Consider the following 61,852-nt stretch of genomic DNA (forward strand, 5'->3'; position numbering starts at 1 on the left):
CAGAACTAGCTGCACATAACCTTACTCTAGTGGTAAAGTGAACATCTGAACAAAGAACCCAATTTCTGAGACTTTACTTTCTCCCCTAGAGAATAATGAAGTGGGGACACATAAAATAACCGAAAAATGACTATGTGGAGTAAATGTCACTTCTGGGGTCAAAAGCACTTTCACATCTGTATAGCTTATGCCTTGGGGCAAAGAGGCTGGAGTTGTATGCTTAGGTGACAGTGGTCAGGCGGGAATGGTGGAGGGCTGAGGGGATGATAGGACATTCTCCTATAATAATCAACACAACTTTTGTGAACCTGCTGTGTACCAGGCCCCATAGCCTAGAGAACCTTCTTTTCAATAGCTTAGACTAAGCTCTATTTCTCTTTGTACTTTTCTTGCATGTTCACCCAACAAATCTCCAACACTAGATGGACCAAACGTTCACCTGTTGCATCCTGTCCTTGGGCAGCTGAGTAGCTAAGGTAAATCTCTCTGTACGGCGTGCTGGCTATAGGCTTCAGGTCACTAGTCTGTCTGTCTGTCTGTCTGTTTCCCTATCTCTCTTTAGAGATGGGGTCTTGCTATGTTGCCCAGGCTGGTCTCAAACACCTGGCCTCAAGCTATCCACCCCCCTTGGCCTCCCACAGTCCTGGGATCATAGGCATGAGCAGCCACACCCGGCCAGGGTCACCAGTCTCAAATGGGCCCTAACTCTGCCTGCAGACACCTCTGCTGCTCTAGGTGGTCATTCTTCCTGTGCCCTTTACCACCCAGCACTCCCACTTCCATCCATCTCTCTTAGCCATGACCTTCACTCCTGCTTTCCCAAGAACAGAATCCATCAGAAGAGAGATGGTTCTGAATCTCACCACCACGTCTGTAAACCTATTGACATTGGTCCAAATCCTCTCTTGTTGTTATAAAGGGGATGTGCCCTTTCTCACATCTGAGTCCACTTCCTCCACCGCCCCCTTCTCAGTGACCTCATGCTATCTCTGGTTCCCTATCACTTCTGTATCTTAAGTTTCTCATTTTGACTCAGTCTTTCCAATCAGCATTTAAACATGCTCATGCCTCTTCCATTTTAAAAGAAACAAAAACAGGCCAGGTGTGGTGGCTCAGCCTGTAATCCCAACACTTTGGGAGGCTGAGGTGGGTGGATCACAAGGTCAGGAGTTCAAGACCAGCCCGGCCAAGATGGCGAAATCCCATCTCTACTAAAAATACAAAAATTAGCTGGGCCTGGTGGCGGGCGCCTGTAATCCCAGCTACTCGGGAGGCTGAGGAAGAGAATTGCTTGAACCCGGGAGGTGGAGGTTGCAGTGAGCTGAGATCGCGCCACTGCACTCCAGCCTGGGCGACAGAGCGAGACTCCATCTCAAAAAAGAGAAAAAAGAAAAACAACCTTCCCTCCACCTCACATACCTCTCCAGCTACCATTGCAGTACCTCTTTCCCTCCACGGACAAACTTCTTGGAAGTGTGTTCCATTCCTTTACCTTATCCTCCCTTCTCAGACCCCTCCAACCTGGTGCACAGCCCCACCAGTCCTCAGAAACCATGTAGCCATATTCAATTCACCATAACCTAGGCAGATATAGTTCATGGGCAATTTGCAGCCCTCTGTCTTTTCACCACGGCACCGGACATAGTTGGCTATGCTGGCTTCTGGAAGCAATCTCTTCCATTGACATTTGTATTATAATGTTCTTCTGGTTGCCTCTGACCTTTGAGGTTTCTCCTTCTTAGTATCCCCAGTGGGCTTAATAAGTATTACCCATCCTTTACTGTATTTTATTTTATTTTTTAATTTTTTTTATTTTTGAGACGGAGTCTGGCTCTGTCGCCCAGGCTGGAGTGCAGTGGCGCAATCTCGGCTCACTGCAAGCTCCACCTCCTGGGTTCACGCCATTCTCCTGCCTCAGCCTCCCAAGTAGCTGGGACTACAGGCACCCGCCACCATGCCCGGCTAATTTTTGTATTTTTAGTACAGACGGGGTTTCAATGTGTTATCCAGGATGGTCTCGATGTCCTGACCTTGTGATCTGCCCGCCTCGGCCTTGCAAAGTGCTGGGATTACAGGCGTAAGCCACCACACCCGGCTATTTTATTTTATTTTATGTTATTTTAGTTTATTTTTTGAGACAGAGTCTCACCTGTCACCCAGGCTAGAGTGCAGTAGCACTAGCTCGGCTCACAGCAACCTCTGCCTCCCGGGTTCAAGCAATTCTCCTGCCTCAGCCTCCCAAGTAGCTGGGTCTACAGGCGTGCACCACCACGCCCAGCTAATTTTTCATATTTTAAGTAGAGACGGGGGTTTCACCATGTTGGCCAGGCTGGTCTCAAACTCTTGACCTCAAGTTATCTTCCTGCTTCAGCTTCCCAAAGTGCTGGGATTACAGGCGTGAGCCATCACGTCCAGCCTTACCCATCCTTTAAATACTAGAAGCCCTAAAGGGCCAGTTCCAGGCTCTCTCATCCTCTCGCTCCTCTTTACTCCCTTGGGTCTACTATACCATTTGCTTTACCTAATGATTTCCAGTGCACATCTCTAGGCTTCTCTCCTGAGCTCAAGACTTAGAAATCCATCTCCCTGCCCACTTCATTCGGATGTTTCCTAAGCTCAGGAGCTCCCCCTAGAAACTCCCTTCTCTTGTTCCCAACATCGACTAATCAGACCACACAATCCCTCCTGCTCAAAAACATGGGACCCATCCTTGGTGATCCTTGGGTCCCCTCCTCCTGGTCAGTCAGGGAGTCCTATTATCCTAAATATAGGATCCTAAATTTCAGAGCTTTCTAAATAGTTCTCAAATCCATCCATTTCCTCCATCTGTGCTGTTATCATCCTACCCGAAACCCTTGCTTCTCGGTGTGGTTCAGCATTAGGAACATCATTATTTACCTGGGGGCTTGTTAGAAATGCGGTGGCTCAGGCCGGGCATGGTGGCTCACGCCTGTAATCCCAGCACTTTGGGAGGCCAAGGTGGGAGGATCGCTTGAGGTCAGGAGTTTAAGACTAGCGTGGCCAACATGGTGAAACCCTGTCTCTACTAAAAATACAAAAATTAGCCGGGCATGATGGCACATGCCTGTAATCCCAGCTACTTGGAAGGCTGAGGCAGGAGAGTCGACTGAACCTGAGAAGTGGAGGTTGTAATGAGCCGAGATCATGCCACTGCACTCCAGCCTGGGCAACAGTGAGACTCCATCTCAAAACAATCAAACAAACAAGCAAACAAACAAAATGCAGTGTCTCAGCTGCATCCCAGACACTGATTCTATTAATCAGAATTTACATTTCATGCAACTGCAAGTCATTTGCATGTTTGAGAGCATCTCTCTAAACCACTCTTATCTCTCCACTGGTCTCCCTGCTTCACTCTTGCCCCTTCCAGTAGATTCTCCACCAGCAAACCAAATCATGTTTCTCACATACTAAAAGCCCTTCAATGGCCTCCTATTTTTCTTAGAATAAAGTCTATTCTACCTAGTCTTCCTTTAATAAGCTAGTGATTGAAGATACTGTTGTCTTTTGTCTTTCATCTTTACTAAATCTCTTTTGAGACAAAAAAATTGACAGCTTTAATTTTTTAAAAAGGACCTTAAATCAAGAAATCTTTTAATTTTGTTCTTTTTTGTACAAATGTTACATTTGCTTTGCAAAAGGACTATTTCTCAGTTCGTGCCATTATTTCATATAAGAAATGCATACAAAAAGCCCTTAATTATTAAAGAAGTTGTCTTCTTTGGAAAACCCAATACATTATGCTCTGAAAGCTCTAGAGAAACCCCTTGGATAGATGGGATTAAAATCTGAATGTTTTAATGCATGGAAAATAAAAGTCTTTCTAATTTTATTTTTGTTTCAGGAAGACAGTGCCCTGGACATGATGGCCACTTCTTTAAAAGAACATCATCTGATGTGCCCATATATGTTAAAAACAGGCTCAGCCTTCTGTTTCAATTCCCAGGCCAAAAGCCAGTGTGCGAAAAGGTTTTGTTGTCATAGGTAACCTACGTTCCAAGAAAACAAAGGCACTCTGTTCAAAGTCCAAAACTCAATTTAAAAAAACGTCTATTTCATTAGTTCAAATGCAAAGGAAAAGAAATATTTGGGAATAGAAATATTTTATAAAGCTACAGGATTCCATCCCAAATATAAAATTCAATGTGGATTCTCTTCAAAAGCTTTCTATACCTTGTAATTTGCAGTGGGCTTGTGGGGACTGCTGGTAGATTTTCACAAAGTATGTCTGGAATGTTGACTGAAATCCTCAGGCACTGCTGCTTTCAGGCAGCAGAGCCCAAGTTACTGCCAGCAGGCTGCAAAAGAGCATCTCCAGGATGGCATTAACCCCTCCACATCACTGGGTGGCCATCATTAGTGCCCTCATAGGGCAGTGTCTTCTTGCCAGAGAGGGCCACAAGCAAAGGCAAGATTTTCAATTGTTTTTCTTCTCAGAAACAGCATCTCAGCCTGTCACTCAGGCTGGATGCAGTGGTGTAATCATAGCTCACTGCAGCCTCAAACTCCTGGCCTCAAGTGATCCTCCCACCTCAGCCTCCCAGGTAGCTGGGACTATAGGCATGTACCACCACACCCTGCTGATTTTTATTTTTTGTAGAGATGGGGTCTCACTATGTTACCCAGGCTGGTCTTGAACTCCTGGCCTCAAGTGATCTTCCCACTTCGGCCTCTCATAGTGCTGGAGTTATAAGTGTGAGCCACCACACCCACCCAAAGGCAAGATTTTCTAGGGACAAATTCAGGAGAGATGACAGTGGCTTCTGCAAAATAGGAACCAAATAATCTGAAATCTGTGATGGGTTTGAAGGGACAGAACTTGAGGGGAGAGGAGGAGAAGAATAAAAACACTCAAACAACACAGGGAAGGAAGCCAGTCAGAAGGACCACATATTATGTAATTGCCATCCATAGGAAAAATCCAGAATAGACAAAGCCGTAAAGACAGAAAAGAGATTTGTGGTTGCCTAGGGCTAGGGGGAAAGAATGGGGGAGTTGAGGGTTGATAGCTAAAGGGTACAGGGTTTCTTTTTGGCATAATGAAAATATCTTAAGTTTTGTAATAGCGATGGTTGCACAACTCTGTGAATATACTGAAAGGTAATGAATTGTACATTTGAAGTTGATGAATTGTATGGGATGCAAATTATGTCTCAATAAACCTGTTAAAAAGTAAAAATAAATAAGAAAAATTTAAAAATACCCCCCTCAAAAAAGGCAAGAAAGAAGGTTTTAAAGATTTTGAACAGTTATTTCTTGTGATGCATATACAGCTGTTTCTCAATTTTTTTTCCCCAAATCAGTTATCAACCACTGGCTTCCTGCTATATGACATGAAGAGTTAACTTCTTACACACAATCCCCCCCAGAGCCCCCATGCACACATATACTTTCTCCTCCTACCATCCTCCCATTATAGCTGTATTGTAATTTTTGGTGAGATCAATATTCGCGTTGATGACTCTCACATTCATATCTCCAGCAGGATTCTTTCTGGACTCTGGACCATATCCAGGTGCTTACTAAACATCTATACTTTAACACTAATAAGCATCTCAACCTTCATTTTCCAAAACAGGGCTCTCAATCCTCCCTCCAACTCCTGTTCCTCCCATTGCCTTTTCCGTCTCAGTAAATGGCAAGGCCATTTTCCCAGTGGCTCAAGTCAAAATCCCTAGGGCTATCTTTGACTTCGCTCTTATTCTCCCATCTATATCTGATCTGAGAGCAAATCCATTTGGCTCTACCTTTAACATATATCCAGAATCTGACACCTTCTCACCACCTCTATGATAACCCCTTGGTCAAAGACGCCATTGTCTCTCTCCTGAATAGAGACTGCCATGGCCTTCCAGTTAGTTTTCTTGCTTCTATCCTTGGTCCCGTTGAGTCTAGTTTCAACAGAGTGATCCAGTTAGAGTAAAGGTCAGACCATGCCACTCCTCTGCTCCAAAGCCTCCAGTGTCTCCCCATTGCTCTAGAAGAGCACAGGCCAGAGCCTCACAAAAGCTTGCAAGGAAGGTCCTGCGTGATCCAGCCTCAGTCAACTCTCTGACCTCTTCTCTGGCTGATTTGTTCTCTGGCTCACCCTGCTCTAGCCATATCTGCCTCATTGCTGTTTCTCAAACGCTCAATGCACCAGGCGTGCTGCTGCCTCCAAGCCTAGGAGTGAACCTTACCTAACATCCTCCTTTGATATCCACAGGTTTTGTTCTCACACTTTTTTTTTTTTTTGAGATGGAGTCTTGCTCTGTCGCCCAGGCTAGAGTACAGTGGTGGGATCTCATCTCACTGCAATCTCCACCTCCTGGGTTCAAGTGATTCTTCTGCCTCAGCCTCCCGTGTAGCTGGGATTACAGGCGCCCACCACCACGCCTGGCTAATTTTTGTATTTTTGGTAGAGACGGGGTTTCACCATGTTGGCTAGACTGGTCTCAAACTCCTGACTTCAGGTGATACGCCCGCCTCGGCCTCCGAAAGTGCTGGGATTACAGGTGTGATCCACCATGCCCAGTCTGTTCTGGCACCTTCTGACTCAATTGTTACCTTCTTAGTGAGGCTTTCACTGGCCACCATATCTAAAACTTGCAACCTCCCCCATTCCTGACACTCTCAATGCCCCTTCCCTGCTTTATCTTACTTTGAAAAAACTCATCATCATCTCATATAGTATAAACATATTTTATATGTTTTTATTTGTATTTATTATGTATGCAAAGAGTCTTCAAAAAGTTCATGGAAAATATATATGGTGAAAAAACCATGCATGGATTTCAACATTTTTTTTTGCACCAAAATAAAACTCATACTAACTTGGTATAACCTGGTTAAACAAGATCTAGTTTAAAGCACTAAAGATAAGACATCAGTTTGAAAAGAGCCCCTATCAGACTGGATTAAGAAAATGTGGCACATATACATCATGGAATACTATGCAGCCATAAAAAAGGATGAGTTCATGTCCTTTGTAGGGACATGGGAGAAGCTGGAAACCATAATTCTGAGCAAACTATTGCAAGGACAGAAAACCAAACACTGCATGTTCTCACTCATAGGTGGGAATTGAACAATGAGAAACTTGGACACAGGATGGGGAACAGCACACACCAGGGCCTGTCATGGGGTGGGGGGAGGGGGGAGGGATAGCATTAGGAGATATACCTAATGTAAATGACGAGTTAATGGATGCAGCACACCAACGTGGCACATGTATACATATGTAACAAACCTGCATGTTCTGCACATGGACCCTAGAACTTAAAGTATAATAAAAATAAAAATAATAATAATAATAATAAAAATTTAAACAAAGAAAGAAAAGAAAAGAGCCCCTATCAGACCAACATGAATTCTGCTACAATTGAAGCAAGAACAAACATAAAATTTTATGGTGACAGGTGGAAGAAGGGTGATGTTTTATGAAAAGTTTATGGGGACAGTGCCCCCAAAGAAATCTCCAGTTTACAAATGAATAACTCATTTTAAGAAGGGATGAGAAGATCTTGAAGATGAAGCCTGCAGTGACAGACTATCCACATTCATTTTTGAGGGGGAAAAAAGTCATCTTGGACAGGCGCAGTGGTTCACGCCTGTAATCCCAGCACTTTGGGAGGCCGAGGCGGGTGGATCACGAGGTCAGGAGATCGAGACCATCCTGGCTAACACGGTGAAACCCCATTTCTACTAAAATACAAAAAATTAGCTGGGCATGGTGGTGGGCACCTGTAGTGCCAGCTGTTTGGGAGGCTGAGGCAGGATAATGGAGTGAACCCAGGAGGCAGAGCTTGCAGTGAGTCCAGAACGTGACACTGCACTTTAGCGCAAGACTCCGTCTCAAAACAAAAACAAAAACAAAAACAAACAAAAAAAACTTGTGTCCTAATTGAAGAGGACTGATGATTAACAGTAGAAACAATAGCCAACATCATAGACATCTCAACTTTCCATTTATTCATTTCTTTACATCAGTATGGACTTATGGATCCCTGTTTTAGTCAATAGTGATAATCCTTTACTACCATTATTTGTTTCAATTTTAGAATTAACCCAGATTTGTCAGTGGAAGCCCATTCAAGCTAGTTTGTATGTGCTTTTGACCTGTTTCCATTATTCTTTGCTATTTCCATATTTTCTGGTACAAGATGGTTCGGCTCATGCAGTATTTTCTCTGCTCCAGCTCTGGAATCAGCCATTTCTCTAAAGAGCTCTGATTCTTTACATGGAGGGTTGTATTCGGGAGTAAGAATGCCGGAACTAGGTGTGTTCATTATTACTGGATGTCACTGAACCCAGGAGCTTTCAGCGACAGAACCTGGGAGTGTGTGTGTGTGCGTGCATGTGTGCGTGTGTGCTTGTGTGTGTGTGTGTGTGTGTAAATGTTCACATTCACTCATTCACATTTATACTTTTGTTTGTTTTGAGACAGAGTCTCACTCTGGTGCCTAGGCTGGAGTGCAATGGTGCGACTGTGGCTCACCACAACCTCCGCCTCTTGGGTTGAAGGAATTCTCCTTCCTCAGCCTCCGGAGTAGCTGGGATTACAGGCGTGTGACACTACTGTCTGGCTAATTTTTGTATTTTTAGTGGAGACAGGGTTTCACCATGTGGGCCAGGCTGGTCTCGAACTCCTGACCTCAAATGATCCACCCACCTTGGCCTCCCAGAGTGCTGGGATTACAGGCGTGAGCCACTGCACCTGGCTTATTTATACTTTTTTATGTATCTAACTACATATATTAAAAACCATGAGTCCACACCAATCAGTATCTCCAATTCCAAACCAACAATACAGGGTCCATTCTAGTTTTCCCCTTCATATATATATATATATTTATTTATGAAATAAAAATGATTTAAAAAAACAAACACAATTTAGAGGAAAACGATAGGTTTTCAAGAAATAGTGTTGAAAAAAATGGGTATTAATATGCAAGTAAAATGAACCTTGATACAATGATTCATTGAACCATTTACAAAAATTAACTCAAAATGGATCATAGATCTATATGAAACCTATTAATTAAACTTAAAGCTTATAGAAAAAAATCTTAATGAATGTAGGTAAAGATTTTTAAGGTATGACACCAATTACATGATCTATAAGAGAAAAAAATATACATTGGATTTTGCCAATGAGGGGCTCATTCTCATTACCTCATCTAATCTTAATTACCTCCCAAAGGCCTGTTTCCAAATAAATCACATTGGATGTAATTAATTTACATATTAATTGGGGAGATGGGGAACATAAACATTCAGTCCATAATGGTTATAAACAGGGAAATTGATCAAATAAGTGAAAATACAGAAGAAAATGGGAGCCAGGGGTGGGCATGGTGGCTCACACCTGTAATCCTAGCACTTTGGGAGACCGAGGCAGGTGGATCAGCTGAGGTCAGGAGTTCCAGACCAGCCTGGCCAACGTGGTGAAACCCTGTCTTTACTAAGAATACAAAAATTAGCTGGCCATGGTAGCAGGTGCCTGTAATCCCAGCTACTCAGGAGGCTGAGGCAGGGGAATTGCTTGAACCCGGGAGGCAGAGGTTGCAGTGAGCCGAGATCGTGCTATTGCACTCCATCCTGGGCAACAGAGCAAGACTCCATCTCAAATATATATGTACATATAAATATATATAAATATAGAAATATATGTAGAAATATATATAAATATATATAAATATAAATAAATATATAAATATATATAAACATAAATAAATATATAAATATATAAAAATATAAATAAATATATATAAATATATACACATATGTAAATATATATACATATATAAATTTATATATAATATATATCTATATACTTATGTATAAATTTATATATAAATATATCTACGTATACATACTTATATAAACATATATGTATATATACTTATATATAAATATATACAAGTATATATACATATATATAAATTTGTATATAAGTATATATAATTATATATATAAATTTATATATAAAATATAAGTATATATACTTATATATAAATTTATATATAAATATATACATATCTATAAAAATATATATTTATATATTTTTAAATATATAAATATTAAATATATAAATATATATTATTAAATATATATAAATATATATTTAATAAATGTATAAATATATATAAATATATATTTATTAAATATATGAATTTATATATTTAATAAATATATAAATTTATATATAATAATTTATTATAATATTTAATAAATATATATTTATTAAATATATAAATATATATTTAATATATATTAAATATATATTTATTAAATATATAAATATATATTTAATATATATTAAATATATATTTATTAAATATATAAATATATATTTAATATATATTAAATATATATTTATTAAATATATAAATATATATTTAATATATATTAAATATATATTTATTAAATATATATCAATATATATTTAATAAATATATTAAAATATATATTTATTAAATATATAAATATATATTTAATAAATATATTAAAATATATATTTATTAAATATATATATATTTAATAAATATATTAAAAATATATTTATTAAATATATAAATATATATTTATTAAATATATATAAATATATATTTATTAAATATATATAAATATATATTTAATAAATATATATAAATATATATAAATATAATTTTATTAAATATATAAATATATACTTATTAAATATATATAAATATATATTTAATAAATATATATACATATATATTTATATATATTTATATATAGTATATATAAATATATATAAATATATATTTATATATTTATGTACATCTATATATTTATATACATTAATATATATATTTATATACATCTATATATAGATATACATCTATATATAGATGTACATATATAGATGTACATCAATATAAATATATTGATGTACATCTATATATTTATATACATCTATATATATTTATATACATCTATATATATTTATATACATAAATACATATATTTATATACAAAACATATTTATATTTATATATTTATATATAAATATTATATATTAATATATTTTATATTTTTATATATAATATATATTTATATTCATATATAAATATTTATATATATAATATGTATTCATATATTTATATTTATATATAAATATTTATATATAATATATATTTATATTGATATATAAATATTTATATATAATATATATTTATATTGAATATAAATATTTATATATTATATATGTATATTGATATATAAATATTTATATATAATATATATTTATATTGATATATAAATATTTATATATAATATATATTTATATTGATATATAAATATTTATATATAATATATATTTATATTGATATATAAATATTTATATATAATATATATTTATATTGATATATAAATATTTATATATAATATATATTTATATATAAATATTTATATAAAAATATATTTATATATTTATATTATATATAAGTATTTATATAAAAATATATTTATATATTTATATAATATATAAGTATTTATATAATATATATTTATATTTATATATTTATATATTATATATTTATATTTATATATATATATATAAATATATATAAACATTTATATATAAATATATATTTATATTTATATATTTATATATATAAATATATATAAACATTTATATATAAATATATATTTATATTTATATATTTATATATAGATTTATATATCAATATAGAAATATATATTGATATATAAATATATATTTATATATAAATATATAAATATATAAATATTTATATAAATATATATTTATATGTATATATTGATATATTTATATTATATATTTATATACAATATTATATATATTATATTATATATTTATATATAATATAATATATAATATTATATATAAATATATTATATTATATATAAATATAGATTTATATTTATATATTTATATATACATCCGGATGTATATATTTATATATACATCCGGATGTATATATAAATCTAGATGTATATATAAATATATACATCTAGATTTATATATACATCTAGATGTATATATTTATATATACATCTAGATTTATAGATTTATAGATTTATATATAAATATAGATTTATATATAAATCTATATTTATATATAAATATAGATTTATATATAATATGATATTATATATAAATATAGATTTATATATAATATGATATTATATATAAATATAGATTTATATATAATATGATATTATATATAAATATAGATTTATATATAATATGATATTATATATAAGTATAGATTTATATATAATATCATATTATATATAAGTATAGATTTATATATAATATGATATTATATATAAGTATAGATTTATATATAATATGATATTATATATAAGTATAGATTTATATATAATATGATATTATATATAAGTATCGATTTATATATAATATGATATTATATATAAGTATAGATTTATATATAATATGATATTATATATAAGTATAGATTTATATATAATATGATATTATATATAAGTATAGATTTATATATAATATGATATTATATATAAGTATAGATTTATATATAATATGATATTATGTATAAGTATAGATTTATATATAATATGATATTATGTATAAATATAGATTTATATATAATATTATATATTTATATATAAATATAGATTTATATATAATATTATATATTTATATATAAATATAGATTTGTATATAATATTATATATTTATATATAAATATAGATTTGTATATAATATTATATATTTATATATAAATATAGATTTATATATAATATTATATATTTATATATAAATATAGATTTATATAAATATAGATTATATATAACATATGTTTATATATAATATAATATATAATATAATATATAAATATAGATTTAAAGATAATATTATATATTTATATATAATATAATATATAACATAATATATATAGATTCATATATAATATTATATTTTATATATAATATAATATATAAATATACAAATATAAATATATAAATATATATAAATTTATATATAAATATATATGTAGAATATTAGTGTGTATTTTCTAACAGAAACCAATTTATGTTTTAGATTCCTAAGTGTTTAACTGCATCTAGATTTCTAACTAATGCAGAGGAGGAGGTACCTGGGAGAGGGTGCTGCAAACCAAGCCAGGAGTGCATGGCGTTGGCTGCACGGGCTGGCAGCAATTGAGGGAGACATGCAGTACAGATGGGAAGATTATTGCCCTTGGAATGCTGTGGCAACAGATGTAGTCAAACTGGCTCAGCAGTATCTTGGATTCCTTATCGTTTGGTTTCCTAATTCCGCTCAGGTGTCAGATAGTATGTACTCTCTCTTCCTGGTTTCCTTTGCTCAGCATCACTATTTTGGGATTCACCCATGTTGTTGTATGTAGCAATAGTTCATCCTTTTTTAATGCAAGTAGTATTTCATTTTATGAATATATGATTTTTTTTTTTTTTTTTTTGAGACAGAGTTTTGCTCTTGTTGCCTAGGCTGGAGTACAATGGCACGATCTCGGCTCACCGCAACCTCCGCCTCCTGGGTTCAAGCAATTCCCCTGCCTTAGCTTCCCGAGTAGCTGGGATTACAGGCATGTGCCACCATGCCCGGCTAAATTTTTATTTTTAGTAGAGACGAGGTTTCTTCATGTTGATCAGGCTGGTCTCGAACTCCCGATCTCAGGTGATCCGCCAGCCTCAGCCTCCCAAAGTGCTGGGATGATAGGTGTGAGCCACTGCACCCGGCCTGAAAATTTGATAATTAATTTACTGTTGATGGATTTCAGGGTTGTTTCCAGTTTTGGCTATTACAAATAAAGCTGGTGTAAATATTCATTACAAGTCTGTGTATGGACACAGGCTCTCATTTGTTTTGGGTAAACATCTAGGAGTAAAATAGCTGGATCATATGCTGTATGTGTGTTTAACATTTCAAAACATAGAAAATTTGCTTTCCAAATGGCTGTAATTTTTTACAATCCCACCAGCAGTGTATGAGATTTCCAATTGCTCCATATTCTCACCAACATTTGCTATGGTCATTTATTTTTATTTTTTTGAGACGGAGTCTCGCTCTGTCACCCAGGCTGGAGTGCAGTGGCGTGATCTTGGCTCACTGCAACCTCCGCCTCCCAGGCTCAAGCGATTCTCTTGCCTCCCAGGCTCAAGCAATTCTCTTGCCTCAGCCTCCCAAGTAGCTGGGATTAGAGGTGCGTGTCACGTCCAGCTAATTTTTGTATTTTTAGTAGAGATGGGGTTTTGCCATGTTGGCCAGGCTGGTCTGGAACTCCTGATTTCAAGTGATCCACCCACCTCAGCCTCCCAAAGTACTGGGATTACAGGCATGAGCCACCCAGCACGGCCAAGTATTTTTAATTTTAGCAATTCTAATATATGTGTAATGGTATTGCATTGTGGTTTTGTTTTATATTTCTCTGATGACTAAAAATAGCATCTTTTCGTGTGTTTACTTGCCATTCATATATCTTCTTTGAATATAAGATAAGATGTCTTTTCAAATCTTTTGTCTATTTTAAAATTGACTTTGTAACTTTCTTACTATAGTATTTTGAAAGTGCTTTTATCTCCTGGATACAAGTCCTATGTCAAACATATTGTTTGCAAATATTTCTTCTTGGTCTATGGGTGGTGTTCTCATTTACTTAATACAGTCTTTCAAAGAGCAGAAGTTTCTAATTTTGGCAAAATCCAATGTATATTTTTTTCTCTTATAGATCATGTATTTAGTATCATACCTTAAAAATCTTTACCTACATTCATGAAGATTTTTTTCTATAAGTTTTAAGTTTAATTAATAGGTTTCATATAGATCTATGATCCATTTTGAGTTAATTTTTGTAAATGGTTCAATGAATCATTGTATCAAGCTTCATTTTACTTGCATATTAATACCCATTTTTTCCCAACACTATTTCTCAAAAACCCTATCGTTTTTCCTCTAAATTGTCTTTGTTTTTTAAATCATTTTTATTTCATAAAATCATAAATGGGGTTTTGTAACCCAAAGGTGAAACATTTATTCTTCATAGCTTCAGAATTTGATAAGCAATTCTAGACCATGCTTTCCAAACCAGTCTTCTTTGCTATTTTTCAAACTTCTGAGATCTAGTATTAAACTGCTTTATTCTAAATGTATGATTTCAGATAACTCTTCTACACTTGTTGATAAGAGTTTTCTGAAAAGAGTCTATCAAATATAAAGAATGGTTTCTAAGAATCAGTAGTGACTTAAGAAATATTGAACACCTACTAATAAATCAATTATTCATTTCAAAAATAACAGAACCAGTCCTGTTCTCTGTCATAGAAGAGAACATGTAAAATTAAATTATTTTTATAGACTTTGGTAATATTTTATTCCCCACACAGGCCTTCAGTCTTACTTAAAGATCTTTGATGCACAGTAACCATCAGGATTTACTGAGTAAAATCCCAGGTATTAACCACGGCCCTAAAATGTGCTATTCCAAAGAGGAAGAGGTTAGCTGATGGAATTTTTTTTTTTTTTTGAGATGGAGTCTTGCTCTGTTGCCCAGGCTGGAGTGCAGTGGCACCATCTCAGCTCACTGCAACCTCCACCTCCCTGGTTCAAGTGATTCTCCCCTCTCAGCCTCCCAAATAGCTGGGACTACAGGCGCTTGCCACCAAGCCTGGCTAATTTTTGTATTTTTAGTAGTGACAGGGTTTCACCACATTGGCCAGGCTGGTCTCGAACTCCTGACCTCTAGTGATCCACCTGCCTTGGCCTCCAAAGTGCTGGGATTACAGGTATGAGCCACCACACCAGCCAGATGAAAATATTTTTTAAATCAACTTTGGGTATAACATGGCATATTGCCCACCAAACAAAAAAGAAAATCTAAATCTTGTTCCTTTTTAGCAGTGCCCACCTTTACTCTGAAGATTACAACATATTCATTCACCTTTTATGCTTGTTTGTTTTTCTGACTGCCTAATCTAACATTTAACTTTTTAAAATTCTGCATTTCAATGTAGTGAGAGTTATTTTTCAAATGATCTTCACAGTCTGGAACCCAGACACCAGAGCGACACTCTCAAGTCACACTGTTTGACCATAACGAAGAGAAGAAAATGGACTGATATCTGAAGATCTGTATTCCTTCTGCTCTGAAGGTGAGCAAGTTTTTAACATGGGAGAAACACAGAACTTCATTCCTCTGGAGCTCCTTTCAACACAGAATGCGGCCGGGCGTGGTGGCTCACGCCTGTAATCCCAGCACTTTGGGAGGCCGAGGCGGGCAGATCACAAAGTCAGGAGTTCGAGACCAGCCTGACCAACATGGTGAAACCCCGTCTCTACTAAAAATACAAAAATTAGCCGGGCCTGGTGGCGGGCGCCTGTAATCCCAGCTACTCGGGAGGCTGAGGCAGGAGAATCACTTGAACCTGAGAGACGGAGGTTACAGTGAGCCGAGATCGTGCCACTGCACTCCAGCCTGGGCGACAGAGCCAGACTCCGTCTCAAAAACAACAACAACAACCAACCACCCAGCCAACCAACCAAACAAACAAAAACCTCACAGAATCCTTCAATTCAACAAGTCAATATCCTATTCTTAAAAATTAAAGTTTGGTCACTAAGAAGGACTGAACAAAAATTATTCCCCTCCCGCCAGACACAACCAGAGCAGCTCTAATCAGGCCCCCTTCTCCCCACAAAAACAGGGAAGTTGGCGGGGCTGAAGACTTTAAGTGTGACATTTCAGTTCCTAAAACATCGCTGCTATTTGCTCCAAGTTCTATGTCTATGTATTTCCCTCTCCAGTACGTCCCCATGTATAAGTTTATTTCCATACATACAAAGGTGCACATATGTGCACTCACACATGCACACACAGACACACATACACATTCTCTCAAGTCAGACATCAGACACTTGTGTTTGTTGATAAATTATGAGGATTATGGACTAGGTGTGTACAGGGTTTCATAGGTGCTTTGTGAACATCAGAGTCACTTGAGTCCTTTTCTCTAAAAGCCTAAAATCCAATTATGCAACCAATAACTACTGCTTTTCCTCACGCTGGCCACAGGCTGCATACTGATGTAGGGCAGAGAAAAAGTCGTCATAACTGATGTTTAAGTGGGCAGGCAAAGAGACAATCTCAGTAAATCTGATGTGCCGGGGAAGAAAGCCTAATGTGCTGTCCACAGGACCAAACTTCAATACTAAATCAGGATCAGGAGAACCATTTGAACTAAGTAAACTGCCTAAAATAGCTACTTCCAAATCTGTGGGTCACTTTTGCTTCTGGGCTACTAACTGGCAAAAGTCCTGAGCAGCTCTCAGAATATCTGCTTTTCCATCTACCGGGGACAGCACCTTCACTGCCAAATGGCAATTTAGAACTTGATCACCTTTGTCGTTACTATTTGCAAACTCTGGTGAGTATTTTGAACAATCTAGGCCCAGAAGTTCTTGCTGCTGTTTTAAAATTTCATCCATCAATATGGAAATATTTCTTTTGAAAAGATTGGTGGTCGTAAACGTGAATGTAGGAGACGGCCACGGCCATACACCACAGCACGAGGCGTGTGATGTCTGAGAAACTCGGCTCTCGTTTCACCGTGGCATCACCAGGCCCATGTGTACATCTAAATTGTTTTCTGAATTGTTGTTGAAAATCAGTTGTTCATATAGGTGTGGTCTATTTCTGTGCACTCCATTCTGTTCCATTGGTCTATTTGTCATCTTTATACCAATCCCACATTGTCTTGATGACTGCAGGATTTAATAAGTCTTGAAATCAAGTCGTAGTAGCCTTCCAACTTTGTCCTTCTTCAGAGTTGCTTTGGCTATTCAAGATCCTTTACATTTCTTTCTTTTTTTTTTTTTGAGACGGAGTCTCGCTCTGTCGCCCAGGCTGGAGTGCAGTGGCGAGATCTCGGCTCACTGCAAGCTCCGCCTCCCGGGTTCAAGCCATTCTCCTGCCTCAGCCTCCCAAGTAGCTGGGATTACAGGCGCCCACTGCCATGCCCGGCTAATTTTTTGTATTTTTAGTAGAGATGGGATTACACCATGTTAGCCAGGATGATCTCCATCTCCTGACCTCGTGATCCACCCACCTCAGCCTCCCAAAGTGCTAGGATTACAGGCGTGAGCCACCGCGCCCGGCTGGTCCTTTACATTTCTATATGAATTTTAAAAGTGGCTTGTCGGCTGGGGGTGGTGGCTCATGCCGGTAATCCCAGCGCTTTGTAAACATCACTTTGTAAACTGCCAAGGCAGGAGGATCACATGAGGCCAGGAGTTCAAGAGCAGCCTGGGAAACATGGTGAAACCCCATCTCTACTAAAAATACAAAAATTATCCTGGTGTGGTGGTGCATGCCTGTAATCCCAGCTACTCAGGAGGCTGAGGCAGGAGAATCGCTCGAATCTGGGAGGTGGAGGTTGCAGCGGCAGAGATTGCACCACTGCACTCCAGATTGGGTGACTGAGACTCCATCTCAAAAAAAAAAAAAAGTGGCTTGTCAAGTTCTGTGGAAAATGTCTGCTGGAATTTTGATTGGGATTACACAGAAAGATGAGCATTTCTGAGAGATGCATCTTCAAAGGTAGGACAGGGGCTAGCTCCAGTATTTAACACTGGCCAATCCTGGGGAATTAATCCAGTGCTCCCTTGACTGGCATTTTGGGGCCATCTTTTGTATAACCAGCTCACACCCAAGTCAGGACACAGCCAGCCTCCCCTCTCTGCTCTTTGGCCAGGTTCACATTTCTGTTTCACTGAATCTCTGCACAGGAGAAGAGAGGCATCTGCAACTCACGAGCTGCTCATTTGCTGGTTAAGCGGGAGCCCCACTGTCACCACCTCACAAAGCACGGACATCAGGGATGGTGAGATTTCTGAACCAGTAAATCCAACTGGCCCCTGGCTGGTCTGTTACTGAGGTATACAAGCCTAATGCCTAGTAGTTTTCTGGATGGAATAGAAAGGTTAAAACTCTACTTAAAACATCAAGCATAGGCCGGGTGCAGTGGCTCACACCTGTAACCCCAGCACTTTGGGAGACTGACGCGGGCGGATCACCTGAGGTCAGGAGTTTGAGACCAGCCTGGCCAACATAGTGAAACCCCATTTCTATTAAAAATACAAAAATTAGCCGGGCATGGTGGCGCACGCCTATAGTCCCAGCTACTTGGGAGGCTGAGACAGGAGAATCGCTTGAACCTGGGAGACAGAAGTTGCAGTGAGCTGAGACTGTGACACTATACTCCAGCTTGGGTGACAGAGTGAGACTCTGTCTCAGAAAAAAAAAAAAAAAATCAAGCATGAAACAACTCCGCCTTTATCTATTAAGCTTACAGCATTTTCCAAAGAACACATTTTTTCATCCGGGTAAACAGAAGTCCTTGCTATTGCTCTGAGATGGGACAAGGACACCAGACTACTTTTTAAAATCCAGTCTAAACTCTCTAATGCAAATCCAGCTATGATTTCTTTCTTTTTCCTTCCTTTTCCTTCCTTTTCCTTCCTCCCTTCCTCCCTTTCTTTCATTCCTTCCTTCCTTCCTTCTCTCTTTTTCTTTCTTTCTCTCTCTCTCTTTCTTTCTTTCTCTTGCCAGAGTTTCTGCTCTTGTCCAAGCTGGAGTGCAATGTTGCAATCTCAGCTCACTGCAACCTCCGCCTCCCTGGTTGAAGTGATTCTGCTGCCTCAGCCACCCAAGTAGCTGGGATTACAGGCACCCACCACCACGCCTGGCTAATTTTTTTGTATTTTTAGTAGAAACGGAGTTTCACCATGTTAGCCATGCTGGTCTCGAACTCCCGACCTTTGGTCATCCACCTGCTTTGGCCTCCCAAAGTGCTGGGATTACAGGTGTGAGCCACCGGGCATGGCCTGGCTATGATTTCTTAAGGAGGACAAGAGGGGGAAAACCTGTCCATTTTCCTAAACTACTCTGTCTACACAATCCCTCCTTGGTCCCTCACACGAAGCACTTACAGTCTATCTGAGGTCCTGACTTGGGGAGCTGACAGGATGCTCCAGAAAGAGACAGAGGCATATCGTCGGGGCCACTCTTCGGATGCTTCAAAATCTGTTTCTTTCTGTTTGCAAATGACCCTGTGTCTAACTATCATGGCATTCGTGATCCTGCTATTGTTCTATTAATCCACAGTAATCATCTTAATGTGTGAAATCCAAACTTGTTATGTAGGAAGTGGTATCACTGGGAACTGAGAAATAGATTTTTTTGGATCACAAAAGCAGCATGAAGAGGATTTATAGAAAAGTTGCTGTAAGCTGCTGTGGTTACAGTTTAGGAAATGTGGTTATTTGAATAATCATTTTGAGCCTATTTTTTCTCTTAAATACTGGGAAGGGGATTGGGGCCAGTATCGCCTTCTGCTGAAGTTGTTAGCTGTCCTCCCTCACTGGCCAGCGAAGGAGGGCCTCCAAGGGAAGCCTCTGCCCTGGGTATCTTGCTGGTTAAGCTATTTCTTGGTACCAGCCTTACTCTTCATGAATCTTCTCTTTATTCATTCAGTTCCCTGGGGATTCCATCTGATTTCCTTTCCCCTTCACATCTTTTATTAATTACCCCTTAAAGTTCTTCTTCCAAAACCAATTCCAAAGTGGGAAAGAATTTGACAGTTTCTCTTCTCCTTGCTGTCCTTCATTCTCTTATTCACAAATATTTACTGAACACCTATGATGTGTTTCTCAATGTTTGAGTCAGACTCCATCTCTGTCCTGGTGAAAATGACAAGAGTGAGGCAGACAGATATTAAACGAGCAGACAACAATATGTACTTGAACGGTATTTTACATTTTAACATTTCTGAAATTGAAATGCATCTTATAGGTGATGATAATGAGAGAGAGAGACAGAGACAGAGAGAGGAGAACCTCCAAGTTAGAGGAGAGCAGTGTAATATAGTTATTCTTTAACACTTTTAGGTTTTACCTCTGCCATGTGACTGAATGCGTCTAAATAATTTGCTGAAGCTGCTGTCTTATGTTTCTTTCCTCCCAGAGGCAGAGCTTGGGACAAGGGCTTGCATATGGGTGGTTTATTTGGACTAGTGATCCTAGAGAACAGGAGTAAGGGATAGTGCAATGTGGAGGAGGGAAAGCCAATGTCAGGTGCTTGATGAGTCAGTTGGCACATGGGCAAGTGGGGTTCAATCCTTCTGGAGCCTTCTGATGGGCGATGTAGAACAGGCTCGAGAATTGTCCACCCTAGAGGTAGAAGGGGAAGCATTTATCCACCAGCTTTATGTTTCCACATGCATGGGTACCACACTGCAGAGCTGGAGAAGTCTAGCTATGCGAGGCAGCTGAGGTGAGGTGCGTTCAGATTACACCTGCTGCTGGGGCAATGCTTGGAGACAGTGGTGGGCTGAGAAGAGGAGATGCAGCAGAACAAATATTTGATACAGGCAGGGCGTGGTGGCTCACACCTGTAATCCCAGCACTTTGGAAAGCCAAGGTGGGCAGATCATCTGAGGTCAGGAGTTCAAAACCAGCCTGCCCAACATGGTAAAACCCCATCTCTACTAAAGTACAAAAATTAGCTGGGCATGGTGGCATGTGCCTGTAGTCCCAGCTACTAGGGAGGCTGAGGCAGGAGAATTGCTTGAACCTGGGAGGCAGAGGTTGTAGTGAGCTGAGACCACACCTCTGCACTCCAGCCTGTGTGACAGAGCGAGACCCTGCCTCAAAAAAAAAAAAAAAAAAAGTTCAATACAATCGCTATTTTTTTCTCCTATTTGCTAAGAATGTTCATAGGAACTTTCTTCACAATAGCCCCAATCTGGAAACAATCCTGAAGTCCATCAACAGGAGAATGCATAAACAAATTGTGGTATATTTGTCCATTGAAATCCTGCTGAGCCACAAAGAGAATGGACCACTGATACATGCAACAACATGAGTGACTCTTACAGACATTATGCTAAACAAAAGAAGGTGGAAACAAAAGAGTACATACTGTAAGGTTCTACTTTTTTTTTTTTTTTAAGAGACAGGGTCTCACTCTGTCACCCAGACTAGAGTGCAGTGGTGCAATCATGGCTCACTGCAGCCTTGAACTCCTAGGCTCATGTGATCCTCCCACCTCAACTTCGTAAGTAGCTGGGACTACAGCCACACACCACCTCACCTGGATAATTTTTTTTTACAAAAATAGAGATAGGGTCTTGCTATGTTGCCCAAGCTGGTCTCAAAGTCCTGGCCTCAAGTGATCCTCCAGCTTCAGCCTCCCAAAGTGCTGAGATTACAGGCATGAGCCACTGTACCCGGACTATAAGATTCCACTTACATAAGTTAAAGAACAGGCAGGCCGGCCATGGTGGCTCATACCTGTAATCCCAGCACTTTGGGAGGCTGAGGTGGGCAGGTCACTTGAGCTCAGGAGTTCAAGACCAGCCTGGGCAACATGGCAAAACCCCATCTCTAATATGAAAATTAGCTGGGCATGGTGGCACGCACCTGTAGTCCCAGCTACTTGGGAGGCTGAGGTTGGGGGATTGCTTAAGTACAGGAGGTTGAGGCTGCAGTGAGCCAAGATTGCATCACTGCACTCCAGCCTGGGTAACAGAGCAAACACTGTTTCAAAAAAAAAAACAAAAACAAAAAACAAAAAAAGGCAGGCCAGGCATGGTAGCTAATGCTTGTATTTGTATGCTTGTATTTGTTTTCTTTTTCTTTTCTTTTTTTTTTTTTTGAGACAGAGTTTTGCTCTTGTTGCCCAGGCTGGAGTGCAATGGCGCCATCTCAGGCTCACTGCAACCTCCGCCTCCCAGGTTCAAGCGATTCTCCTGCCTCAGCCTCCCGTAGCTGGGATTACAGGCATGCACCACCACACCCGGCTAATTTTGTATTTTTAGTAGAGACGGGGTTTCTCCATGTTGGTCAGGCTGGTCTCAAACTCCCAACCACAGGTGATCTGCCTGCCTTGGCCTCCCAAAGTCTTGGGATTATAGGAATGAGCCACCACGCCCGGCTAATGCTTGTAATCCCAGCACTCTGGGATGCCAAGTTGGGTGAATCACCTGAGGTCAGGAGTTCAAGACCAGCCTGGCCAACATGGCAAAACCCCATCTCTACTAAAAATACAAAAATTATCTGGGCATGGTGGTGTGCACCTGTAGTCCCAGCTACTCAGGAGACCGAGGCAGGAGAATTGCTCGAACCCAGGAGGCAGAGGTTGCAGTGAGACGAGATTATACCACTGCAGGCATTCCAGCCTGGGCAATAGAGCAAGACTCCATCACAAAAAAAAAAAAAAAAAAAAAAAAAAAGAGCAGGCAAAACTAATCCATCGAAGGGGAGGTGATTAGAGCAGTGGCTGTCTCTGGTAGAGTATAGGGATTAACTGCAAAGAAGTGTGAGAGAACTTCCTGAGATGATAGAAATTGTTCATATTTTAATAAGTATGTGGATTATATGGTTTATGCAGTCATCAAAACTCATTGAATTGTATGCTCTCTTTATTTCTTTATATATATAAAAAGAGAGAGAGTATATATATAAAAAATTGTATGTGCGCTCTCTGTCTCTCTCTCTCTATATATGTACATTTTACCTTAGAAAAAGAGCTATAAAGAAATAGTTAACTCTAGGTAGTAGACTCACTTCTCGCAGTGGTAAAACTTAACTCTGAAAGTATTTTCTGTGTCCTCAAGTCTCTAGCAGATGAATAGTGTATATTTAGGATAATGAGAACTAGGCTTCTTGCTCTTGTAAAAGGGCATTATAAATATGGACAGAGTGAAGACTAGAATGTACCTGTGGTGTTGGATGTATCCATATGAACACATGATTTTCTATGGATTAATAGAGACAGAGACAGACCTATGTATATATGTTTATGTGTGATGCACACACATGCACACACACACACACACACCATTTCCTAGCTCTATCTGCTGAAAGGGCCTAGAAGCAATGACACACCAGGAAGAATGAGCTTGCTAAGAATTGGAATCTTGGTTTCTAGATACCATTCTCTACTAAGAGAAACCAGAGCTCTTTTTAGAAATGGCTGGCTCTAGGGCTGGGGCAGGGGAAGTACAAAATGACCCTGAAACATATTAGATAAGGCAGTAGCTCCAAGGCTGATGGAGAGTATCAAAAAGACAGTGGAACCACCTTGAAGGAGTCCCCAGTGGTCAAACGCTGGGGCAACTTGAGCATAAAAATAAACAGTGATAGTAATGGAAATTAGTAGTCACGGAACCCATGATGAACTAAATTGAAATGATGCTAAACTAAGAGCATTCATCAATAAAATGAGGCATGACTGGAGTAGCAGCAATTGGAGACAGCATCGTTAATATCCAGATAAACAGCATCCTTTCCCTGAACTGCAGAATCCCAACAATCCAAGTATGCACAAGGGCAGCCAAGTCACCAAGAACTTGAAGCCGCCAGTTAGACTTCTGCAAAGTACCCTGGCTTAGAATCCGCCGGGCGTGGTGGCTCACGCCTGTAATCCCAGCACTTTGGGAGGCTGAAGCGGGCAGATCATGAGGATGGGAGTTTGAGACCAGCCTGGCCAACACCGTGAAAGCCCGTCTTTACTAAAAATACAAAAAATCAGCTGGGCATGGTGGCGCACGCCTGTAGTCCCAGCTACTCGAGAGGCTGAGGCAGGAGAATTGCTTGAACCTGGGAGGCGGAGGTTGCAGTGAGCCAAGATCACACCATTGCACTCCAGCCTGGGCAACAGTGCAAGATTTCATCTCAAAAAAAAAAAAAAAAAAAAGAATCCTCCGTGTTAATTCTAGTCACTTCTAACCCTAGTACCAGTAACTACAGCATACTTAGTAGCTGTAGGAGGTATGAATCTTGACTCACAAACTCAGAGTGTACATAAAGTATCAATTTCTTTGTTTTCATTATATCAAACTAAATCTTTCAACTCCTCAGCCTCCTAGGCTGGGAGAAAATTACATTGTCATTGGCGTTGAGGTCTCTTCTCTTCCTGGCTCTCAATGGAAGTTGGACATGCTCTGTGGTGCCTAAAACAGGCAAGACACCATCCTATGTTTTGTGTTCTCTTTATCTTCACTCTTTCTCTCTTTTTATTTTTAGATGGGGTCCCTTTTTGTCACCCAGGCTGCAGTAAAGTGGTACAATCATGGCCCACCGCAGCCTTGACCTCCTGGGCTTAGGCAATCCTCCCACCTCAGCCTCTTGAGTAGCTGGGACTAGAGGTGCATGCCACCATGTCTGGCTAATTTTATTTTATTTTTATTTTGACATGGAGTCTCAGTCTGTTGCCCAGGCTGGAGTGCAGTGGTACAATCTCGGCTCACTGCAACTTCTCCCTCCCGGATTCAAGCGATTCTCTTACCTTAGCCTCCCAAGGAGCTGGGATGACAGGCACGCACCACCCTGCTTGGCTAATTTTTGTATTTTTAGTAGAGATGGGGTTTCACCATGTTGGCCAGGCTGGTCTCGAACTCCTGACCTCCTGCTTCGGCCTCCCAAAGTGTTGGGATTACAGGCGTGAGCCATTATACCCAGCCTTATCTTCATTTTTTTATACCCGCCAATGTTTCTTTCAGTCTGGCTGTTCTCTGCTTCCTTGAGGCTGGGAGCCCTATGGTTGGGGCTCCACTCACCAAGTCAGCCCCTCTGAAATCTTCACACTCCCTCTGGGAGAAGCAGAGGGCAAAGCCCACTGGCTGGAAGGAATCCCTCCTGCTGCCTTTTCTTGCCTTAAAGGCAAAATGCTTCTCTCTCACTGGTGTCCTCAAAAGAGGAGCACATTATCTCCTTCGTAAACTCCAATTTTAGAAAAATAAAGCCCAGGAAAAAAGCATTTTAAAAGTAATTTCACCTTATCAGAGTAGCCCCCAACTTCCTCTGAGGCACAGGGTTAGTGGGGGACATGGGGGAGCACGCAGGTCCTGCCTATTTTGGGATAGAGAGGAGAAGTGTTGGAAAAAATATTCCAAGAAACAGCCCTGTCACATAGATCATAGGTGATCATAGCTGTTTGTAAAGTGAAAACGTATGGCTTGTGTATTAATCACGTAGAAGAATCGAGAGAGGGCTGGGTGCAGTGGGTCATGCCTGTAATCCCAGTGCTTTGGAAGGCCGCGGTGGGGGAGGATCGATTGAGGCCCAGAGTTCAAGACCAGCCTGGGCAACATAGCGAGTCCCTGCCTCCACAAAAAATAAAATAAAAACCGGCCTAGCATGGTGGCTCACAACTGTAGTCTCAGCTACTCAGGAGCCTGAGATGGGAGGATTGCTTGAGCTCAGCAGTTCAAGATTTCTGTGAACTATGATCATGCCACTGCACTGCAGCCTGGGTGACAGAGTGAGACCCTGTCTCTCATAACAATAATAATAATAATAAAAGAGAGGGTATGAGTTTTTAAATCAGTTTTAGGTCCATTAGGGGAACTTTGTGGTCCACTGATAGGCCCCGATCTTTCTTTGAGAATCCTGATCTGGTCCCTTCTTCTATTCATGGAAGACACGCATCATGACATCCCTCACACGGCAGTCACCCAGCTCCTGCTTGAACATGTCTGGGCACAGAAGCAGCTGCCTCCCAGGCCTTTCTAAACAGCTCTCATTGAAGGCAGCTTCTGCCTCTTTAATGTCTATTCACTGATCCAGCTTTCACCCTTTGGAGCGTTCCTGAGTTTGTCTAGTTTACTAGCAGTGGTTCCAGAGACACGATTTTAAAGTTTTTGCAGGACTCTGGGGTATAATCTGCTTGAGTCTTAAACTCATTTAAAACATCTATTTTTATTTTTATTTATTTATTTATTTATTTATTTATTTATTTATTTATTTTGAGACAAGGTCTTTCTCAGGCTGGAGTGCAGTGGCATGATCTCGGTTCACCGAAACCTCCGCCTCCCAGGTTCAAGTGATTCTCGTGTCTCAGCCTCCCAAGTAGCTGGGATTATAGATGTGTGCCACCACGCCCAGCTTATTTTTGTATTTTCTGTAGAGACAGGGTTTCACCATGTTGGCCAGGCTTGTCTTGATCTCAAGTGATCCGTCCACCTCAGCCTCCCAAAGTGTTGGGATTACAGGCATGAGCCACCGTGACTGGCCTCATTTAAAACATCTAGATCATCTCTTGTGAACTCTATCTAGGACTTTATGCCCTCTTAGGGATGTGTGTTCTCTTCATTCTAGCTGGAAAATTTTTATTTAAAAAAACTAAATGGGGTTGGGCGTGGTGGCTCACGCCTGTAATCCCAGCACTTTGGGAGGCCGAGATGGGTAGATCACGAGGTCAGGAGATCGAGACCATCCTAGCTAACATGGTGAAACCCCATCTCTACTAAAAATACAAAAAAATTAGCCGGGCGTGGTGGCGGGCACCTGTAGTCTCAGCTACTCGGGAGGCTGAGGCAGGAGAATGGCATGAACCCGGGAGGCGGAGGTTGCAGTGAGCTGAGATCATGCCACTGCACTCCAGCCTAGGCGACGGAGAGAGACTCCGTCTAAAAAAAAAAAAAATGCTAAATGGAAATGAAATAGTTCTACTTTTTTCTTTCCTTGCCTTATACAAACAGTGGAAGTTTCTACTCACATAAATTCCTGGACGAGATAGATTGTTAGACTCTGGGTACCAGTACCATATTCCCAAGAGGGAGAATCTATTGGCTTGCTTTAAAGCTTGGACGTCTTTTACAAAAATAGAGAAAAGATGGCCAAGAGAAGAAAAAGCCAATAAACCTAGCACCCAGACCCCTTCATTTATAATGGATAAACGGAAGTATAATCATGTATACCAAACATTCCACTGGCGGGCTGGGCGTGACGGCTCATACCTGTAATCCCAACACTTTGGGAGGCCACGGTGGGCAGATCACCTGAAGTCAGGAGTTCGAGACTAGCCTGGCCAATGTGGCGAAACCCTGTCTCCACTAAAAATACAAAAATTAGCTGGGCATGGTGTTGAGCGCCTGTAATCCCAGGTACTCAGGGGGCTGAGGCAGGAGGATCACTTGAATCAGGGAGGTGGAGGTTGCAGTAAGCTGAGATTGCACCACTGCACTCCAGCCTGGGCAACAAAGAGTGAAACTCCATCTCAAAAAAAAAAAAAAAAAAAAAAAGAACCTGCCTTTTCCTCTTAACAATATGCCTGGTAAGGCCAGCTTTCCCACGCTCACCACTGAACATGATCCCCAGGCATAAGCAGCAAGTAACCTCTTCATTATTCTTCCTATTCAAATACATCTATTTTTATAAGCTCTTGAATATTTTGTTCTTTGGGTTTTTGGGACTATTTGTTCTGTCCCATAACCATCGTTTATTTGATTCTGTGTGCCTCCTTCTGTCTGTGTACACATTCTTTATCATCTGTCCTTGGTGGTGTCACCCACGCATGATCCTGCTGTCTTTAGATATTTTCCCATTTCTTTCTCAAAAAAGAGCATCGCTTGTCATTGCTTCTCCAGAATTTTGCTTTTGTGAAGCCTTCGTTCCTCTTGAGCCAACTAATCTTTGGAGTGAGATCTATCTCTTTCCCCTGGACATTTTTTTTTTTTGAGACAGAATTTGACTTTGTTGCCCAGCCTGGAGTGCAATGGTGCGATCTTGGCTCACCGCAACCTCCACCTCCTGGGTTCAAGTGATTCTCCTACCTCAGCCTCCCGAGTAGCTGGGATTACAGGCATGCGCCACCAAGATGGGCTAATTTTTTTGGTTTTTAGTAGAGACGGGGTTTCTCCATGTTGGTCAGGCTGATCTTGACCTCTCGACCTCAGGTGATCCGCCCGCCTCAGCCTCTCAAAGTGCTGGGATTACAGGCATGAGCCACCGTGCCCAGCCTCCCCTGGACATTTTTGACATCTGCTTGGCTAAACCCAGAGCAGGGGATCCAACTCCAAGTGGGCCAGGCCAGGCCTATCCTGGCGCTTTCTGATAATCTGTTGTTTTGCCCATTCCTCTGCCCAGATATACCAACACACACACACACACACACACACACACACACACGCACACACTGAGACCCTACAGTCAATGGCTCAATGGTTGCCCTAGGGACTATCGTTGGCTTCTTGGTCACAGCAGGCAGTTGAACTGGGGCAAAGATATCTGGTTCAAATCAAGCCAATAGATTTTCTCTCCTGGGAATATGGTACCTTGACTCAGAGTCTATCAGTCTATCTCTTCAAGGAATTTACATGAGAAACCTCACCTCTACTAAAAATACAAAAAGTAGCTGGGCATGGTGGTGAAGTTTGCAATGAGCCAAGATTGCACCAGTGCACTCCAGCCTGGGTGACAGAGCGAGACTCTGTCTCAAAAAAAAAAAAAAAAAAAAAAAAAAAGGCAAGCGAGCCCAGATGCATGCAGGTAGCAGAGGAAGCTGCTTTTCAGAGACAGAGGAGAACAAAGCAGATGCAGAGAAGGAGGCAGGGTTGCCCTAGCAGACAGAGCTGCCGCCTTGCCCAGATCCCCTCGGCTCTCATTCACCAGCTTTGTGCATGCTCACAGCCCAGTTCCTGCAAACTCTGTCATTCATGGCCCTCGCCAGCGACTTTCTGAGGATTGCCTTTGGGTGTTGCAGGCATCCCACCCATATGGAGAGCTAGATTCCCCCAGTAGTTTTCTCTTCTCCCCATTACCTCCAGCCCCACCCCTACCCATGGCTGTGACCCTCAGCTGGCTGGTGTGCAAGTAAAAAGGTCCAGCTCCATTGCTTGAGGCAGCACATACCCTGAGGTCTCATTGACACTCCGGAGCTCCCCATTCCCACACTCCTTCACCAGTTTCCCCTGGGAGCACCTCCTTGGAGCATCTCACTTCCACCCGAATCCCTGGCATTTAGGAGAACAGATGTGAAACCAGGCGGCCCAGAGGAATGGAGGCAGTGCCCTGGGCCTGAAGATTGCTAGTTCTTGTCCAGGTCCCTTGGGAGACCCAAAGCTCTTCCAGTTTGTGGCTTCTATGACATACTCCTCAATCTTCAACCAGCTTCCTATGTGGGTTAAATTTCAACCAGCCCATTTCTAAAAACCTTGCTGCAGGCACCCAGCATTCCCCCAGGGCCAGCATCATCTCATCTCCCAAAGGTCTCGGTCTTTCACCGCAACCACTGGTTTCCAATTGCCCAGCATCTGGGAGATGAAATTATCAGCAAGGCACGTTTAGAATTTATCAGATGCTTTTCCTGGAAGGTGGTTTCCAGTAGGATTTCTAGACCTTTAAATCACTCATCACGGCTATTTTTGGCCCTGTGTATGCTTTTGCATTTATTTCTAGACATTTAAAGATGAAATATACATTTATTCACATAAAATAAATAGAAATTTAATATAAATATTTTATAAGTAAATCTGTATTACATATGTGTGTATTATTCTTGTCCTAGAACAAAATTTTTACTATAATTAATGGCTTTAAAAATATTCTTTTAACGGAAAGTTCATGTCTTTTGCCCACTTATCCAAAAGTCTATTTATAGAAAAAAAACAAGCCCACGTTCCTTATTTGGTATCTGTGCTTCTTCCTTCTTCTACTCTAGCCTGCCTGAAAGATATTTTTGTTGCTGATATGAAGGGGTTTTTTTTGTTGTTGTTCTTTCCTAAAAGCCATGGACTTCATTAGATATTAATTATCAGGTTCCTCCCTGGCTGTGATGAAAAGTAATATTGCTTAATAGACTTTTCTGTCTATAGATTAGCTGTTTCCATTATAAAGAGAACACATCATACAACAATTATCAATATAGAAAATCAGAAAGAAATGAGGGAAATCACCCTTAGACCTGCCAGAAGCCATATTTCCAAATAAGTACCTCACTTCCCAGGCTTCAGCATCCTTCTGAATGAAATAAGGGAGTTGACCCAAAAGACCCCAATGATTCTTCAAAATACTCAAAAAGAACATACTGGGGCTGGGTGCGGTGGCTCACGCCTGTAATCCCAGCACTTTGGGAGGCCGAGGTGGGCGGATCACAAGGTCAAGAGATCGAGACCATCTGGGCCAACATGGTGAAACCCCCTCTCTACTAAAAATACAAAAAAAAAAAAAAAAAAAAATTACCTGGGTATGGTGGTACATGCCTGTAGTCCCAGCTACTCAGGAGGCTGAGGCAGCAGAGTTGCTTGAACCTGGGAGGCAGAGGTTGCAGTGAGCCGAGATTACACGCCACTGCACTCCAGCCTGGTGACAGAGCGAGATTCTGTCTCAAAAAAAAAAAAAAAAAAAAAAAAAAAAGATCCTGGAAGGAAACATTGGCCACGTGTTGACTTGGAGAAGCACAGGACTAGAAACCAGTTCTCATTCCTCATCCAGTCCTTTTCCTTTTTCTGTAGGGCTTTCTTCTTTTCCACGTTCTCTCCAACTGTCTCTTTTGTTTCCAGCTGTTCCTGTTTTTTTGTTTTTGTTTTTTTCTTTGAAACAGTTTCATTCTGTCACCCAGGCTGGAGTACAATGGCATGATCTCGGCTCACTGCAACCTCTGCCTCCTAGGTTCAAGCAGTTCTCCTGCCTCAGCTTTCTGAGTAGCTGGGATTACAGGTGCCTGCCACCACACCCGGCTAGTTTTTGTATGTTTAGTAGAAACAGGGTTTCACCATGTTGGCCAGGCTTTTCTCGAACTCCTGACCTCAAGTGATCCCTCCGTCTCAGCCTGCCAAAGTGCTGGGATTACAGGTGTGAGCTACCACACCCAGCCTCCAGCTGTTATTTTGATTCCCTGATCATCTTTTACCTTAAACACATGTTAACTTTCAGCACATATTGACACAATGCTTAGGGGTTCCAAACATGTTCATCCAGCACTCCCAGATCACTGGACTTTATTTTGTCACATGCTGACCACAAGTCCAGAGGGCCCTTTGCATAGCACCTGCATGTAATAAGGTATCAGTACATGCTTGCTAAGTGGCTGGATAATCAAAAGCAGAGAAAATATACAGAAGTTGACCGGGTGCGATGGCTCATGCCTGCAATCCCAGCACTTTGGGAGGCCAAGGCAGATGGATCACTTGAGGTCAGGAGTTCGAGACCAACCTGGCCAACATGGCGAAACCATCTCTACTAAATATATATATATTTAAATTAGCCAGGCATGCTGGTGTGCCTGTAATCCCAGCTACTTGCATGGCTGAGGCAGGAGAATCACTTGAACCCAGGAGGCAGAGGTTACAATGAGCTGAGATCGTGCCAATGCATTACAGCCTGGGCAACAAAGCAAGACTCTGTCTCAAAAATAATTTATATATACATTTTATTTATATATAAATTTTATTATATGACATATTTATATATAAATACAATGTATATATAAATAAAATTTATATATATAAAAATTTATACATATACAAATAAAATTTATACATATATATGTCATTTGTAATTCAGTCATCATGACAATTCCAAAATGGAGGTGCTACAGCACAGTACTGATTTCAGTAACTCTAGTGGAAAATACACTTTTTTTTTTTCTTGGAGACAGAGTTCTACTCTGTCTCCCAGGCTGGAGTACAGTGACCCAGTCATAGCTCACTGCAACCTTGAATGCCTAGGCTCAGTGGGATCCTCCTGCCTCAGCCTCCTGAGTAGCTGGACTACGGGTGTAAGCTACCATGCCTAACCAAAAATAGACATCTTTTTTCACTAACATCTCAGAATCCTGGTGCTTCTTACTATTTTTGGCATTTTACAATTGGTGTTGGCCAGGCAGTAAGTGGTCATTTTTGCCTGTGCGTGCACAAATTTGGTCATTACTGTTAATATTATCATTTCAACTTAGTGATGAGCATTGTTGGGACCACATGTGTCGAGCTTGACATTTTATGTTTTCAAAAAATATTGCACTATTATTCAGCCTTGTAATGAAAATACAGTCAATGCAGAAAAACATACACATAGAGCTGGAGGCCGGGCACAGTGGCTCACACTTATAATCCCAGTGCTTTGGGAGGCTGAGGCAGGAGGATCACCTGAGGCCAGGAGTTTGAGACCAGCCTGGGCATCACAGTGAAACCTTATCTCAACAAAAAATTTTACAATTAGCCAGGTGTGGTGGTACATGCCTGTAGTTCTAGCTACTCAGGAGGTTGAGGCTAGAAAACCACTTAAGCCAAAACATAGAGGCTACAGTGAGATGTGATTGTGCCACTGTGCTGCACCCCAGCCTGAGTGACAGAGTGAGACTTTATTGAAAGAAAGAAAAGAAAGTGGAGAGGAGAGGAGAGGAGGGGGATGGGGAGGGGAGGGGGAGGGGAGAGGAGGGGAAGGGGGAGGGGAGACGAGGGGAGGGGAGGGGGAGGAGGGGAGGGGAGGCGGAGGAGGGGAGGGGGAGGAGGGGAGGGGAGATGAGGGGAGGGGAGGGGAGGGGGAGGAGGGGAGGGGACGGGGAGGGAGAGGAGGGAAAGGGAGGCAGGGAGAGGAGAGGGAAGGAAGCTAGAAACTTGTCATTGGAGAAATGATTGCATTTGTACATTTTCTTATGAAACAACCACCGAGGGCTTTATGCACCCAGAAAATGAAGACTCCCCCCAAAGGTAGATGAAGCTGTGTCACCTTTAGTTGCTGATATGTGTGCAAAAAAACTGCCCATTACATACCAAACAGCGCAATAGGAGCAAGGAGAAACTGCCAGATCTCTGGTGCAGATGAAAGAAATTTCAAGGCAAGGAGAGGCTAGTGTGGCCAATTCATACATTATATAGGGCTATTGTTTCAGGCAACATGCCAAAGTTTAATTAGCAGCATTGTCTTTCTTAGAAGTAAAGAAATAATGTATGCCTTTAAGGAAACGCATCTTATATTTGATTAAATATATTCCTCCATTTTGCAGGTTAAAAAATTGAGGATTAAAGAAATTAATTTGCCCATTTCACAATGTCAGTAAGTTATAGAACCAAGAGTCAAATCCCAGCCAGTCTGATTCTAGATCTCACAGTCATAATTGCAAAACTGCCCCTCACTGCACTTAGCATGGTGCCTGGTAAAATAAATATTTGTCAATGCAAACTAAATTGTCTAAAGAAGATGTATTCCTGGTGAGAAATAATCAAATACATGGAGAACTTTTCTAAACATGGAAACATCATCATTCTGGTAGGAGAAGAACTCAGGGCACAGTTGCTTCCAAAGCTCTGAGCCCAGGAATAAACTGGAAAGCCAGAGGACTGCATTTTCACCTACAGTCTCTAGTCCAGACCCCTGCAGACACCAGGGATGGGGGCCAAGGGTCATACTCTTGGGCCTCTGGCTTGGAATTTTTTTTTTCTTTTTTTAAGACAGAGTCTCACTCTGTTGCCCAGGCTAGGGTGCAGTGGCACGATCTCAGCTCACTGCAACCCCTGCCTCCTGGGTTCAAGCGATTCTCCTGCCTCAGCTCCCAAGTAGCTGGGATTACAAGTGCCCACCATCACACGTGGTTAATTTTTTTTTTTTTTTTTTTTTTTTTGAGATGGAGTCTTGCTTTGTTGCCCAGGCTGGAATGCAGTGGCGCAATCTTGGCTCACTGCAACCTCCACCTCTCGGGTTCAAGTGATTCTCCTACCTCACCCTCCCAAGTAGGTGGGACTACAGGCACCTGCCACCACGCCTGGCTAATTTTTGTATTTTTAGTAGAGATAGGGTTTCACTATGTTGTCCAGGCTGGTCTCAAACTCCAGGCTGGTCTCAAACTCCTGACCTCATGATCCACCTGCCTTGGCCTCCCAAAGTGCTGGGATTATAGGCGTGAGCCACTGCGTCCGGCCAATTTTTGTATTTTTGGTAGAGACAGGTTTTCGCTATGTTCGCCAGGCTGGTCTTTAACTCCTGACCTTAAGTGATTTGCCCGTCTCGGCCTCCCAAAGTGCCAGGATTACAAGCATGAGCCACCGCTCCTGGCCAGCTTGGAATTTGTAAGAGCTGGCCCCCAAGAGGCTAACTTCAGCCCATCAACTGAATTATCTCTGATTTTGAAACTTAAATATTTTATTATGCTAACTATTTTTTCTGATTCCTAAAGTAACTTACGCGAAAAAAAAATACGGAAAATACATAAGAAAATGTAGTCACTGTTCATGTCCTGGCATATACACTTATTTTTTCGTAATCTGTGATTGTGGGTTTTTTTTTTTTTTCTTTGTTGGAGACAGGGTTTTTTCGTTTTTTTTTTTTTTTTGAGACACTGCACTGTTGCCCAGGCTGGAGTGCAGTGGCACAACCTTGACTCACTGTAACCTTGAACTCCTGGGCTCAAGTGATCCTCCTGCCTCAGCCTTCCAAGTAGCTGGGACTACAGGCACGCACCACCATGCCTGGCTATCTTTTATTTTTTATATAGATGAGGTACCACTATGTTGCCAATGCTGATCTTGAAATCCTGGGCTCAAGTGATCCCCCTGCCTTGGCCTCCCAGAATGCTGGGATTACAAGTGTGAGCCACCATGCCCCGCCTGATTTTATTTTGATTATCTTAAATCTTATGATCACACATAACTTATAAATTTGTATATATCTCTTCTATTTTAATCCTTCTAATGAGTTGGCAAAGCACACATACACAATAGTTCTGTAGTTTTATGTGTTTTTGAATAGCTGTTTCAAGACAATCCTAATTATAACTTGCCCTCTCCAGGCCAGGCGCTGGGGAGATTGAGTAGGGAGACCGGTGGGAGTGAGAGTGCGCCACTGCACTCCAGTCTGGGTGACAGGCGAGATTTTGACCATCTAAAAAAAAAGCACCTGACCTTATAGATCATCTATAAAATGTGAAAAGTATTAAATATTTTTTGGTATTACACAGAAACCACACTAAAATGCCTTTCAGTAAATAAAAAGCCTGCTTTTTTTTTTTTTTTTTTTTTTTTGAAATGGAGTCCCTCTCTGTCGCCCAGGCTGGAGTGCAATGGCACGATCTTGGCTCACTGCAAGCTCGGCCTCCCGGGTTCAAGAGATTCTCCTGCCCCAGCCTCCCGAGTAGCTGGGACTATAGGTGCATGCCACCACACCTGGCTAAGTTTTTGTATTTTTAGTAGAGACATGGTTTCACCGTGTTAGCCAGGATGGCCTCAATCTCCTGATCTCAAGTGATCTAGCTGCCTTGGCCTCCCGAAGTGTTGGGATTACAGGTGTGAGCCACTGCACCTGGCCAAAAAGCCTGCATTTTAGATACAGGGAATTCTGATTAGATTAGCATAGTTAGGACCAAAAATATAAAGTAGACATTGCTATCTTATCTTCAGCCCTCTTTAATACGCTAATGAACACAAATTAAACCACAGGTGAGTGTTACTTGGTTCTGAGACAGTAAAGATATTTCCCCAGTATTTAAATATATTCATATAACCAGTTGTATAAATCTAAATATAAAACTGACCTCCAATATGTTTTGAGACAACATTTGCCATCTCTGTGAGAAGTTGGACATTACTAGTGAAGTCCAATCATATCTTTAGAAGGGGAAAATGGTAATAGTACTTTGAATTACTATCAAAATTCAAAAAAGCTGATCATATTCATTTAGCTATAAGCCAGTCTTATTTAAATCAGGACTATTCAACCAAAATATCCTGTCATTCATGATCTGAATTCTGGTGTATGAGATCAAATTATGGTAACACATTTGAAAAGTCATGAGACATTTCTGTTTTGTAATAAATAAGGCAGTGGCCAATTATTATCCATTAGCAGCTTTTTTGAGATAAGCTATCAAGTCTGCCCTTTCTGACCTCTCAATGTCAGCAAAGATGATTTCTGTTCCAGGGATGTACTTCTTGGGATTCTCCTAAGACCCCATCGGTGTCTCCTCTCCCCAGGTGATGCCTTTGTTCTTACTGGCCTCTGTGTGAGAGGATCCAGCTGCCTGACTTGTCTTCTGCCCAAAGAGACCATGGGGATTTGGCCCAGTTATGTGCTTGCCTCCATTTTCCATGGTGCGGCAAGGGGTGCACTGTTTTTTGTTTGTTTGTTTTTTTTGAGATGGAGTCTCTCTTGTCGCGCAGGCTGGAGTGCAATGTGCGATCTCGGTTCACTGCAACCTCCGCCTCCTGGGTTCAAGCAATTCTCCTGCCTCAGCCTCCTGAGTAGCTAGGATTACAGGCACATGTCACCACGCACAGCTAATTTTTGTATTTTTAGTAGAGACAGGGTTTCACCATGTTGGCCAGGCTGATCTCGAACTCCTGACCTCAGGTGATCCGTCTGCCTCGGCCTCCCAAAGTGCTGGGATTACAAAGTCTTCTTACTGTTCTCCACACCACCCCTATTTAATACTCTTTTTTGTTGCTCCCATTACAAAGGTTCCTGCTTAGAAGCCAGATGTCCCTCTCACTTCATGTCCACATTTTCAAGTTTTAGATCAGGTTGCTTTGTAACTTTTTCTTTAGATGTAGTATATTTTCTAAATCCCTTCTCATAGATTAAACATCTAAGGTAGAGGATTCCATTGTATAATTCTTTTTTTTTTTTTTTTTGAGATGGAGTCTTGCTCTGTCGCCCAGGCTGGAGTGCAGTGGCGCAATCTCGGCTCACTGCAACCTCCGCCTCCTGGGTTCAAGTGATTCTCCTGCCTCAGCCTCCCAAAGTGCTGGGATTACAGGTATGAACCACTGCGCCCAGCCTTTTTTCCTTTTTTTTGAGACAGAGTCTCGCTGGAGTGCAGTGGCGCAATCTCGGCTCACTGCAACCTCTGCCTCCTGGGTTCTACTAATCCTCCTACTTCAGCCTCCTGAGTAGCTGGAATTACAGACACATGCCACCATGCCTGGCTAATTTTTGTATTTTTAGTAGAGATGGGTTTTTGCCACATTGGCTAGGCTGGTCTCGAACTCCTGACCTCAAGTGATGCACCCACCTTGACCTCCCAAAGTGCTGGGATTACAGACGTGGGCCACCATGCCTGGCCCTAAGTGACATTCTTGAGGGCTGTGTCTCAGGCTTCTCTTTCTGGTTCTCTATGCGCTGCCAGGCTCACATGCCTGCTATTTGCAGGTAGATGTCTCTCGCTGACCTCTGTGTGAGTCCGGACCATAACATCCAACTACCCATGACCCACTTTCCCCCGAGTCTCACAGCCACTCAGACGCTCTGTGGTCATGGCTGAACTCTTCATCTTTCCCACGATCGTGGCTTCTTCTTTTTTTTTTTTTTTTTTTGAGATGGAGTCTCGCTCTGTCGCCCAGGCTGGAGTGCAGTGGCACGATCTCAGCTCACTGCAACCTCTGCCTCCCTGGTTCAAGCGATTCTCCTGCCTCAGCCTCCCTAGTAGCTGGGACTGCAGGCACCTGCCACCATGCCTGGCTAATTTTTTGTATTTTTAGTAGAGACAGAGTTTCGCCATTGCTAGGATGGTCTCGATCTCCTGACCTCGTGATCCACCCTCCTCGGCCTCCCAAAATGCTGGGATTACAGGCGTGAGCCACCGCACCCGGGCACTTCTTGCCATTTTGTTGTTGTTGTCTCAGTGAATGGTGTTCATGACACACACTGGGCTGCTCCACCTGAAATTTGGGAGTCGTCCTTGCCTCTTCTTCCTCCCGTGCCTCAGCATTCCATCAGACACTCACCAAGCCCCCTGAGGCTCCTGCCAGTCTCTCCTCCATCCCTTCACCCGAGTTAGGGCCACCTCCGACTCCCCCCCAGATTCCTGCAGCCGCCTCCTAATGAGGTCCCCGCCCCCCATCTTGTCTTCTTCCAACCCACTTTCTACACTGTGTTCACAGTGATCTTTCCAGGATGCAAATTTGATCAGCATCCCACCCCTACCTCCACTCGAAACCCTCAAAGCCCTCAGAATAACGTTCAAACTTCCTAAAATGCCCCACAGTAAGGTGGCCTGTTGATGACCAAATTAGCAAACTGGAGTTTGTTGGGAAGAGAATCCTGTAAGACTGGATTTCCAGTCCTCCTCCTCCTGTGTGCCCAGTGGGATATTGCCTTAGTCTCTCAGTAGCTTCCCATCTCTCCATCCTCACAGGCAAGTCCAAGCTTTGGGGCTCAGTGGTACAGAAGCCCAGCAGGAAAGGAGGCAGTAGGAAGCTCTGAGAGGCTTTGCTTTTTTCATTTGTCTATTTCTTCTTTTTCAATTTTTTTTTTTAAAACTTAGAGACAGCATCTCATTTTGTTGCCCAGGCTGGAGTACAGTGCAGTGTTGGGATCAAAGCTCACTGCAGCCTCAATCCTCCTGCCTCAGCCTCCCAAGTAGCTAAGACTACAGGCATGTGCCACCATGCCTGGCTACTTTTTTAAAAAATGTTTTGTAGAGACCAGGTTTCGCTATGTTGCCCAGGCTGGTCTTGAACTCCTGGCCTCAAGTGATGCTCCTGCCTCAGCCACCCAAAGTGTTGGGATTACAGCATGAGCCACCACGTTCAGCCTCCTTTGTCTATTTCTTTTGAGACGGAGTCTCACTCTGTCGCCCAGGCTGGAGTGCAGTGGTGTGATCTCAGCTCCCTGCAAGCCGTACCTCCCAGGTTCCTGCCATTCTCCTGCCTCAGCCTCCCAAGTAGCTGGGACTACAGGCGCCCGCCACCATGCCCGGCTAATTTTTTTTTTTTTTGTATTTTTAGTAGAGACGGGGTTTCACCATGTTAGCCAGGATGATCTCGATCTCCTGACCTCGTGATCCGCCTGCCTTGGCCTCCCAAAGTGCTGGGATTACAGGCGTGAGCCACTGCGCCCGGCCTCCTTTGTCTATTTCTTAATACAACATTGTCAGTGCACAGGCCCGTTCTCTGCTGCAAGGTGTTTCCATGTTTTCTTTAACACTTACAATCACCTTGTGAGGTAGGTTTTGTTCTTATTGCCATTTTGCAGTTGAGAAAACAGGCTCAGAGAACTTAAAAGACTTGCCCAAATTCCGTAGTCAGCAGGAAGCAGACCTAAATTCAAGTCCATATCCAAAACAACGAATGTCTTCCACTCTCTCATGCCGTTTCTCATACCCTTTCTGCTCCTTTTGCACTAGATTTCTCCAATGCCACTTCCTTCTGCATTTTCACTTCTTTTGTGCAAGGGAAGTGTTTCTTCTGGCTTCCTGTCTCAGCTCTCCCACGGAGCCCTTCTGCCTGTTCTATTGCATTCCACAGAGCTGATGAATGAGCTATCACTGAAAATGGATCTTCTTATTTGAAAATATAATTGTTAATTTAATTTTTGGAACAAGTAATTTGTATCAATGGCTCAAAAATTAAACACACAGAAAGATATAGAGGGAAACTATTTCTATTATCTCCCATCTTTTTGTTTCCCATCGATCATCACTTCCATTATTTTCTTATTTGTCCAGAGCTTCTCCATGTGGTACAAGTACCAATATCTATTCTGTTACCCCTTACCCTATTTATTTATTTATTTATTTATTAAGACAGAGTCTCCGCTGTTGCCCAGGCTGGAGTGCAGTGACACCATCTAGGGTCACTGCAACCTCTGCCTCCTGGGTTCAGGCCATTCTCCTGCCTCAGTCTCCCAAGTAGCTGGGATTACAGGTGCTCACCACCACACCTGGCTAATTTTGTATTTTAGTAGAGATGAGATTTCACCATGTTGGCCAGGCTGGTCTCAAACTCCTGACCTCAGGTGAACCACGTGCCCACCTTGGCCTCCCAAAGTGCTGGGATTACAGGTGTGAGCTACCACGCCTGGCCACCCCTTACCTTTTATACAGAATTTTGCATACTATACACTCTTCTACACTTTCCTTTTTTCATTTAACAATAATATATATAAGAACCTGTCTTTTATCAGGGCATAGAAAGTTATCTCATTCTTTATTATAGCTGCAGAACAGTTCAATGAATGGATGTATTCCATGATTTATTTAGTTAGTTCCCTAGTGATGGAATTTGACTAGTTTCAATTCTTTGGCTATTATAGAAAATGCTGCAAGGAATAACCTTGAAGATACTTCATTTTGCACACATAGAATAAGTATGCCTTGTCAAAGGAAATACTTGATAGTGCCAAATATCTGTCATTATTTGTCTAATATTATATATTGTCTAATACCCATTCCCTGAATGAGAGTGCCTGGCCAACAGTTTGCATTGTCAAAGTTGGGAATTTTTACCAATCTTATAAACATTAGTATCTTACTGTGGTTTTAACATGCATTTTGTTTATGTGTAATGGGGACCATCTCTTCATATTTTAAAGCTATTTGTATTTTTTTTTGATAGCTGTTCATGTTCTGCTCTTTCCGGGATGGTGTTCTGGCCTTGTTGACACTTAAAGATTTTTGTATATTTCGGAGAGTAGTAGTTTGCTTGTGATATAAATCACATAAATACTTTTTTTAACTTTGTCATTTGTTTTCTGACTTTGCTTATAATGCTTTGTTTTATGCAAAAAGTGACTTCGTTTTTTAAAATTAACATACAGTAAAATTGAATTGTTTGGAGTGGAATTCTAGGAATTTGAACACACGTATAGACTGTGCAACCACCACTGCAATCAGCAGACAGAACTGTTCCATCATCCCCCAAAAATTCTCGGTATTATCTTTCCCTCCACCCTTCCAGAGACCACCGATATGTTCTCATTCACTCTAGTTTTTTCCAGAATATCTTATAAATGGAATTATAAATATGGAGCCTTTGAGACTGGCTTGGCCCACTTAGCAAGCATAATGTCTTGAGATTCACCTGATGTGTTGCCGCATTGATTGCATGTTCCTTTTGATTACTGGGTAGTACACCATTATATGGATGTACCACAGCTGTTTGTCCATTTACCTGTTGAAGGACAGTTCGATAGTTTCCAGTTCTTGGCAATTATGGATAGAGATATATAAGCATCTGTGTTGGCTGGGCGCAGTGGCTCATGCCTGTAATCCCGGCGCTTTGGGAGGCCGAGGCAGGCGGATCACTTGAGGTCAGGAGTTCGAGACCAGCCTGGCCAACGTAGTGAAACCCCATCTCTACTAAAAACACACACAAAAAATTAGCCTGGCGTGGTATGCACCTGTAATCCCAGCTACTCAGAGGCTGAGGAAGGAGAATCACTTGAACCCAGGAGGTGAAGTTTGCAGTGAGCCGAGATTGCGCCACTGCGCTCCAGCCTGGGCAGCAGAACAAGACTCTGTCTCAAAAAAAAAAAAAAAAAAAAAAAAAAAAAAGCATTTGTGTACAGGTTTTTGAATAAACATGAGGTGAATACCTGGGAGTGGAATTTCTGTGTTGTATGTTTGACTCTATAAGAAGCGGCAAGTTGTTCTCCAGAGTGGCTATCTCATTTTGCATTCCCACCATGAAAATATGAGCATTCCAGTTGCTTCTCATCTTCACCAGCAACTGGTGACAGTATTTTTATTTCAGCCATTTTAATAGATGTGTAACAGTGTCTCATTGTGGCTTCAATTTGCATTTCCCTAAAAATGGCTGTGATATTGAACACATTTTCATGTGATTATTTCCTTATGTTCTCTTTGGTGAAATATCTGCTCAAGTCTTGCCCATTTTTAAATTGGGCTACTTGTGTTTTTTTGCTGTTCAGTTTAGAGTTCTTTGTATATTCTAAACACAAGTCCTTTGTGGGATACATGATTTGAAAACATTTTGTTCCAGTGTGTAGTTTATCTTTCCATTCTCTTGGGTCTTTGCAGATAAAAATTTGTATCCACATGATACAAAATCATATAATTTTGATGATGTCTAATCATTTTTTTCTTTTATTGATTATGCATTTGGCATTCTGCCTGAAAACTCTTTGCTTAACTCAAGTTCATGAATACTTTCTTTTATGATTTCATCTGAAAGATAACCTTTCATTTTACATTGAGATCTAAGATATATTTGGAGTTAATTTTTGCATAAGCTGTGAGATTTGGGGCTCGTTTTTGTATGTGTGCATATGTCCAGTTGCTCAAACACCATTTATTAAAAAAGATAATGCTTTCTCCACTGAATTGCCTTTGCATTTTACTCAAAATTGGTCATATTTGTCTGGTCCAATATTTAGGCTCTCTTTCCCGTTGCACTGATCAATATGCCTAGCCCTTGCCATACCACACTGTCTTGCTTACTTTAGCTTTATAAAAATTTAAAAATTTAGTAGTATGATCCCTCTGAATATATTTATTTCTTTCAAAATAGTTTTGACTACTCTAGTTCCTTTTATCAAATAAACTTTAGAATCAGCTCATCTATATCTACAAAAATCCCTACTGGGATTTTTTTTTTTTTTAGATTGCCTTATATCCGTGCATTCATTTTGGGAGAATTGCCATATTTACTATGTTGAGTTTACTAATCTATGTTTTTGAGACAGGAGCTCACTCTGTTGCCCAGGCTGGAATGCAGTGGCACAATCACGGCTCTGCAGCTGCAACCTCCCAGGCTCAGGTGGTCCCCCTGAATAGCTTGAATCTCTTAATCTATGAACACAGTATATCTCTTATTAATTTTTGTGTCTTCAGTGTTCAAGTTTTATAGCTTTCAGTATTCAGATTCTATACATATTTTGTTAGATTCATACCTAATCATTTATTTTTGAGTGAGCGATTGTAAATAATGTGTGTGTATATATGTTTAAATTCTTCAATACACTTTGTACTATTAGTACATAGAAATACAATTGATTTTCATGTTGACCTCGTATTCTGCAACCTACTAAGCACATTTATCATATCTCGGAGGCTTTTTGTTGATTCTTTAGGATTTTCTATGTAGTCAATCATTTTGTCTGTGCAAGAAAACCATTTGGATCCCTTCCTAATGTGTATGTGCTTATTTCTAGATCTTGCCTTATTGTACTGGCTAGGACTTCCAGCATGATGGCAAAGAAGATACCAAAACTTTTGTAGTTTTTGTTTTTACTTTTAAAGGTTGCATTTATCAACCTTTTCTCTTTTTTTTTTTTTGTTGTTGAAATGGAGTCTCACTCTGTCACCCAGGCTGGAATGCAGTGGTGTGATCTCAGCTCACTGCAACCTCTGCCTCCTGGGTTCAAGCAATTCTCCTGCCTCAGCCTCCCGAGTAGCCAGGATTACAGGTGCGTGCCATCATGACCGGCTAATTTTTGTATTTTTAGTAGAGATGAGGTTTCACCATGTTGTTCAGGCTGGTCTCAAACTCTTGACCTCAAGTGATCCACCCGCCTCGGCCTCCCAAAGTGCTGGGATTATAGGTGTGAGACACCACGCCTGGCCAATCTTTTCTTTTTAACTTTTATTTTAGCTTTGGGGGTACACGTGCAGGTTTGTTACCTAGGTAAACTTGTGTTATGGGGTTTGATGCAGATTGTTTCATCACCCAGGCCCTAAGCCTAGTATCCAATAGTTATTTTTTCTGATCGTCTCCCTCCTCTCACCCTCCACCCTCAAGGAGGACCCAGTGTGTGTTGTTCCCTTCTTTTTTCTATGTGTTCTCACCATTTAGCTCTCACTTACAAGTGAGAACATGCGGTGTTTGGTTTTCTGTTCCTGTTAAAGATAATCTATCAATCATTTCTTAATGAATGATAATGTATCATTAAGAAATGATTGATGCATTATCCTTACATTTTTTATTTTGAGTAATGATAAAAATTGATTTCCCACTGAAAGTTATTTTATAACTTTCCTTCCTATGTTTTTTGGAAAAATGATGGGCCGGGCACGGTGGCTCATGCTTGTAATCCCAGCTGAGGCATTTGGGAGGCTGAGGCAGGCAGATCATGAGGTCAGGAGATCGAGACCATCCTGGCCAACATGGTGAAACACCGTCTCTAATAAAAATACAAAAATAAGCTGGGTGTGGTGCCGCATGCCTGTAGTCCCAGCTACTTGGGAGGCTGAGGGAGGAGAATCATTTGAACCCAGGAGGCAGAAGTTGCAGTGAACCGAGATTGCACCACTGTACTCCAGCCTGGAGACAGAGCAAGACTTCATCTCAAAAAAAAAAAAAAAAAAAGATATTAGGGCAGCTACATTTGTGAGGCCTGGATGAGGGAGAAGGAGAGACTTAGCCATGTATTATGGTAGTTTATGTATTTCTTTTCATGGTGTCTGAGAAATGCTATATGAGAACTTGAGTTATTTTGAAATTAATTTTTTAATTATTGAACTCCATTCTTCAATCGCACTCCACTCACACTGGATGATGTGAGTGAGAGCTCTACGGGGGTCATATTACCTCAAGGATACAAAAGGTATCCACACTCATTTTTTTTTCTTGAGATGGAGTCTTGCTCTGTCTCCCAGGCTGGAGTGCAGTGGTGCGATCTCGGTTCACTGCAATCTCCATTTCCCAGGTTCAAGGGATTCTCCTGCCTCATCCTCCCAAGTAGCTGGGATTACAGGCACCTGCCACTACACCCAGCTAATTTTTGTATTTTTAGTAGAGACAGGGTTTCGCCATGTTGGCCAAGCTAATCTTGCACTCTGGACCTCAAGTGATCCACCTGCCTTGGCGTCCCAAAGTGCTGGGATTACAGGCGTGAGCCACTGCACCTGGCCCACATTCAGTTTGAAAAAGAGTGTGTTTACTAATGTGAAGTGAGGCTTAAAATTCAAGTGTCCTGCAAATTTTAAGTACGATTTCAAGAACAACTAATAAACATATAAAAACATGCTCAATCTTATGAGACATCATAAAAATCAAATTAAAGTTCCAGTGTGACATTATTGCATACTCAACACAATGGCTAAATGGAAAAGGACAAATACTGAGTATTAGTTAGGATATGAAAAAAACAGAATGTTTACGCCCTGCTGTTGTGAATATAAATTGGTACAATCAATGTGAAAAGTTAGTGATATCTACCTAATGCTACTGTACATATCCCATGACCTGCCAATTACATACTTAAGTAGATGTTCAAGATAAATGCACAGCTATGTTTGACAAAAGATATACACAAGAATATTCATAGCAGCACTATGAGACTAGTCCGAATTGGAAGCTACTTAACTCTCCATCAACAGTGGAATGGGCCAGGTGTGGTGGCCCATGCTCGTAATCCCAGCACTTTGGGAGGCTGAGGCTGGAGGGTTGCTTGAGCCCAGAAGTTTGATACCAGCCTGGGCAACAAAGGGAGCCCTGGTCTCTGCAAAAACATTTAAAAAATTGGCCAGGCATGGCGACGTGTTCCTGTGGTCCCAGCTGCTCAGGAGGCTGAGGCAGGAGGACTGCATAAGCCCAGTGTGAGGTTACAGTGAGCTGTGGTCACACCACTGCACTCAAGCCAGGGCAACAGAGCAAGACCCTATCTCAAAAAAACACCAAACACACACACACACACACACACACACACACACCAGTAGAATAGACACAAAATTATGGTATAGTCACATTGCTGTATACAAAACTATATCCACCAAGAATAAAGGCCAGGTGCACCTTGAATCCCAGCACTTTGGGAGGCCAAGGGGGAAGGACGGCTTGAGGCCAGGTGTTTGAACTAGCTTGCTTAACACAGTGAGACCCTGACTCTGGAAAAGTTAAAAAAAAAAATTAGGCCAGGCGCGATGGCTCATGCCTGTAATCCCAGCACTTTGGGAGACCAAGGCGGGCAAATCACCTGAAGTTGAGAGTTCGAGAGCAGCCTAGCCAACATGGTTAAACTCCGTTTCTACTAAAAAAAAAATGTTAGCTAGATGCAGTGGTGGGCGCCTGTAATCCCAGCTACTAGAGAGGCTGAGGCATGAATCCGGGAGACAGAGGTTTCAGTGAGCCGAGATCATGCCACTGCACTCCAGCCTGGGCAACAGAGCAAGACTCCATCTCAAAAAAAAAAAAAAAAAAAAAAATTAGGTGAGTGCAATGGCACATGCCTGTAGCCCCAGCTACTTGGGAGGCTGAGGAAGGAGGATTGCTTGAGCTCAGGAGTTTGAGGTTGCAGTGAGCCATGATCACACCACTGTACTCCAGCCTGGGCAACAGAGCAAGACACTATCTCAAAACAATAACAACAACAACAACAACAACAAAAAACACGAATGAACAACCTCTAACTACATACAATACTGTGGATGAATCTCACAAGCATACAAGCATAATGTCAAGTGAAAGAATCTAGACACAGAATAATGCATACAGTGTGAGTCCATTTATATAAAGTTTGAAAATAAGCAAAACTGATCTATGGGGTTAGGAATATAAGACAGCAGATACCCTAAGGGGTGTAAGAGCAAAAGGAGGCATGAGAGAGCTTCTGATAACACTTGGTCTGTTGATATGAGTCCCATTACATGAGTGTGTTCAATTTGTGAAAATTTACCAATTTTACTATTATTATTTGTGCACTTTTCTGTGTATATTTTACACAAGTTTTAAAAATAAACATGTTTTTATTTAGTAATCATGATTGTTAATTGGTGGAATAAGACACAACTGGTTTCAAAATTCAGTCACATAATGCATTATTATTATTATTATTATTATTATTATTATTATTAGAGACAGAGTATCACTCTGTCACCCAGGCTGGAGTGCAGTGGTGCAATCTCGGCTCACTGCAACCTCCACCTCCTGGGTTCAAGCGATTCCCCTGCCTCAGCCTCCCAAGTAGCTGGGACCACAGGCATGTGCCACCATGCCCGGCTAATTTCTGTATTTTTAGTAGAGACGGCATTTCACCATGTTAGCCAGACTGGTCTCGAACTCCTGACCTCAAATGATCTGCCCACCTTGGCATCCCAAAGTGCTGGGATTACAGGCGTGAGCCACCGTGCCCAGCCTGTGCAAACTCTTCACAGTTTACTTGACCGACACCATCAATATCTGCTTCCCTGATCATTTCGTCAACCTCTTCATCTGTTAACTTCTCTCCAAGGTTTGTCATCGCATGGTGAAGTTCTGCTGCACTAATATAACCATTGCCATCCTTATCAAACACGGAATGCTTCTCTCATTTCTTCTTCACTGCCTGCGTCTTTCATTTTTCTTGCCCTCATTGTCACAAATTCAGGGAAGCCAACTCTGCCATTACTATCAGCATCTACTTCATAAATCATGTCCTGTAACTCTGCTTCTGTGGGATGCTGCCTAAGAGACCTCATTTCTGTTCCCAGTTCCTTTGTTGTTATAGTTCCATCACCATCTTTGTCAAATAGTAAATAAGCTGATTTGAATTCTACAATCTGCTCTCCAGTCAGTTGGTCAGCCACGCTGAAAGCGCTACCGGTTTCCGGGACGCGACTGCACGACCACTCGGCTCGCTCGCTCCACTCGGACTCCCTTCTACTTTAAAGATCAGATAATCTCAATGCTCTTAATTCCAGACCATAGAAAAAAAGAAAACTATAGATCAATTTCACTTATGAATATCAAAGCAAAACTCTTAAATATAACTGTAGCAAGCAGAATCCAACAGCGCATTAAAAAATAATACACTGGCCGGGTGCGGTGGCTCATACTTGTAATCCCAGCACTTTGGGAGGCTGAGGCGGGCGGATCACCTGAGGTCAGGAGCTCGAGATCAGCCTGGCCAACATGGCGAAACCCCATTTCTATTAAAAATACAAAAATTAGCCAGGCGTGGTGGCAGGTGCCTGTAGTCCCAGCTACTTGGGAGACTGAGGCACGAGAATCGCTTGAACCCGGGAGGCGGAGGTTGCAGTGAGTCGAGATCGTGCCACTGCACTCCAGCCTGGGCGACAGAGAGAGATTCCATCTCAAAAAAAAAAAAAAAAAAAAAAAGTTTGTACAAATGATGATAGCAAAGACCTTGTACGAAATGTGTTAAATTTCTTTTACAAAATTATTTATTTGCCTTTTCTTTGTTTGTAACTTATCTGTAAAAGGTTTCTCCCTACTGTCAAAAAAAAAATGCATGCATAGTAATTAGGACTTAATTCCACCATGTTTTCTTCCCCTGTCTCACTGTCATTGTCCTGAAACTTTATTTTAGAAAATTGAGGCTGGGCGTGGTGGCTCACGCCTATAATTCCAGCACTTTAGGAAGCCGAGGCAGGCGTTTTAACTGAGGTCAGGAGTTTGAGACCAGCCTGGTCAACATGGTGAAACCCTGTCTCTACTAAAAATACAAAAATTAGCCGGGCGTGATGGGACACGCCTGTAATCCCACCTACTCGGGAGGCTGAGGCAGGAGAATCACTTGAACCCAGGAGGCGGAGGTTACGTTGTTGAGATAGCGCCATTGCACTCCAGCCTGGGCAATAGATTGAGACTCCGTCTCAAAAATAAAAAACAAACACCACTACATATATATATATATATACTTAAAAGTAGCACTATTGCAAAACGGGCATATTATTCAGGTACTCTCATACTTTTTTTGAAATGGAGTCTCATTCTGTTGCCTAGGCTGGAGTGCAGTGGCATGATCTCAGCTCACTGCAACCTCCGCCTCCTGGGTTCAAGCAATTCTCCTGCTTCAGCCTCCCGAAAAGCTGGGACTACAGGTTCGAGCCACCACACTTGGCTAATTTTTATATATTCAGTAGAGACGGGGTTTCACCATACTGGCCAGGCTGGTCTTGAACCCCTGACCTCCTGATCTGCCCACCTTGGCCTCCCAAAGTGCTGGGATTACAGGCATGAGCCACCACCCCACTGGGCCTATACTCCTTTTTTGTACTGCTGGTTCTGTCCCAGAAACATTTTAATTGTTACTTGCTTTTTAAACTTTGTTTAGCCACTTAAAGAAAATCCACTTATGGTACAATTTGCCTCAAATTAATTCCAAGTTGTATATTTGTTTTCTAATACAAAATTACAATAAAATCATCATAATAAAGTAGATGGAAGGTAGAATTCCCCTGTGAAATCTGGGCTTAGTGTATTTATTTATTTATTTTTTTGAGACAGAGTCTCACTCTGTCGCCCAGGCTGGAGTGCAGTGGCTTGATCTCCGCTCACTGCAAGCTCCACCTCCCGGGTTCTCGCCATTCTCCTGGCTCAGCCTCCCGAGTAGCTGGGACTACAGGCGCCCGCCACCACGCCCGCCACCACGCCCGGCTAATGTTTTGTATTTTTAGTAGAGATGGGGTTTCACCATGTTAGCCAGGATGGTCTCGATCTCCTGACCTCATGATCCGCCCGCCTCGGCCTCCCGAAGTGCTGGGATTACAGGTGTGAGCCACTGCGCCCTGCCAGGCTTGGCATATTTTTGAGGAGAGCTCTTTAGTTCCTTCTTCTATTTCTTCAATGGTAGTTAGCCTGTTTCAACAGGTTAATTTTTATAAGTAGTGTTTTTCTTAAAAATTATGTATTTTACCTAAGTTTTCAAATTTATTTACAAGGAATTGTATATGGTAATGCCCAATTTTTTATTTCCTCTGTGTTATGGTTATTTCTAATTTTCTATATTTATCCTAGTGGTTTAACTGTTTAGTTTACATTTTCAGAAACCAACTTTTAGATTTATTAGTTCTGTTTATTTTCCAACTCATTAATTTCCGTTTTTATATTTATTGTGGTTTTTTTTCCCTTCTGCTTTGTTTTGGCTTATTTTGTTTTTTCTTTAGCTTTCTAGAAAGGAGGTTTAATCAATTAATTTCCATATCCCCTAGGTACTTAATGGTACTTATATATACTTAATGCAATAAATGTTCCCCTAATCACTGCTTTAGTAGTATGACACAGATTCTGATACATCATATTTCCATTATCTATATTTTCAAGAAGTTTCCATTTCAATTTCATTTTGACCCAAGAATTATCTAATAGTATACTTTGAAATTTGCAGGTGGAAGAATATTTTGCTTTCATTATTTCTAGTTATATTGCTCTGTGGTCAGAGACCACTGTGTACTTTCTTTCTATTTCTTGACATTTCTTGAGATATTATCCTTGTGCCCTAAAATGTGGTTATTCATGCATATGCACTTGAAAAAGTATATTCTCCAACATTAGGATTTGGAGTAAGTTCTGTTCAGCCTACGTATTAAATAGGTTTTTAGTTTTTTATTCCTTCTTCCTTTTGTCTGCTTGATCAGGCTTCTATTGAGAGTGCTCAGGTCCACCCTTATCGGTGTGTTTGTTGGTTTCTCACACATGTCCTGTAAGTTCTGCTTTATGAAAGTTTTAACTTTTAATTTTTTTAAGTTTTAAGTTTTTTTTTTAACTTTTAACTTTTAAAACATATTAATTTTTCTGAATCTTTTTTGAGATGTGTCTCTTGTATATAGCAGAGTGGTAGAGTTCGCTCTTTTAAACAAGTTTGAAAATCTATTGTTTCTTGGCAACCAGTGGCAGCCGACAAGTCTGATGACACTGTGATGCCCTTTTTTAAAAAGCGACTTGATTTTTTTTTTTTTTTGCTTCAATATCCCCTTTTTTTTTGGCTGCATGCAGTGGCTCATGCCTGTAATCCTAGCACTTTGGGAGGCCGAGGTGGCAGATCACCTGAGGTCAGGAGTTCGAGACCAGCCTGGCCAATATGGTGAAATCCCATCTCTAATAAAAATACAAAGATTAGCCGGGTGTGGTGGTGCATGCCTGTAATCCTAGCTACTTGGGAGGTTGAGAAACGAGAATCACTTGAACTCTAGGGGGTGGAGGTTGCAGTGAGCTGAGATCACACCACCGCACTCCAGCCTGGGGAACAGAGCAAGACCCTGCCTAAAAAAAAAAAAAAAAAAATCCCTTTTCTTCCTCTATTGTCCAATGGTTTTGCTAAAATATGACTTGGTGCTGGCTGTTCTGGGTCAGTCTCCCTAGGTATGACAGGTAGCATGATCCTTCAGTAGGAAGTTCTGGTTGTCTTTCTTTCAGGAGGTTTTTCTTTCTTAGATCACTAACTGTGCATCTTAGGCTAATTACTTAATCAGAAATGGAAGCCTCCATTTCTGTCTGAAAAAGGGAATAATGAGAGACCCTCTTTCACAAGAATGTTGTGAAAATTAAACATCATCATATGCACAAAACCCTTGACTCTGTGTCTTGCAAATAGTAAGTGAATATTAAATATTAGCCAGTATGAGAGAGAACCTTAATACCAAAAAAGATTCTTTCAGAACACCATTGATCTTCTTAGCATTAGAAGAATCAATTACACTTAAATCCACTGCCTTGCAGTAATACCCTTTCCTTGGATAATCACCGGTATAACACATACTAAAAATTTTGCTTTTTCAATTTTTCCTTTATAGTTTAAGGCATTTCACCTACATTACATTCATTGGTTTTACATAAGAATTGACAAGTAGGCAGTAGTTTTTAAATAAGCATTTAAAATGTCCGAATATAAAATTAATAGATGTTCATTGCAGAAACTTTGGAAACTGGAAAATAATATTTTTAAAGAAAAAACTTATCTTAACACCCAAAAAATACACTCACAGAATGGTAGGTTTACCCTCAAATTTTCTTCCTGTGCATTTAAAAATCAAAGTTGTGATTCTCTTTTACACACAATCTTTTGTCCTGGTTCTTAAACCCAATATAATGCAAATAATAACTTGTTAGCTTGAGCCACCAATCTCAGCACAGTGTCTTATCCAACAAAAACATACGTGACCTTAAAAAGCCAGGAGAAGTCTGGGTGCAGTGGCTCATGCCTGTAATCCCAACATTTTGGGAGGCCAAGGCAGGGGGATCACAAGGTCAGGAGTTTGAGACCAGCCTGGCCAACATGGTGAAATCCTGTCTCTACTAAAAATACAGAAAAATTAGCCGGGTGTGGTAGTAACATGCCAGTAATCCCAGCTACTCGGGAGGCTGAGGCAGGAGAATTGCTTGAACCCGGGAGGCAGAGGTTGCAATGAGCTGAGATCACACCATTGCACTCCAGCCTGGGCAACAGAGCAAGACTTGGTCTCAGAAAAAAAAAAAAAAAAAAAAAAAAAGGCCGGGAGAAATCATGTAAAACTTTACCCAATATCTCTTATGGAGGTGGTGTTGGGGGAGATTGAAGCAGATGTAACAAGGAGAATTCCTAGAAAATTAGAGCAATGTAAAATGGATTTGGGGATGTTTTGCTGTGTTTTCGTGGTTAACACCCCCTTCAGAGCCCCCAGAGATGGTTACGGGACAATGACCCGTGTCTTGCTTGCCTTGCCTTAGCCCTCTGTTCTAGTTGTCCCTGACATCCATTCTCCCCTTATTTGCTATAACTGGGATTCTGGGTTTGGCATATGGTAGCTCTACTGACTATATTTCCAAGACCCTTTTGCATGAATGCATCATCGTGACCAAATTCTAGCCAACAGGGTGTGCCTAGAACTGACGCATGTAACTTCCAGGCTGTGGTCCTGCAGGGAAGGGGTGTTCTTTTTTCTTCCCCTTTTCTCCTCCTTTAGAATGTGGGGACTGGAGCAGTCATCTTGCACTATGAGATGGAGGCTGTGCTGAGAATGGTAAGGCCACAGAAGGAAAAGAAACTGGGTCTCTGATGATGTTAGGATTCCCAGACAACCTGCCTGGATGTCTCTGCAAGAAAATTAAACTTCCACCTTGTTAAATAGAAGTTTCCCTGTCAGAGCAACCAAACCTACATTCTAACTAATACACCTTCACATGTGAGTTTACACTCAGTTCTCATTGGCTTTGCACTTGCTCAGGTCTTTGATCCCATGGTCTGGTATCTTTGCGAATGCCTCATCACACAGGTGGGTGATCCATTCCTGCCACCACCCTTCCCCACCCAGGCCTGGGCATGGAGACCCTTCCCTTCTATCTTAGTGCCCCTCTAGCTCCATCAGGCAGAAGAGCCCATGAAGCATCTTATTGAAAGTAATTAAGGCCAGGCGCGGTGGCTCACGCCTGTAATCCTGGCAATTTAGGAGGCCAGGTGGCCCAGGAGTTCAAGACCAGCCTGGACAACATGGTGAAACTGTGTCTCTAAAAAAAAAATTAAAAATTATCCAGGTGTGGTGGCGCATGCCTATAGTCCCAGTTACTTGGGAGGCTGAGGTGGGAGGATCACTTGAGCCCAGGAGGTGGAGGTTGTAGTGAGCCATGATCGAGTCACTGCACTCCAGCCTGGGTGACAGAGTGAGACTCTGTCTCAAAACAAACAAACAAACAAACAAACAAAAAACCCAAGTGATTAATAAACCTTAAAGAAACAATGTTTTGATAGCTGAAAATATTCCATTCTAGAATTTTTAAATCAAACCCTATTATTGGTTATTTAGGTTTGTTTCCAAATATTTGCCATTACAAAAAAAATAACAAGGCACAATGGGAGGAAAATTGGCTGAGAGAGGCAGATGGGAGTTTGACCTCTGCTCCGACCACTCACCATCTGGGTGATTTGGGACAAGGCATTTTTCCTCCCTGGCCTTCAGTTTTCTCCTTTGTAAAATAAACACTATAATACTCATCTCTCTGATTTGTTATGGAGATTAGAGACCATTACATAACTCAACTAGCACAGTAGCAATCATATAGGAGGCTCAATACATGGTAATTACCAGCAGAGGAGTAGTTACGTGCTTTTGTACATAATACTATTTCTAGGTACCAGAGTTTTTTAGTGATAAAACTCCTGAAGCAGGAGATTACTGGTTCAAACAATATAACTTTTTCAGATTCTTAATACACACTTGATAGGAATTATTTCTGACATTTTTTCAGATGAAGAAACCAAGGATCGGAGAAGTTAAGCCATTCATCTTGGGTTTTAGGGCTCATTAATAGTAGAGATCAGATTTAACCCATATTTTCTAACTTTTAATCTAGGGCAGTTTCTACTGTATGTCACACACCCAGAACCAGAACCCTTACAGTACAGGAAACTGAATTAAAACCCTTTGTGAAAATCAGATAGGCATGATGGCTCACATCTGTAATCCCAGTATTTTGGGGGGCTGAAATGGAAAGATCGCTTGAGGCTAGGAGTTTGAGACCAGCCTGGGCAACATCTTGTCTCTACAAATAATAATTAAAATGTGTGTGTGTGTGTGTGTGTATTAGCTGGGTACAATAGCTCACACCTATAGTCCTAGCTACTGAGGCAAGAGGATCACTTGAGGTTGCAGTGAGCTATAATCTGTCTTCCACTTCAGCTTGGGCAAGAAAGTGAGACCTTGTCTCTCATAAACAAACAAACAATAAAAAACATTTTGTGAAAATCAACTGTGTTTGTATTAGCTTCTTTCTAATACTGTTGTTACATTCTGACCTCTGCTTCCTTCAGTGAACTTTATGGGTGTCTAATACCGTTGCTACATTCTGATCTCTGCTTCCTTCAGTGAACTTTATGGGTGTTCAGTAAGGAAGGGTGTGGAGAGAAGCCACCAGCTTCAGGGAGTCAGGAGGGCTGGGATTTCTTCCCAGTCTTGTTATCTACTATTCATGTTCTCTTGGCAGAAAAGTCAACTTATCTGGGCCACAGGTAATCTATCTGTAAAGTGAGAGAACTCTGGGTGATACCTAAGGTCACTTCTTGTTTAAAGTTCCATCATTGAGCAGAGTGAGGTAGACAATTCTGAGGAATCCAGACTGAAACTGACTTCCTCCATGCCCTATAGTAAATATTAGGTCACAGCGGAATGAATTGTTGCAAAAGGTATGTACATTTGTTCATAGATTTTCTTTCAATTTTTTTTTTTTTTTTTTTGGGACAAGGTCTCACTCTTTTGCTCAGGCTGGAGTGCAGAGGCACAATTACAGCTCACTGCAGCCTCAACCTCCTGGGCTCAAGCCATCCTTCCATCTCAGCCCCCTGAGTAGCTGGGACTATGCGTGTGCACTACCACAGTTGGTTGATTTTTTTGATGTTTTGTAGAGACAAGGTCTCAGTATGTGGCCCAGGTTGGTCTTGAACCCTGGAGCTCAAGCAATCCTCCTGCCTCAGCCTCCCAAAGTGCTGGGATTATAGGTGTGAGTCACCGTGCCTGGCTCAAGATATCTTTCTACATCAGAAGGACTCCTCATGTATGCATCATCCCATAAATGTTCAGGAGAAGTTGTGTTGAAAATTGAAGATGGGTCTACTCAAGAGTTTTATGTGTAAGAAAAGCATGTATTCGTATGGTAAAGGGCTGGAGGGAAATGAAGAAAGGAGAACCACTTGATTTGGAGAGATAATATAAGAGGAGAATTTGTCAGGTTTTTGTTAAAGGGATGGAGTCTTGCTCTGTCACCCAGGCTGGAGTGCAGTGGTACCATCACAGCTCACTGCAGCCTCAAACTCCTGGGCTGAAGGGATTCTCCTGCCTCAGCCTCCCAGGAAGCTTGGAATATAGGAGCACACCACCACACTTGGCTAATTTGTTTTATTTTTTGTAGAGACAGGGTCTTGCTGTGTTTCCCAGGCTGGTCTCAAACTCCTGGCCTCAAGCAGTCCTTCCATCTCAGACCCCTAAAGGGCTGTAATCACACGTGTGAGCCATCATACCTAGCCCAGTTTGTTTTTTAAATTTTCCTTAATGTTGTTTATGCAGTAATAACATCATCATCAACAACAACAATCATACTTCTTCTTCTTTTTTTTTTCGAGATGGAGTTTCGTTTTGTCGCCAGGCTGGAGTGCAGTGGCGCAATCTCAGCTCATTGCAACTTCCGCCTCCTGGATTCAAGCGATTCTCATGTCTCAGCCTCCCGAGTAGCTGGGATTACAGGTGAGCATCACCATGCCCAGCTAATTTTTGTATTTTTAGTAGAGACAGGGTTTCACCATGTTGGCCAGGCTGGTCTTGAACTCCTGACCTCGTGATCTGCCTGCCTCGGCCTCCCAAAATGCTGGGATTACAGGCATGAGCCACCGCACCTAGCCAACAATCATACTTCTTAAGATGCTGGTGGTGAATTTGGACTTTGAGAACTTTGCTTTGAGGACTTTAAAAGAGGAGTCTTCTGTTTGACTTGGCATGGGTAAACATAATAGATGCAAGTAGCCTTGTGGTGGGGGCCAGGAGGGTATCTCTGAAATTGTCCAGAATCTACAAATGGGCAGATTTGTGCACATAGCATATTTAATTATTTGTTGCACAAACAAGTATTTGAGATGCAGCGGCAGGGGATCGCCTAAGCCTGTTACAGCATTTACCTGCTTGCTCCAACCCTCCCCTCGCTCCAGTCTTACTTTCTGCACCCACTTGAAAGCAGAGGCCCTGTGTCCTCTTCTTATTGCTCTGAAAGTGGAGGGCAGCTTGGCATCCGTAGTTCTCATCCATGGGTGGTTTTGCCCCGCAGAAGGGATATTTATCAATGTCTGAAGACATTTTTCCTTGACATAAACGAAGCGTCTAGTGTCAAGGCCAGGGGTGCTACTAAACAGCCTCCGATGCACAGGGTAGCCCACATAGCCAAGAATTATGCAGCCCCAAGTGTCAATAGTGCCAAGGTTGAGAAACCATACTTTAGAGATAAGAGAAGCAAAGACAGGGTGGAGGCTTCTACCCTGGTCCCCTGGGGCAGGCCATTGTTTGCAAAGGGCACAGAGAGTGAGCAGGAGCAGGGGCTGGTCCTGCAGCTCTGCCCCAGTGATGTCATCAAGCCCTGGAATTCGGTGCCCTTCCTGGAAGGGCTTTGCCTAGATGGAGACTGACCTGACAGGAATCGGCTCCACCTGTGGACGTACGGAGTTGGACTTTGTCCCAAAACTGTGCCTGTGACATACATTCCTACCTTCACAAGGCTCATTCATGCCAATCGCCCTGTCTATAAAGCCTGTTTCTCACTGCAGCAAGCTTCCTGCAAAGCCAGTTTCTCAAGCTTGCCATCCCGAGGGGTGTGGTGGCATAGCTCTGATGCTTCTGAGCCTCCTCTTCCTTGATTACATGAATTCCAAGGCATGCAAGGATGTTCTAGACAAGGAGGCCAAGCACTTGGTGAAGGGGAAACTGACAGCAGCAAGGATTGAGAAGAGAAGCTTTGAGAAATGATCATAAAATAGTCAGGTTCTGATGAGGAAGTGCAACTAGGATTGGCACGAACTCCATGCAAAGGATGATGATGGCGCAATGTTTTTGTCAGTTGAGTTCTGAGAGTTGGCTTGGAGCATTGAAAAGGGAAAGGTGAAGAGAAAGGAATTGGTCAGAAACACAGAAATCAGAAAGGAAAGGGGTTCACAAGCAGGATAAACAGTATCTGTCTCTCGATAGTGGAGAATGGGAACTTATTAGCTGACCATGGCTTGGTAAAAATATTTCTTCCAACAGCTGGCTTCTTTTAATTTCATATTCACAGCACAACTCCAATCCGAATGTATTTTTTTCCAAGGTTATTGACCTGCTAAAATGAAGATGTGACTGTTTTCACTGTAAATGTGTAAGTGAGCATGTTGGTTTTGTTGAGTCTTGCCCATGGAAAAGGCCTGTTCACCCTTGAATAAGTCTGAATGGTGGGATCTCTAACGCTGAGAATTCTGGAAACTGAGCTGGAGGCCTTTGGCAACCTCCATAGCAACAAGATGAGGACCCACGTTGCTTCTGGAAGAGTCTTTCAGAAACCAGGTATTAAAACTGGTTTTCAGCAGGCATGGGTCTCTGTGCACAGATTTGCATACCAGAGCGGTGCTCCTGAAATATGTAGTCTTGTCCAACCCTTCATGGTTGACATCGCTGATGGAGAGAGGAGATAAGGTTTCAGAAACACCTGATTGTTTGTCTCTCCCTCTCCCCTAGAAGGATGTTGTCCCCCCATTAGTCCAGCTGAGGACATAATCATATTAGTGAAGCAAGACAGTACGGTACCTGGTTAGGAAAAAGGGAGGGCCTTTTAAGTCATAGGAATGGGTCAGGTAGATGGGCCCCAGCAGATCAGTAGACATAAAAGTTTTTTCCAGGGTAAAACAGATTACAAGAGATTCTCAAAAGCAGACTCTCTGGAGCGATTGTCAAGGCTCATGTGGTAAGCAGGGTGGGGCAGACCCCTGTGAAACAAAGGAGGCTGTGTCTCCTTAACTCCCGTGCCCTTGGCACCTGCCTCACTCAAGTCCCTTCCCTGGTGGTTTGGGCCTTCTTCTTCCAGCTGCTCCAACCACTGGCTTCTGGAATGTTTTCAGTCTTCAGTCTCCTGCTCCAGACTTTGACTTTGCTCGGTGGACTGTACCTGCTCAGATCTTGGTCCAATTTTCCACCTTGGAGCCCTTACTTGGCTTAATCACACTCAGACTTGCCTGGAGAGCTTAAACAGATAAAATGTAAAGGTTCCAATGGAGGGCAATGACTATGTGTCCCCTTGATGGAATGTTGTATTTCTTCTGCCAGATCCCATACCCTTCATCTGAGATCAACAAAGCCACAGGAAGAGTTTGAGCTGGGTCAGCTAGGAAAATACCACCTGCACTGTGACATTATTAAGATGTATGGAAGCTCTGTAAAGGCCAAATTACAGTGTGGAGCCCATGTGGCAACAAGGAAAGATGCTTATGGTGAAATGGTTCAGTGAAATAGGACTAGAATGTATATGATGCCGAGATTACAGCCCTGTACAAGAAGATTTCTCAAAGACAAGGCTCTCAGAAGTATCTAGGTCTCCAGTCGTAGGGCTGCTGGATCAGAGCTTTTGGGGCTAGAGTCCAGGAATCTGAACTTTAAATGAGTTTTCCAGGTGGTTCTTCTGCACTCTATAGAATGAGGTCAGCTATGTAAAGAACTGTGTGCTCAAGGCATCATACTGCAGCAAAGAATTGTGGCCAAATTCAGTGGGACTACTGATGGATTTTTCTTAACCCACAATTTTCAAATTTTATCTGTACAAATAAAGTATTTTACTTTTATAATAAAACAAAATACATGAAAATAAAAACAAAAATAAATCAAAAGTTAAAAACATATCAATAAAAAGGATAGATAAATTAGATGAAGAAGGGCCTGGAGACAGGGACAAAGGTAGGCAGCCACTGATTGGCCCAGGTGAGAGAGGATGAAGACAGGACCTTTGCAGTGCAGGTGTAGACAGACAGGTCCTTTCGACCCAGACTTAGGAAGGTTTGATGCCAGCTCTGGGTTGCTGGCTGTTAACTTGGGGTGAGACATTGAGCTGTAGGATGTTGTTGTGAAGTCCAAATGTAATAATTGATGTTCTTGAGCACTTTCCATGGGCCAGTCCCTGTTCTGAGTGCTTCACATATCATGTGATCATCACAGAAGCTCTTTGGTGTAGATACTATCATTATCCCACTTTTTCAGATGAGAAAATTGAGAAACAGAGAGGGTAAGTAACTTGCCCAATGACACTCAGCTAGGAAGTGGCAGAGCTGGGAAGTAGGTATGGACGTACACTGTGATGTGTACAGCTCCATAGAATGTTAGGGGGCAGCATTTTTCTGTCTCCTAAACGTGGCAGAGTAATCCCTTTAATTAAAAGGAAACCTTTAGATTCTTCTTAGTGGCTTCACATATTGCTCTGTTTCTAAAGAGTTTTTCTCTCTCTCTCCCTGTGTTCAGCACAACCTGAAATGGAGGCTCTCAAGTGGGAAAATACCATCCCTCCGTGGCAAGTATTGTTGAGGGAAGCCCAGTCTCTACTGTCAGCCTTCTCACGGTACATCTGCTCTGTGACCTGGAGGTGTTACCTGCACTCCAGCTCCAGGAACTGGCTCCTTAAGCCAGAGCTTGGGTTCCCATCAATAGATCTGGGCTCAAGTCACAGCCCTGCCACCTGCTGGCCATGGGATTGCCTGTAACATATTTAACGCAGGGGTTTTCAACCAGGCTGCCCTGTCTGGGGATTACCAGGGATTGGGCATTTAAAACCCTCCAGGTGACTCTTGTGCACAGCCGGTGCTGAGAACCTCTGGCTGACCTCTCCAAAGCTTTTTGTTCCTTATGTGTAAAATGGAGGGATCCACTCTTCACCAAGATTTATTCATTGAGCACCTTTGTTTTTTTGACCATCAGCAAAAGCCCCCAATTTCAGTACTACGTATCTCCCATGTAACAGTTTGTGATTAGCCGCAAACTAGACCCAAACCTAGCTGATCCGACTGCCGGCCAGTTCTTCCCCCCATTCCACAGCCCTCCATCAACAGATATCCCAGCTGATCCGACTGCCGGCCAGCTCTTCCCACCATTCCACAGCCCTCCATCAACAGATATTTTCCACACATGGTTGTTCTGAGGATCAACCACGAAACTCCAAGTACAATGCCTGGAGCATGAGTCAGTAGCAGTAATATACTTAATTAACTTGAGATTAGAACATTAGAACTAATTCTAATTTACATCTTCCCAGGTATCTTGGAGCTCAGTACATATATACCTACATACTATACACACACACACACACACACACACATACATATGTATATATGAAAAAATAAAGACAAACAGAAATTAAAATACATATAGCCGGGCGCGGTGGCTCACACCTATAATCCCAGCACTTTGGGAGGCTAAGGCAGGCGGATTACCTGAGGTCAGGAGTTCGAGACTAGCCTGGCCAACATGGTGAAACCCCCATCTCCACTAAAAATACAAAAATTAGCCGGGCGTGGTGGCGGGCGCCTATAATCCCAGCTACTCTGGAGGCTGAGGCACAAGAATTGCTTGAACCCAGGAGGCAGAGGTTGCAGTGAGCAAAGATCGAGCCATGGCATTCCAGCCTGGGCGACAGAGTGAGACTCCATCTTGAAAAAAATAAACAAATAAAATTAGGGCCCTTACCCCTAGTCCTGGATTTCCTGGATCAACTTTTCTCAGCCAGGTCTGCGTCAGGTGGTCCTTGGGATCATTACAATGTGGTCTGTTTGCTGGAGTGGAGGAAGATGATGGCTTCCAGTGGAGCATGCGGGCTTGGAAGTGGTGTGGATGCAGGATGGCTTGAGCCATATCCCGTTTGTCTCCCTGAAGGTCCCGTTTCAGGAAATCTTTGACTCTTGTTTTGGGGTATTTGAGTGACTTCCTGATATAGTCCCCAAATTCCAGGGCTGTGGCTCCAGGGGGCCAACTGAGGGCTGTGCATTCTCAGGGTGACAGCCTGAACCACACAGACGTCAGGAAAGCCTTCCTTGAAATCCCTGCCCACTTCCCCTCTCCATATCAGAATCATCTGGAGACTCGTTAAAGCACAAGTGTGGAGGGTTAAAGCAGAGTGTTTGATTCAATACAGCTGTGGCAGT

At 41.5% G+C, this 61,852-nt stretch overlaps 2 pseudogenes; both read right to left on the reverse strand.

Moving 5' to 3' along the window:
* Positions 1 to 16,955: 16,955 nt before the first annotated feature.
* Positions 16,956 to 17,761, reverse strand: LOC739768 (dehydrodolichyl diphosphate synthase complex subunit NUS1-like; annotated as a pseudogene).
* Positions 17,762 to 47,455: 29,694 nt separating this feature from the next.
* LOC134808150 (calmodulin-like) lies at positions 47,456 to 47,933 on the reverse strand (annotated as a pseudogene).
* Positions 47,934 to 61,852: the final 13,919 nt, after the last annotated feature.

The sequence above is a fragment of the Pan troglodytes genome, chromosome 14 (assembly GCF_028858775.2).
Source record: "Pan troglodytes isolate AG18354 chromosome 14, NHGRI_mPanTro3-v2.0_pri, whole genome shotgun sequence".
Classification (NCBI taxonomy): Eukaryota; Metazoa; Chordata; class Mammalia; order Primates; family Hominidae; genus Pan; species Pan troglodytes.